At 43.5% G+C, this 72,089-nt stretch overlaps 2 protein-coding genes and 1 long non-coding RNA gene across 4 annotated transcripts; 2 read left to right on the top strand and 1 right to left on the bottom strand.

Moving 5' to 3' along the window:
• Window positions 1-24,234: 24,234 nt before the first annotated feature.
• Window positions 24,235-27,095, bottom strand: LOC139583106 (uncharacterized). Its single transcript, XR_011676484.1, has 4 exons — window positions 27,004-27,095; window positions 25,943-26,021; window positions 25,246-25,317; window positions 24,235-24,821 (listed from the first exon to the last, which is right to left on the bottom strand). It is a non-coding gene; the product is annotated as an uncharacterized lncRNA (long non-coding RNA).
• taf1b (TATA box binding protein (Tbp)-associated factor, RNA polymerase I, B) lies at window positions 26,458-42,940 on the top strand. The gene is made up of 15 exons (XM_071413858.1): window positions 26,458-26,561; window positions 33,212-33,310; window positions 33,538-33,628; window positions 33,737-33,834; window positions 34,045-34,137; window positions 34,421-34,544; window positions 34,672-34,846; window positions 35,069-35,168; window positions 36,133-36,280; window positions 36,506-36,677; window positions 37,804-37,847; window positions 38,649-38,739; window positions 38,978-39,048; window positions 40,633-40,873; window positions 42,483-42,940. Exons 1-15 carry the CDS (start codon window positions 26,544-26,546, stop codon window positions 42,724-42,726), a joined length of 1,809 nt encoding a protein of 602 aa, XP_071269959.1. The 5' UTR covers window positions 26,458-26,543; the 3' UTR covers window positions 42,727-42,940.
• A 339-nt stretch (window positions 42,941-43,279) lies between these two features.
• Window positions 43,280-62,215, top strand: LOC139583103 (grainyhead-like protein 1 homolog). Of its 2 annotated transcripts, none has more exons than XM_071413855.1 (15): window positions 43,280-43,423; window positions 44,251-44,443; window positions 47,939-48,012; window positions 48,152-48,503; window positions 49,061-49,143; window positions 49,308-49,464; window positions 50,713-50,824; window positions 51,403-51,497; window positions 52,074-52,311; window positions 55,579-55,703; window positions 58,714-58,742; window positions 58,919-59,004; window positions 60,109-60,194; window positions 60,782-60,846; window positions 61,090-62,215. In XM_071413855.1, the coding sequence occupies exons 1-15, from the start codon at window positions 43,404-43,406 to the stop codon at window positions 61,202-61,204; spliced, it is 1,830 nt and encodes a 609-aa protein (XP_071269956.1). In that variant the 5' UTR covers window positions 43,280-43,403; the 3' UTR covers window positions 61,205-62,215. The 2 variants fall into 2 exon arrangements, with proteins under 2 accessions (XP_071269956.1, XP_071269958.1); XM_071413857.1 differs by lacking the exon at window positions 43,280-43,423 and adding an exon at window positions 43,436-43,504.
• Window positions 62,216-72,089: the final 9,874 nt, after the last annotated feature.

Here is a 72,089-nt window from a genome sequence, read left to right as displayed (position 1 = left end):
TCTTTCCGTCTCTTATTACCCCGTACCCTCTGTATTCACCCTACGTTCCACGTGTCTAGAATTAAATCTGTGTCTCACAGTTCTCTGTCTTCTGTCACCAGGCCTTTTCAAGTCCTCCCGGTTTTGACACTTCCCTGTTCTGGACTCTTTACCCGCCTGCCTGACCATTCTGCCTGCCCTGACCTCGAGCCTAACTGCCACTCTGTATCTCCTGGACTCTGATCTGGTTATGACCTTTTGCCCGTCCTCGACCATTCTGTTGCCTATTCCCTTTGGATTTATTGAACATCTTTATTTATTAAACATCTTAAACTCCAACCACGCCTCTTGTGTCTGCATTTGGGTCTTGTCTAGTGTCATAATAGTAACAATATCTCTCTCAGGCATCCACTTGTCTTCTTCCTCTGTTTACAGGAGAAAACTTGGCACAAAAGCTCGTTAGGAGAACGGAGATGCAACTGAGGACAGTTAGAGTTAGAGAGAGTAAGATCTGACTGTAATTTTAGCAACGACACACAAGGGGTTCAAGGTCATTGTTAAAAACACAACAAACAGTGAGAAGTCACAGACGAGTATGGTGTGAAGACACAGAGGATATCAGTCACAAACTGTGTTCAACATAAGTGGTTTAAGTTAAGAGTCTGTTCTCAGCAGAGAGAATATATGGAAACCCCCATTGATGTCATCACTGTCTGTTATACTGGTCCAGGGAGAGCTCGATTAGTTTTTTTGGAAAGTTTTGAAAGTGTAGCTAGCTACAGTTGAAGTCGGAAGTTTACATACACTTCGTTTGGAGTCATTAAAACTCGTTTTTCAACCATTCCACAAATTTACTATTAACAAACTATAGTTTTGGAAAGTCGTTTAGGACATCTACTTTGTGCATGACACAAGTCATTTTTCCAACAATTGTTTACAGACAGATTATTTCACTTATAAATCACTGTATCACAATTCCAGTGGGTCAGAAGTTTACATACACTAAGTTGACTGTGCCTTTAAACAGCTGGGAAAATTCCAGAAAATTATGTCATGCCTTTAGAAGCTTCTGTAGGCTAATTGACCTCATTTGAGTCAATTCGAGGTGTACCTGTGGATGTATTTCAAGGCCTACCTTCAAACTCAGTGCCTCTTTGCTTGACATCATGGGAAAATCAAAAGAAATCAGGCAAGATATCCAAAAAGAAATTGTAGACCTCCACAAGTCTGGTTCATCCTTGGGAGCAATTACCAAATGCCTGAAGGTACCACGTTCATCTCTACAAACAATAGTACGCAAGTATAAACACCATGGGACCATGCAGCCGCCATACCGCTCAGGAAGGAGATGGGTTCTGTCTAGAGATGAACGTACTTTGGTGCGAAAAGTGCAAATCAATCCCAGATCAACAGCAAAGGACTTTGTGAAGATGCTGGAGGAAACAGGTACAGAAGTATCTATATCCACAGTAAAACGAGTCCTATATTGACATAACCTGAAAGGCCGCTCAGCAAGGAAGAAGCCACTGCTCCAAAACCACCATAAAAAGCCAGACTACGGTTTACAACTGCACATGGGTACAAAGATCGTACTTTTTGGAGAAATGTCCTCTGTTCTGATGAAACAAAAATAGAACTGTTTGGTCATAATGACCATCGTAATGTTTGGAGGAAAAAGGGGGAGCACGGGGGTGGCAGCATCATGTTGTGGGGGTGCTTTGCTGCAGGAGGGACTGGTGCACTTCACAAAATAGATGGCATCATGAGGAAGGGAAAATTATGTGGATATATTGAAGACATCAGTCAGGAAGTTAAAGTGTGGTCACAAATGGATTTTCCAAATGGACAATGACCCCAAGCATACTTCCAAAGTTGTGGCAAAATGGCTTAAGGACAACAAAGTCAAGGTATTGGAGTGGCCATCACAAAGCCCTGACCTCAATCCTATAGAACATTTGTTGGCAGAACTGAAAAGGCGTGTGCGAGCAAGGAGGCCTAGAAACCTGACTCAGTTACACCAGCTCTGTCAGGAGGAATGGGCCAAAATTCACCCAACTTATTGTGGGAAGCTTGTGGAAGGCTACCCGAAACGTTTGACCCAAGTTAAACAATTTAAAGTCAATGCTACCAAATACTAATTGAGTGTTGTGGTGGCATATTTCTGCGTTACCAAATGAGGAGAGTTACAAACTACACACCAGTCAGAGTTATACTTAAACTACAATAAATAATAATAAGCTTTGCTATAGCATTTGACTTTCAACAATTCACTATTTCTAATGAACCGTTGAGAAGTACCAACAGAAAAGTACAAAGATCTTTTATAGCCAAGATACACCCCTCTCAACTTACATGACGAATCACAGATCTTAGGAACTGTTCACAAAGAAATACTTTTTCTTGAGAAAGGAGTATCCCTTAGCCAGATAACATTCGCTATTGATTATCGTTGAGTTTGGTCCCTCAGACGAGGTTCTAATCTCGTTCCTGGTACTTCATAGTACAAAAACACCAACTCATCCAATGGCATATATAAATGATCAACTCTAGATACTCCCATCTCAAGTAAACCCCCTCTTGACCCCACTCCTGGACAAGCTCACTGAGGGGAGTGAGCCTCTAGGTCACACACTATCCCAGGATAAGTGTAAGATCAGAGAGGACAGTGTAAGATCCAGAAACTGCCATACATCTCCTCCCACTGGGAAAAGGAGGGAGTGACTGGCACACAGACATTGTGGAGACAAGTAATTGGTTCCCCATTAATCACGCCATCCCTTCACATGGTTTAAGAATAGGTAAAGACACATTCACATATGAAGACAATGTTCCATTCTGTTCTCTTCCCTTTCTGATATTCTGCATAGCACCAGGGACATGTGAAAGACAAGCCTGACCTCTCCCCTCTCTGGGCCCCAAGTGACTGAGCCCTAGCTGAGGGAAAAGTGTAACTGCCAACACTATAGTCCAAAAGGATACATTCTAATGACAAGTATCTCACATAAGCATATTATGCAAATAAAACATCTTAATTATCTATGTTACCCAACTAATTCTAAATAATAATAATTCTAAATAATTCTCTCTAATATTATTCTTTCACATTCTTAAAATAAAGTGGTGATCCTAACTGACCTAAAACAGGGAATTTTTACTAGGATAAAATGTCAGGAATTGTGAAAAACTGAGTTTAAATGTATTTGGCTAAGGTGTATGTAAACCTCCGACTTCAACTGTACTTTTTGATCCATCGACGCAGTTGGCATCAGTTGCTGGGACTGCTACTATCTGTCCATGATCCTGCCGACCATGGCCGGGTCTGAGGAGCTGTTTTGCGTAGCACTGCTAGCTAGATGCCTATCAAGCTAGCAGGGTTTTCCTGAGAGCTTGAACCAAGGCGAAACAACATGGTTGTGGACCGAATTGTAGAATCTCCACATGAGACCTGTACGTAGTCTGAGGACATGATCTCGGAGAAACTGAAGATGGACAACAGGAAGATTGAGGTGGAGTGCACCCACAGGACTGGAAAACCCACCACCAGCCCAGGTGACAGGCCCAAGCCAATAGTTGTCAAGTTCCTGAGGTTCAAGGACAAGGTTCTGGAAAGAGCCAAGAACTTGAGAGGAACGTATATCTTCCTCAACAAGGACTATCCTGAAGCTGTGCGCCAGAAGAGGAAAGAACTTATCCCAGCCATGAAAGCTCCCAGAGCGTGTGGCGACATTGCTTTCATCCGCTATGACAGGCTCATTGTCCACCCACCATCCAGAAGCCTGGAAGGAATGAGAGAGCCAAGCCCACGGGTTCGTGGGCTTGGCTCTCAGACTCTGACTCTGCATCCAGACGCTGCACTTGATGAATTTACTAAAAGGGTGCGCACAAGGGTGCGCCACAAGGGTGCGTGCTCAGACCCCTCTTGTACTCCCTGTTCACCCATGACTGCGTGGCCACACACGCCTCCAACTCAGTCATCAAGTTTGCAGGCGACACAACAGTAATAGGCCTGATTACCAAAAATGACGAGACAGCCTACAGGGAGGAGGTGAGGGCCCTGGCAGACTGGGGCCAGGAAAATAACCTCTCTCTCAACGTCTACATAACGAAGGAGCTGATCGTAGACTTCAGGAAACAGCAGAGGGAGCACACCCCTATCCACATCGACAGAACCGCAGGAGAGAAGGTGGAAAGCTTAAATTTCCTCGGCATACACATCACTGACAATCTGAAATGGTCCACCCACACAGATGTGTGGTGAAAAAGGCGCAACTGCTCCGCCTGCAAACGCAGGGCTCTCCAGAGGGTGGTACGGTCTGCCCAACGCATCCCCGGGGGCACACTGCCTGCCCTCCAGGACGCCTACAGCACCCGATGTCACAGGAAAGCCAAATAGATCATAAAGGACATCAACCACCCGAGCCAACGGCCTGTTCACCCCGCAATCATTCAGAAGGCGAGATCAGTACAGGTGGGACCGAGAGACTGAAAAACAGCTTCTATCTCAAGGCCATCAGACTGTTAAATAGCCATCACTAGCCGGGTACTCATATGCGTATACTGTATTCTATTCTACTGTATTTAGTCAATGCCATTCCGGCAGTGCTCGTCCTAATATTTATATTTATATATTTCTTAATTCCATTCTTTTACTATTAGATTAGTGTATATTGTTGTGAATTGTTAGAAACTACCGCACTGTTGGAGCTAGGAACACAAGCATTTCGCTACACCCACAATAACATCTGCTAAATATGTGTATGTGACCAATAACATTTGATTTGATTTTAGATTTCAGTGCAGCCTTTGACATTATTGACCATAACCTGTTGTTGAGAAAACTTTTGTGCTATGGCTTTTCAGCGTCTGCCATATCATGGAATCAGAGCTACTGTATATATCTAATAGAACTCAGAGGGTTCTCTTTAATGGAAGCTTCTCTAATGTCAAACATGTAAAGTGTGGTGTACTGGAGGGCAGCTTTCTAAGCCCTCTACTCTTTTCTATTTTTACCAGTGACCTGCCACTGGCATTAAACAAAGCATGTGTGTCCATGCATGCTGATGATTCAACCATATATGCATCAGCAACCACAGCTAATGAAGTCACTGAAACCCTTAACAAAGAGTTGCAGTCTGTTTTGGAGTGGGTGGCTAGTAATAAACTGGTCCTGAACATCTCTAATACTAACAGCATTGCATTTTGTGCAAATCATTCCCTAAGTTCTAGACCTCACCTAAATCTGGTAATGAATCGTGTAGCTGTTGAACTAGTTGAGGAGACTAAATTACTTTGTGTTACCTTAGATTGTAAACTGTCATGATGGTCAAAACATATAGATTCAATGGTTGTAAAGATGGGGAGACGTCTGTCCATAATAAAGTGATGCTCACACTCCAAAAAGCCAGTCCTGCACGCTCTAGTTATCACGTTTAAGGTAAGACCCAGGTGCAGACAGTGTCGAAATAACAAAAGTTTATTATTCGAACAGGAGCAGGCAGAAGGCAGGTCAAGGGCAGGCAGAGGTCAATAATCCAGATAGGTGGGGCAAAGGTACAGGGCAGCAGGCAGGCTCAGAGGCAGGCAGGAATGGTCAAAACCGTAAACAAGAAAACAGGAACTATAGCAAAGACAGGAGCAAGGGAAAAACCGCTGGTAGGCTTGACGAACAAAACAAACTGGCAACTAACAAACAGAGAACACAGATATAAATACACAGGGGATAATGGGGAATGGGCGACACCTGGAGGAGGGTGGAGACAATCACAAAGACAGGTGAAACAGATCAGGGTGTGACACTAGTTTTGTCTTATCCTGATTATTGTCCAGTCATCTGGTCGAGTGCTGCAGGGAAAGACCTAGTTAAGCTGCAGTTGGCCCAGAACAGAGCGGCACGTCTTGCTCTTCATTGTAATCAGCGGGCTAATATAAATACTATGCATGCCTGTCTCTCTTGGCTAAGAGTTGAGGAGAGACTGACTGGATCACGTCTTCTTTTTATAAGAAACATTAATGTGTTGAAAATTACAAATTGTTTGCATAGTCAACTTACACACAGCTCTGACACACACACTTCCCCCACCAGACATGCCACCAGGGGTCTTTTCACAGTCCCCAAATCCAGAAAAAAATCAAGAATGTGTACAGTATTATATAAAGGCATTATTGCATGGAACTCCCTTTCATCCCATATTGCTGAAATAAACAGCAAACCTGGTTTCAAAAAACAGATAAAGCAACACCTCACGGCACAACGCCTCTCCCCTATTTGACCTAGATCGTTTGTGTGTATGTATTGATACGTAGGCTACATGTGCCTTTTTAAAATGTATGTAGTTCTGTCCTTAAGCAGCTGTGTGGACCCCAGGAAGAGAAGCTGCTGCTTTCGCCACAGCTAATGGGGATCCTAATCAAATACCAAATACCAAATACCATCCTAGCTGTAAAATAACCCAGCATATCTACAGTATATGGTAGATCTGAGGAAGCAGGTAGTGTTTTCTTCTTATTCACCACTGTATTCACAGTTTACCACAGAAAACACAAAGGTTTGATGATACAGACAGGGAATCCATCAAACTGTGTGCTGTATATTTCTGTCGTGTCATTCTTGTCATCATACAGTGGTTATGGTTAGTTTTCTTCAGTATTGAGCAGTCCAACCACAAATTGTCCAAACCTGTGTCTGTCATGCAGACAACGTACCCACTGGGCACACACTGGTTTGAATCAACGTTGGTTTTTACATAGGCCAGGCCATGTTGTTACCTCATATCCCAGTGATAATACCTTGCATGAAGAAAACACTTCAATTTGCTCAACCATTGGCTCAACTTACCGCAAGGCACACATTTGGACTATATTAGTCCACACAGCTGCACTTTCATGTTAGGTTTAAGACCTCATATTGAAGCGTATAGAGAGATACCCCAACTGATAGTTCAGAGCAATCTTAGGTCACACTTTAGGTCTACAGATGGACTATCCAAATAAAGTGTTACCCAATCTTAACATGTTCTAGTTTGGTTGAGATACAAGCCTCAGGAAACCTCAACAGAATACATTTATTTGACTTTGTGAAAATCCGTTTTTTTGGACCTAACTTGCTTACCACTTTAGCCATGTGGTTTCTTCCTTCACAGCGCTCTCCAAGGTGCTGATTAATTCAAAGCATTTTAGACCACTACAGTATGCCCACATACTTGAGTATAGCTCCGGGTCTTACACAAGTCCGAATTTCTTATAGACTCATTTTCTAGACGTTAATGTACGGCAACATTTTTAGAAGTCACTGCAGGTCACCCGCCATTTGCATATGCACACATACTCAGCTGTGGGGCTTACAAGACCTGCATTTCATATCATTTTCAAGACATCAATGTAGCAGTAGAACAAATATCACAATATCAGAATACAACTTCAAATAAAATAAATCAATGTAGGCTACAGCAGAACACACACATGAGAATATATATATAGTTTTTCAATTCCCTGCTTGTGTATCTATCATAAATGTTTGCAAAAACATTACCAGTGACTTCAGATATTAATACCGTTTGTAATACTGCAGTAATACTATATCTGTGATTTCAGATACAGTAGCATGACTCCCACGTCTTCTGTAGCTCTTACTGCTCTATTCCATTAAGCTGAATGGACTCTCCCTCCCCTACTGAGAGAGAGACAGAGAGAGAGATAGAGAAAGAGAGAGGGAGAGAGCGAGAGAGAGAGCGAGAGAGAGTGACACAAATAGAGAGAGAGAGAAAGATAGGGGAGAGAGAGTGACACAAATAGCGAGAGAGAGAGAGAGGAGAGAGAGAGACAGACTCAAATAGAGAGAGTGACTCAAATATATATATATATATATATATAGAGAGAGAGAGAGAGATAGTGACTCAGAGAGAGAGAGAGAGAGAGAGAGAGAGAGAGAGAGAGAGAGAGAGAGAGAGAGAGAGAGAGAGAGAGAGAAAGACCAAGAAAGACCGAGAAAGACAGAGAAAGAGAGAGACAGACCGAGAGAGACCTTCAACATGGTCTCCTCTCTGTCTTTCCTTCTATATCTCTCTTTTTTTATCTCTCTCCATCTCAGAGCTCAACGGCACTCTTTGAGAATGACACAGAGTAGGCCATATTTGATTATGAGACACAAACCTGCAGGCCTCACCAGAGCTTGAGATTCTCACAAAATAGTAGGTCCCATGCTGATCAGCCTGCCGACTGCCATTACTGTAATACCCTGTCTGTCAATCAGCGTATCTAATCACATTCTAATAATGTTTCATACCATGAGGTTTGACATTTCATCAGCTATCAAAGCCATACTAACCCTTCCATAGGAGGCTGAGGGGAGGACGGCTCATAACAAAGGATGGAATGGAGTAAATGGAACGGTACCGTCCTCCCCAATTAAGGTGCCACCAGCTGCCTTGGACCGCTTCCTGCTGTAAAGTGAACTGTGCTTTTCTCTTTTTCTGATTCATCCGTCTCTCTGGACCTGTGTGTCCAAGCATGTATACTACATCCATCCACATCCTGACACTCACCCTAGGTTAAGTCCCACAGCTGTCAATCAGAGGTGTGCTCATAGCAACCATGCAGGTGACATGAACTCTGACAGCTTGCCAACAGTATGTTGCTATGGAGATGCACAAACAGTGGATTAAACCAACTTGCAGGTCGAGGGACGGGCAGCATGACATGAATGGGTGGAGGCTAGGAGACAGACAACAACAACAACAAGGGTGCATTACGTGATTGATTCATAAAGTCACCAGTGAAAAGGAAGGGTGGATGTGAATTGGGGGATGAATAAAAAAAATGAAGAGTGCAGTGTACGAATGGCTGACCTGCCATATATATATGGATTTTTTCTCTTTGCTCTCACATTCTGTCGACATGCACACACACACACACACACACACACACACACACACACACACACACACACACACACACACACACACACACACACACACACACACACACACACACACACACACACACACACACACACACACACACACACACACACACACACACACACACACACACACACACACACACACACAATAAAGCTGCCATGCTTTATTCCACACCATTGCATATGCTATTTGCCACTCTAAATACCCCAGAGCTGTTTATGATAGAGTGCCCTAGTAGAACTCTTCCGCCTGATGCTCAATGCGCTCCCAGTGAGCTACAAAGCGCTAGAGAGGGAGTGACACACTGTCATAAGCTACAGTAATCAGTTGTCTTGCAGACCACAGAGGAGGCGGAACATGCAGGTATATCAGTGTGAAGCGGCTAGCCTGGGACTGGATCTAATCAAGTGAACCAGTCCCCTACCTTACAGACAATCACACATCTCTCATTAGCAGTCTGCCCGAGGTGCTCTGTATCCATCAGTTATGGGTGGTTACACACACGCGCACAAACACACACACATACACACAGACAGAGATAGTATATTTGCTTCACCCGCCATGTAGATACATGACTTCCTGCAATATTAGCTCTCACTGCTCACAGCATATCTTTATTTCCTCATTACGGATGATGTGATGAGGAACTTGACATTATTATTTTCTCATCGATGGATGGCTACCCTAAATTGCTCTGAGAAACCTCAAATACCTTAGATAATTTTTCCTCTGGTAAATTGCTCTAGAAATGGCCCAGGGATCACTCTAGTAAGTCAGATACATATGCAGAAAAATCACAACAAACGAAGACGATATTTATTTACAAGGGGAAGAAAACAAAGTGTGATAGACATTAGAAACATTGAGAGCAGCAGCAATGTGAGAGGATAAAGCCCCCAGTAAGTAGTCGTCCTCCCACAGTACACTACGGCCTAGCGCGGAGGAGGGAACGCTAGCTGCCATTACACAACAGTTAGGCGACTAGCTGCCCACACACACACACACACCATATTATGGAACGGTAGATTGATATTGAGCAACATGAAATTCCTCTCACTGTCAACTGCGTTTATTTTCAGCAAACTTAACATGTGTAAATATTTGTATGAACATAACAAGATTCAACAACTGAGACATAAACTGAACAAGTTCCACAGACATGTGACTAACAGAAATTGAATAATGTGTCCCTGAACAAAGGGGGATCAAAACCAAAAGTACCAGTCAGTATCTGGTGTGGCCACCAGCTGCATTAAGTACTGCAGTGCATCTCCTCCTCATGGACTGCACCAGATTTGCCTGTTCTTGCTGTGAGATGTTACCCCACTCTTCCACCAAAGCACCTGCAAGTTCCCGGACATTTCTGGGGGGAACGTCCCTAGCCCTCACCCTCCGATCCAACAGGTCCCAGACGTGCTCAATGGGATTGAGATCTTCACTGGCCATGGCAGAACACTGACATTCCTGTCTTGCAGGAAATCACGCACAGAACGAGCAGTATGGCTGGTGGCATTGTCATGCTGGAGGGTCACGTCAGGATGAGCCTGCAGGAAAGGTACCACATTCCTGGGTTATTCAACTGGCCTCTCCGTCGCGACGTCCCTGAATGCCCATCTGCTAGCCTGCTAGCCGCGGCCCGCTAGCTATCTAGAGCATATCGTCTGTTAGCTGAATAGGTCCATGGGACAATTTCTTGGGCCACTATACCTATTTTGCCAACTGGACTGGTCCCCTTTACCACACGGAACCCTACTAATCCATCACAACTGGTCTACCGACGTAAACGCACGAGGAGGCTCTGCATGAGGAGACTATAAACAGACTTCCTCCGTCGCGACGTCCCTCTGAGGCCCTTCTGCTAGCTTGCTAGCCCCTAGCTGTCTGAATCGCCGTGTCTCCAACCAGCCTCACTACTCACTGGACCCTTATGATCACTCGGCTACGCATGCCTCTCCTTAATGTCAATATGCCTTGTCCATTGCTGTTCTGGTTAGTGATTATTGTCTTATTTCACTGCAGAGCCTCTAGCCCTGCTCAATATACCTTATCCAACCCTTAGTTCCACCTCCCACACATGCGATGACATCACCTGGTTTAAATTATGTTTCTAGAGACAATATCTCTTTCATCATCACTCAATGCCTAGGTTTACCTCTACTGTATTCACATCCTACCATACCTTTGTCTGTACATTATGCCTTGAATCTATTCTATCGCGACCAGAAACCTGCTCCTTTTACTCTCTGTTCCAGACGTACTAGATGACCAGTTCTTATAGCCTTTAGCCGTATCCTTATCCCACTCCTCCTCTGTTCCTCTGGTGATGTAGAGGTTAATCCAGGCCCTGCAGTGCCTAGCTCCACTCCTATTCCCCATGTGCTCTCATTTGTTGACTTCTGTAACCGTAAAAGCCTTGGTTTCATGCATGTTAACATTAGAAGCCTCTTCCCTAAGTTTGTGGTGCCACAGGGTTCAATTCTCGGGCCGACTCTCTTCTCTGTATACATCAATGATGTAGCTCTTGCTGCTGGTGATTCTCTGATCCACCTCTACGCAGACGACACCATTCTGTATACTTCTGGCCCTTCTTTGGACACTGTGTTAACTAACCTCCAGACGAGCTTCAATGCCATACAACTTTCCTTCCGTGGCCTCCAACTGCTCTTAAATGCAAGTAAAACTAAATGCATGCTCTTCAACCAATCACTGCCCGCACCTGCCCGCCCGTCCAGCATCACTACTCTGGACGGTTCTGACTTAGAAAATGTGGACAACTACAAATACCTAGGTGTCTGGTTAGACTGTAAACTCTCTTTCCAGACTCATCCGTTTTGTCACCAAAGCCCCATATACTACCCACCACTGCGACCTGTACGCTCTCGTTGGCTGGCCCTCGCTTCATACTCGTCGCCAAACCAACTGGCTCCAGGTCATCTACAAGTCTTTGCTAGGTAAAGCCCCGCCTTATCTCAGCTCACTGGTCACCATAGCAGCACCCACCCGTAGCATGCGCTCCAGCAGGTATATCTCACTGGTCACCCCCAAAGTCAATTCCTCCTTTGGCCGCCTTTCCTTCCAGTTCTCTGCTGCCAATGACTGGAACGAACTGCAAAAATAACTGAAGCTGGAGACACATATCTCCCTCACTAGCTTTAAGCACCAGCTGTCAGAGGAGCTCACAGATCACTGCACCTGTACATAGCCCACCTGTAAATAGCCCATCCAACTACCTCATCCCCATACTGTATTTATTTATTTATCTTGCTCCTTTGCACCCCAGTATCTCTACTTGCACATTCATCTTCTGCACATCTATCATTCCAATGTTTAATTGCTATATTGTAATTACTTCGCCACCATGGCCTATTTATTGCCTTACCTCCCTTATCTTACCTCATTTGCACACAATGTATATATACTTGTTTTTCTACTGTATTATTGACTGTATGTTTGTTTATTCCATGTGTAACTCTGTGTTGTTGTATGTGTCGAACTGCTATGCTTTATCTTGGCCAGGTCGCAGTTGCAAATGAGAACTTGTTCTCAACTAGCCTACCTGGTTAAATAAAGGTGAAATAAAAAAATACAAAAACAGTACGAACATTGCAATGTATTTCCCTGGCCACATCTGCAGTCCTCATGCCTCCTTGCAGCCTTCTTACGTTCACGCAGATGAGCAGGGTCCCTGGGCATCTTTCTTTTGGTGTTTTTCAGAGTCAGTAGAAAGGCCTCTTTAGTGTCCTAGGTTTTCATAACTGTGACCTTAATTGCCTACTGTCTGTAAGCTGTTAGTGTCTTCACGAGCGTTCCACAGGTGCATGTTCATTAATTGTTTATGGTTCATTGAACAAGCGTGGGACACAGTGTTTAAACCCTTTACAATGAAGATCTGTGAAGTTATTTGGATTTTTATGAATTATCTTTGAAAGACAGGGTCCTGAAAAAGGGACGTTTCTTTTTTTGCTGAGTTTAAGTTGACTGTTGTGAGATAAAGAAAGGTGAGGGGCAGAGGATTTGTATCAGTCATGCTAGATTACCAAAACCTTCAGTGATTACATGTAAGATCAGACAGATGGTCAGGGGTAGGAAGCACTGCAGGAGTCACCTAGTGGACCTCACTTCTGGTGTGTATTCCAAATGGCACCCTATTCCCTTTATAGTGCACTACTTTTGACCAGAGCCCTGGTTGTAAGTAGTGCTCTATTAAGGGAATAAGGTGGTATTTGGGATGCATCCCTGCTGTCCAACAGAGCAAAAATATCACTGGTGTCTTAGAAGTATCAGTCTACCCTCAGAATGAACAGGATTTTTACATGAATGTCTGAAGGCAAATTTCACAGGGAAACCATTTTGGATCTTCTCATCCATTTGGATTCTGTTCAAATTATCCTAGCCAGTATTATGGCTATTGAATGGGTTCAGAGAGCTGTTAATTCCACCCACACAAAATTGTTCTCATTCTGTGTAGAGCAATCATCCAGCAATTACTGTCATTACTGAATATACACTACCGTTCAAAAGTTTGGGGTCCCTTAGAAATGTCCTTGTTTTTGAAAATAAAGCAAATGTTTTGCCCATTAAAATAACGTCAAATTTGATCAGAAATACAGTGTAGACATTGTTAATGTTGTAAATGACTATTGTAGCTGGAAACGGCTGATTCTTTTATGGAATATCTACATAGGCGTACAGAGGCCCATTATCAGCAACCATCACTCCTGTGTTCCAATGGCACGTTGTGTTAGCTAATCCAAGTTTATCATTTTAAAAGGCTAATTGATCATTAGAAAACCCTTTGCAATTATGTTAGCACAGATAAAAAACTGTTGTGGTGATTAAAGAAGAAATAAAACTGGCCTTCTTTAGACTAGTTGAGTATCTGGAGCATCAGCACTGTACGAGATATTCAGTTTCTTGGCAATTTCTCGCATGGAATAGCCTTCATTTCTCAGAACAAGAATAGACTGATGTGTTTCAGAAGAAAGTCCTTTGTTTCTGGCCATTTTGAGCCTGTAATCAAACTCACAAATGCTGATGCTCCAGATACTCAGCTAGTCTAAAGAATGACAGTTTTATTGCTTCTTTAATCAGCATAACAGTTTTCAGCTGTGCTAACATAATTGCAAAAGGGTTTTTTAATTATCAATTAGCCTTTTAAAATTATAAACTTGGATTAGCTAACACAACGTGCCATAGGAACACAAGAGTGATGGTTGCTGATAATGGGCCTCTGTACGCCTATGTACATATTCAATAAAAAAATCTGCCGTTTCCAGCTACAATAGTCATTTACAACATTAACAATGTCTACACTATATTTCTGATCAATTTGATGTTATTATAATGGACGACAAAATTGCTGTTCTTTCAAAAACAAGGACATTTCTAAGTGACCCCAAACTTTTGAACGGTAGTGTATATATTTTTTATACACATTTTTGATATGTGTGAGTGGTTTATCAGGGTGAATGGGAAAGAATGATATTTACTTTTAATATTCATTATAAACTCTCTATTATAGTGTTTAATCTGACCAGCAGCATATCTCATGGTTTGGTCTTCAGCCAATGATCTCACTCTGTGGATGGTGGTAATGGTACTAAAGAGATGGCAATCTGCCACAGTGGTGACTGGTGTCACTTTAAATTGGAGGGCGGGCTCATTGCAATGCCTGGAATGGAATAAATGGAATGGTGTCAAACACATCAAACATGTTAATTCTCTCTCGCTCTCTCAAATTCAAATTCAAATTCAAATTCAAGCTGCTTTATTGGCATGAAAAACATTGTGTCAATATTATTATTATTATTATTATTGTGTCTCTCTCTCTCTCTCTCTCTCTGTCTCTATCTCTATTTTGCCATATCCCATCTTCAGAGAGACTTGCCATTCTGGCTCTGCAGCAGGGTTGGGGTCAATTCTGAATTTAGTTGCAAACTGCTCTTTAATTTAAATTCTTGAATTTGAAGTTAATTTGAATTGGCCACACCTCACAGGAAGCATAATTTTAATTGAATTTGAATTGACCACACCTCACAGGAAGCAGAATTTGAACTGAATTTGAATTGGCCACACCTCACAGGAAGCATCATTTTAATTGAATTTGAATTGGCCACACCTCACAGGAAGCAGAATTTTAATTGAATTGACCACACCTCACAGGAAGCATAATTTTAATTGAATTTGAATTGACCACACCTCACAGGAAGCAGAATTTGAATTTAATTTGAGTTAAAGGAAGTCAATTAAATGAAATTCAAATTACTATTTATTCTAGAAATGAAATCACTTTACAAACGTATTTTTTGACCTCATATATGGGTAACTCCATTCCTTGTGGCTTGATTGGTGACACACCTTTGCCCCAGCCTACATACCTGACTTCAATAATCAACTTAACATGGGGCTCGGTTGCGTGGTAAGGCGAAAGCAATTGACTGTCGATGAAATTAGAGGGAAATTGTGGAAGGTGCATCTGCGACAGCTGAGAGTTGGACACTGACGTGGTTTTCCAACAGCAAGGCTCAGTGCAACATGGCAGTGTTGCCATTGTTTATAAAAGCTGTTCTTTATAATGCCTCCAACCCCCATATCACACACTCACAAACTAAAAATATGTGTGTGCAATGTACAATCAATTGGTGAGAAAGAGAGAGCCTCAAATATCACATTAATTTGTACATATACACTATATACAGTGCATGAATTGCGGCAAAGTTGGTTCCTTTTTCAGTCATGTCTTTGGTCACGTTCACGTGGGTCAAACAAAAACCACCCTAATGATTGGTTGACAATACGTCCTACCACAATGAAGGCAATGGCTGCAGGATGAAGTTGGTGAAGAGCAACTGCAGTCAAAATTTCATGGCCTTTGATTACACGATTTTTGTCAAGTTCATGCAGTTGACATGTGGCGCAAGTCTGACCATTTTTATCCCCATAATGCAACACATTTTGAAAGTTGGTGACCATCTGACAAAAGTGATCCTCTCGAACACACCCTTGGTCTTCAATTTAGAATGCAATTAGTCTAATCAGGTGTGATAGCTAAAGGGCTAGGGAAAAGTGTGACAACAATCAGGCCCCCAAGGACGGAAGTTGCCCATCCCTGATCCAACAACTTATGACAATGAAAAATACTGTTTGACATTTTTTTTGTTATAATCAAACTAAAGTGGTATATATTTGAAGTGGTATATGTATTCTTTGCATTAATAAGTAGCAGATCCTTTTGATAAAATATTTGTCAAATGAATAAGACTTTCACGTTTCATGTCTCAGTTGAATTAGGTTGAACTGCTTTGAATGAATTGCTTCAATTCAAAATCCCCCTCTCTTGAAGGCTGGCCACTCCACTCCTCTGTGCTGCATGCAGTAGTGTTTGGTTACCATGGAGACCCATCACCATCAGATTGCCCACGCCTCCCTTTGTTGCACCACCACGACCTCCACCGCAGTCAGGTGCAGGGCTGAATGTAGATCAGATATGAAGGTAATAGTAGGTGGGTGGGTGGGTGCAGTTGCTACATGTTAAATGCTATAGCACCTCTTTCGTTTTCAATTCAAGTGAATGACTTCATTGTGTTTTAGAGATAATTGTACTGAGAATATGCATTGTTAGCTGCTTGACAACAAAAAACAAATGTAAAATGAAGCTCACAGTTCGTTGTGAAGGAGTGTGACCCTAATCCTAGCTTTATGTCCACGCCTCGGTTCAACCCTAACATTACCCATATCCCTAACCTTAGCTTCATGTCCACACCCCGGCTCAACCCTAACACTACACATAACCTTATTCCTAGCTTCATGTCTACAGTCCGGCTCAACCCTAACACTACCCATAACCCTAACCCTAGCTTCATGTCCACAGTCCGGCTCAACCCTAACACTACCCATAACCCTAACCCTAGCTTCATGTCCACAGTCCGGCTCAACCCTAACACTACCCATAACCCTAACCCTAGCTTCATGTCCACAGTCCGGTTCAACCCTAACTCTACCCATAACCCTAACCCTAGCTTCATGTCCACAGTCCGGTTCAACCCTAACTCTACCCATAACCCTAACCGTAGCTTCATGTCTACAGTCCGGTTCAACCCTAACACTACCCATAACCCTAACCCTAGCTTCATGTCCACAGTCCGGTTCAACCCTAACTCTACCCATAACCCTAACCGTAGCTTCATGTCTACAGTCCGGTTCAACCCTAACACTACCCATAACCCTAACCCTAGCTTCATGTCCACAGTCCGGTTCAACCCTAACTCTACCCATAACCCTAACCTTAGCTTCATGTCCACACCCCAGCTCAACCCTAACACTACCCATAACCCTAATCCTAGCTTCATGTCTACAGTCCAGCTCAACCCTAACACTACCCATAACCCTAACCTTAGCTTCATGTCCACACCCCAGCTCAACCCTAACACTACCCATAACCCTAATCCTAGCTTCATGTCCACACCCCAGCTCAACCCTAACTCTACCCATAACCCTAATCCTAGCTTCATGTCCACACCCTGGCTCAACCCTAACTCTACCCATAACCCTAACTTCATGTCTACAGTCCAGCTCAACCCTAACACTACCCATAACCCTAACCTTAGCTTCATGTCCACAGTCCGGTTCAACCCTAACATTACCCATATCCCTAACCTTAGCTTCATGTCCACAGTCCGGTTCAACCCTAACATTACCCATATCCCTAACCTTAGCTTCATGTCTACAGTCCAGCTCAACCCTAACATTACCCATATCCCTAACCTTAGCTTCATGTCCACAGTCCGGTTCAACCCTAACACTACCCATAACCTTATTCCTAGCTTCATGTCCACAGTCCGGCTCAACGCTAAGCCCCTCAAATGAGTATGGTCCACAAGTCCGGTGTATTCACTTCCTGCATCAAACAGTCTACCTTCCTCTGTGCAAGTAAAGGACTCACTCAGAACAATGGGGCTCTATCTTGAGTCTGTTTGGGGTCAACAATCATTAGTACTGAGAGTATCTTTTTTTATTATTATCTGTATTATTATCTATAGTTGATCTATTTCAATGCTAACACTTACGGTACCAGTCAACATTTTGTACACACCTACTCATTCAAGGGTTTTACTTAATTGTTGCTGTTTTCTACATTGTAGAATAATAGTGAAGACATCAAAACTATGAAATAACACCTATGGAATCATGTAGTAACCAAAAAAGTGTTGCACAAATCAAAATATATTAGAGATTTTTCAAAGACCCTTTTCCTTGATGACAGCTTTGCACACTCTTTGCATTCGCTCAACCAGCTTCATGAGGTACTGCATTTCAATTAACAGGTGTGCCTTGTTAATTTGTGGAATTTCTTTCCTTCTTAATGCATTTGACCCAATCAATTGTGTTGTGACAAGGTATTATTTTTAATTTTTTTAATTGAACCTTTCTTTAACTAGGCAAGTCAGTTAAGAGCAAATTCTTATTTACAATGACGCCCTACCCCAGCCTAACCCGGATGACGCTGGGCCAATTGTGCGCCGCCCTATAGGACTTCCAATCACGGCCGGATGTGATCCAGCCTGGATTCAAACCAGGTACTGCAGTGACGCCTCTTGCACTGAGATGCAGTGTCTTAGACCACTGCGCCACTCAGGAGCCCGAGGTAGGGATGGTATACAGAAAATAGCCCTATTTGGTAAAAGACCAAGTCCATATTATGGCAAGAACAGCTCAAATAAGCACAGAGAAACGACAGTCCATCATTACCTTAAGAAATGAAGGTTAGTCAATGCGGAAAAAGTGCGGTCGCAAAAATACATAAAGCTCTATGATGGAACTGGCTCTCATGAGGACCGCCAAAGGAAAGGAAGACCCAGAGTTACCTCTGCTGCAGAGGATAAGTTCATTAGAGTTAACTGCACCTCAGATTGCAGCCCAAATAAATGCTACATAGAGTTCATGTAACAGATACATCTCAACATCAACTGTTCGGAGGATACCGCGTGAATCAGGCCTTCATGGTCGAATTGCTGCAAAGAAACCACTACTAAAGGACACCAGTAAGAAGAAGAGAATTCCCACCATGGAGCATGGAGGAGGAGGTGTGATGGTGTGGGGGAGCTTTGCTGGTGACACTGTCTGTGACTTATTTAGAATTCAAGGCACACTTAACCAGCATGGCTACCACAGCATTCTGCAGTGATACGCCATCCCATCTGGTTTGCGCATAGTGGGACTATCATTTGTTTTTCAACAGGACAATGACCCAACACACCTCCAGGCTGTGTAAGGGCTATTTGACCAAGAAGGAGAGTGATGGAGTGCTGCATCAGATGACCTGGCCTCCACAATCACCCGACCTCAACCCAATTGAGATGCTTTGGGACGAGTTGGGCCGCAGAGTGAAGAAAAAGCAGCCAACAAGTGCTCAGCATATGTGGGAACTCCTTCAACACTGTTGGAAAATCCTTCCTCATGAAGCTGATTGAGAGAAAGCCAAGAATGTGCAAAGCTGTCATCAAGGCACTGTCACGTTCTGACCTTAGTTCCTTTGTTTTGTCTTTTGTTTTAGTATGGTCAGGGCGTGAGTTGGGTGGGTTGTCTATGTTAGTGTTTCTATGATTTTCTATTTCTGTGTTTGTCCTGATATGGTTCTCAATCAGAGGCAGCTAAGGTACTTGTATTCGGCGCATGTGATAAGTAAAGTTTGATTTGATTTGATTCAGCTGGTGGCGGTGGGGAGGTGGAGAGTTAAATGAAGTAAAGTGAGCTATCTATTCAAAACCAGCCTTACTGATTGAACCTAAGTTATCAACTAAACATCCCTTTTTCAGGACCCTGTCTTTCATAGGTAATTCGTAAAAATCCAAATAACTTCACAGATCTTTATTGTTAAGGGTTTAAACACTGTTTCCCATGCTTGTTCAATGAACCATAAACAATTAATGTACATGCACCTGTGGAACGGTCGTTAAGACACTAACAGCTTACAGACGGTAGGCAATTAAGGTCACAGTTATGAAAACTTAGGACACTAAAGAAGCCTACCTACTGACTCTGAAAAACACCAAAAGAAAGATGCCCAGGGTCCCTGCTCATCTGCGTGAACGTGCCTTAGGCATGCTGCAAGGAGGCATGAGGACTGCAGATGTGGCCAGGGCAATAAATTGCAATGTCCGTACTGTGAGACGCCTAAGACAGCGCTACAGGGAGACAGGACGGACAGCTGATCGTCCTCGCAGTGGAAGACCACGTGTAACAACACCTGCACAGGATCGGCACATCCGAACATCACAACTGCGGGACAGGTACAGGATGGCAACAACAACTGCCCGAGTTACACCAGGAACGCACAATCCCTTCATCAGTGCTCAGACTGTCCGCAATAGGCTGAGAGAGGCTGGACTCAGGGGTTGTAGGTCTGTTGTAAGGCAGGTCCTTACCAGACATCACCGGAAACAACATCGCCTATGGGCACAAACCCACCGTCGCTGGACTAGACAGGACTGTCAAAAAGTGCTCTTCACTAACGAGTTGCGATTTTGTCTCACCAGGGTGACGGTCAGATTCGCGTTTATCGTCGAAGGAATGAGCTTTACACCGAAGCCTGTACTCTGGAGCGGGATCGATTTGGAAGTGGAGAGTCCGTCATGGTCTGGGGCGGTGTGTCACAGCATCATCAGACTGAGCTTGTTGTCATTGCAGGCAATCTCAACGCTGTGCGTTACAGGGAAGACATCCTCCTCCCTCATTCACAGCATCATCAGACTGAGCTTGTTGTCATTGCAGGCAATCTCAACGCTGTGCGTTACAGGGAAGACATCCTCCTCCCTCATGTGGTACCCTTCCTGTAGGCTCATCCTGACATGACCCTCCAGCATGACAATGCCACCAGCCATACTGCTCATTCTGTGTGTGATTTCCTGCAAGACAGGAATGTCAGTGTTCTGCCATGGCTATTGAAGAGCCCGGATCTCAATCCCATTGAGCACGTCTGGGACCTGTTGGATCGGAGGGTGAGGGCTAGGGCCATTTCCCCCCAGAAATATCCGGGAACTTGCAGGTGCCTTGGTGGATGAGTGGGGTAACATCTCACAGCAATAATTGGCAAATCTGGTGCAGTCCATGAGGAGGAGATGCAGTGCAGTACTTAATGCAGCTGGTGGCCACACCAGATACTGACTGTTACTTTTGATTTTGAACCCCACTTTGTTCAGGGACACATTATTCCATTTCTGTTAGTCACATGTCTGTGGAACTTGTTCAGTTTATGTCTCAGTTGCTGAATCTTGTTATGTTCATATAAATATTTACACATGTTAAGTTTGCTGAAAATAAAAGCAGTTGACAGTGAGAGGACGTTTCTGTTTTGCTGAGTTTACATAACAAGGCACTCTCCAAACACCAACATGTAATGCCACAAAAGCCATCCACTCAAATGAAAGCCGAGCTAAGTAGAAGCTAAATACAGTACAAGTCTAAAGAAGTAGAGTGAGTACATGGGGTTTTCCCACATCTGTAAATAACCACCCTGCCTCTGGCAGAGCCTCAGAGGTCAGATCGGGACAGAGAAGGAAAGGCCCATTCACTCCATTGTGCTGACAACAATTTATGGTAATAGTGTTGGCTGGTCCTGTTGTCATTGAATTACCCCATATCGCTCAAGGGCTACACGCTCCAAAATATTGCTTGTTGAGGGGGATTTGGGTCCCTTCTTGATTCAGCCTTTCATTAGCTGAGGCATTAGGCAAAATACTTTTAGTGTGCAGACTGAGGGGATGTTTGGACTGAGTATGGCACTTTTCATAATGTATGGCTTTTCATAAAACACACAATCAACTGTGTGGTGACCGTGGACATTGTTGTGCAATTGATCAATAAAAGACCTAAAATATCTCGCTCAATTATATGACTGCTATTGATCATAGTTGTGGTCTTCCCCGGTGTATGAATGAAAGAGAGCGCGACAGAGAGAGAGAGAGACAGAGAGAGAGAGAGAGACCGGGGAGAGACCGGGGAAATACCGGGGAGAGAGAGGGAGAGACAGAGAGGAAAATGCAGTCAGTCATTGTGGTGTCGATTGATACTGTACGTAGAGGCCTGGGCAAACAGCCTGACAGCCTGGCTGCCATAGTGACTAATGGCCCCTCTGAGGTGAGTTCATTTGTTCCAGAGTGACAGGGATGGGGTCACTGCACTGTGCCACTACACGTCCACTCATATGTTCTATATGTTCTCAAGTAGGGTGAAATGTTCATGAAAGAGGGGGCGAGGTGACAAGGCTGTGAAGGGTTTTCTACTATCAGGCCTACTTTTGACCAGAGCCCCATGGAGTTCAGTTAGGGAAGGGTTCAGGTCTACTCTACCAGTCCAACAAGCTGTGCCTGCTGAGGAGAGCCTTTGGCCCAGGGGCCAGATGTGTGGAGGAGCTCTTGAGTGCAGCCATGCAGGGAAATTCCCCCACCCATTCCTCCAGTTGATATTTAATGTAGACTATGAGAATATCAGCACTTTGTATGATTCACAATGTCGTAACACAAACAATTTCCTAAAAATGGAGGGGGGGGGGGCAGAGAGATTCCTTTAGGGGGGAGGATGATATGGTGTCAACCTAACATGGCTACTTCGCTTTTTGTACCCAATTCCATTTGGAATTGTTGTTTGTGTTTGTACATACAGTTGAGTTATAGTACCAAAAAGACAGGTTTCTGTCGGCCATCGGAAGTCACAGGAGGAGGTGTTACTTACTGGTGATGACACTAGCACAGTGCTAATGTTTCCACTAAAGGGGGGCTGAATCCTGTCCAGACCTGACTGCAGGAATGTTCTAGAACTTTCTTCTCCTGTGTTGTTCCGGAACTCCAGGACGGGAATGTGCCTGTCTTGTCTTTAAGGAACAGGTCTGGCAGGGGAAGAGAGAGAGAGAGAGAGACTGAGAGAGAGAGAGACTGGGAGAGAGAGAGCGAGAGCGAGAGAGAGGTGGGGGGGTTGGAGAGAGAACAGAAGGATTGTGAGTGTGACTGGTGGTATCCCTTATAGACAACTCCCTCTTCAGACAGTAACTGGCATTACTAACTAGCTACCTCTGAAACACCTCTGAAATGTCTGAAATTGTTGATTTCTAAATATGGTGGACTCTCATTCGCTTTCTATGCAGTAGAGTAGAGGACAGTGCCACAAATAACTGCCACTCAAAATATGACCTGAAACCATTGTAGTGATCCTGCAATCCCACTGTACAACAGCTAGGTTTCATAACTCTAAAATCTACCATACGTAATCAGTATGGATGGACACTACGGGCTCTTTTTGTTCATGTTGTTCTCACTGCCGCACACATGTTACAAACACTGATGTTTTGGATACAATTACTGCAATAAGCTACAATGAACAATTCTAACTTGTGACATACATACAGTATAACATATTTGGTATGTTTTTATCATCCTGAATCTGATCAGTTTTGATTATGCATTAGAGAAAGAGACCCTCCCCTGCTGAGGCTGAGCTCCCCAGCCCTGGTTGCTATGGAGACCAGCCCGACCGCAGCAGCAGAGTGGTGGGCTGCAGGCTGGAGCTATACCCAGTGCTGAATGGGGAAACACACACACACGGAAAACCGACACACAAAAACCCCTCGCCCTCTTTTATCAGCCAGCCGATCTTCCTCTTTCATTACCACATCTGAGGGTGCTTGTCAATGTATATATTACATGAGCCGACATCAAGGCCCTGTAACATAAGACTAATGAGATGAATTAGGTGGGTTATTATAATAACCCGATTATAACAATAACAGTACATGTTGTGGGTTTTGGAGCTGCTCCTAGGTGATTTACTGTAAATGAAAGAGATGGAACAATAATACTTCTTTGGGTTGTTGAGTCTGTAAGTCTGAACGTCTATTTTAGTCTCCAGTAGAGTTACTCTTTCAGACAGTGCAGACTCCCCGGGGATGGTTCCCTTCCTGTTCCTGCAGAGTCCCAATAATATCTGCTTTCTTCTGAAGTGTGCACTCGTTCACTACTTCCCACAAATCTGAAAGCATTGGATTGCTGGAGGCATGAGCTAGAGGGATTTTCCACTCTATTTCTTATACCAGCCATTTCCTTTCAAATCAGTTAAGGGGAAGTGAACAAGTGCACACTTTGGGAAAAGGGAGGGATAACTGGGATGTAGCCACAGATGTCCGTGTTGTGTTGCGTTCTCACATTACCTCACCCCGGAAACATGCCACACAGACCCTAACCTCGGGGCCCTGGAATGTGTGACTCAAATCACCCTACCACAACTGCGTGTGTGTGTGTGTGCGTGTGGAAAGAATGTATTGTTCACATATGTAAAGCGATTCAGAGAATGTTTGCTGTTGTTTTTTTATTTTATTATATGTTCAATTGAGAGACTAGGATGACACATTTCCACAGCCTGAAGTGAAGAGAGTACAAAATAAAAAGCACAGTTTTTGCCCAATGCTGCAGCTGTAGAGCCATTATCATTGTGCGGAGTGGGAGAGGGTGGTGATAGAGAGATAGAGAGAGGGAATAAAAAAGACTGAAATATTTATGACTGTGGCATGCAACGCTAGGCTAGCGGACTCCGCATGCGCCTTTTCTGTGGGATTTTCCAACAGACTTATCACAAAGCCTACATCACCTGACAACCTACGCCCATCTCCTCCTCCTCCTCCACCATTTGTGAAACACAAAAGGAATCACAAAGCAAGAGCAGCAGCAGTGCATTTCAAACTGTCCTGTGTTTGTGGCAGGCAGGAAGACAGGCAGGCAAGTACACAGACAGGCAGTTACTGACTGTTACTAATTTCCATAGGCAACAGGGTTTTGCTTTGCATAAATAACGCTGTAGTCAGCCTGAGGGGCAGCAAATCATAAAATTGGTTCCTTTGGAGGCTAAGGCAGGCAGGCATCTCACGTTCAGGTAGCTCTTCTGTGGGGAAAACGGTAGGCTTGGTTTAACTTAAAACACACCACCACCAGCCATCACACCATTGTACTAACAACAGGCACTATATAGGTAATAGGGTGCCCTTTGGAACGGGCCGGTGCCATTTGGGAATAGGGTGCCCTATGGGTCCCGGTCAAAAGTGACTCCTGTGTCATTACAAGGAAAAGTGGTGTTAATGTTTAATGTTGCTCTTAGGGATGGAAGATTAAATTCAGCCAGCCGGCAACAGTGAGCTCTGACTCAAACCTGATAAAAAAATGATGCTGTGAAAGAGGAGCATAGCCCACTTTGTCTGCATTCCCAAATAGCACCGTATTCCCTATCAAGTACAGTACTTTTGTCCAGGACCCATAGGGCTCTAGTCAAAAGTAGTACACTATATAGTGCAGGGGTATTAAACTCTTACCCTATGAGGTCCGGAGCCTGCTGGCTTTCTGTTCTAGCTGATAATTAATTGCACACATCTGGTTTCCCAGGTCTAAATCAGATTAGAGGGAAACAATGAAAACATGCAGTGGAATTTCCTTCGAGGTCCAGAGTTGAGTTTGAGTGATATAGGGGATATGGAGCCATTTGGGACGCAGTATCTGTATCTGCAAAAACATAACAAAGCCCCCATAAACACTCTCCAGATGGCTCTGTTGTTCTGTCAACAGAAACAACAGAGCAATCGGGCACGTCTGTGTCTTCGTTCCAGTTATATCTCCTTTCTCCCAAAGGGTGCACTTGTTCATTTCCCTTAACTGATTTGAAAGGAAATGGCTGGTGTAAGAAATATGTTGGAAACTCTCTCGAGCCCGCCACCAATCCAATGCTTTCAGATTTGTGGGAAGTAGTGAATGAGTATCAGTGGAGGCTGCTGAGGGGAGAACGGCTCATAATAATGGCTGGAATGGACTCAATGGAATGGTATCAACAGCATGGTTTTCATCCATTACACTCTATTCCAGCCATTATTATGAGCCTTCCTCCCTTCAGCAGCCTCCACTGATGAGTATTCAGGGACAGATGACCGTATGTATAGACCTTGGCATGATTAACTGGAGTAATATAAGAAGAATTCTGATGTCTGAATATATGACTCAAGCTATACTTATACTTACAAATGGATTTACCAAACAATGAATCCATCTACACACCCTCTTCTTCTTTCTTGTTGTTTCCATGGTGCTAGCTCCAATCCTGTCACACCACACAGCACAATCAGCACCAACGCCACTCACACACATACACCAACTCATGACATAATCAAGTAAAGCAGGGCAATTATAGAGCAGAGGCCTCGGGTATGGAAAATCACAACAATTACTGTAATGGATGACTCAGGTGATAACTACAAGCTACAACAAACAGTACGCTCTCATTCTCCTGCAGTCAATGTTGCCCTCTATAGGGAGACATCAGACATTGGACTTGCAACCCACCTGAATGAGCAGGCTAAAATACTTTTCAGATATTAAATATCTGTAATTGTTTTATTCTCTGTAGTTCAGATATAGTAAAAAAACAAAACATGTATTTATTATTATTTTGAATGTATACCCCTTGGCAACACGTTTTTGCACATGTGCTTGTGATGCACAGTAAAATCATGTTGATTCCTGTCGGGTGGATTTATTGGTAACACACAGGAAGTTCCTATTCCACCACAATAAACCAACACGTGAGAGTTCACCAATGTGAAACAAACTAAAGTGTGTGAAAATGGACGAAGAACAAACGGTGGGTTGTACAAGCAACAAGTGTTAAAGTCTTTATGCTAATTTAAACTTTTATACCTGTCAGATTGATCTGAAAAACATTTTCTTGTTGTAACGTTAGTGGCTAACCTAGCAAAATGTGCATTTTTTAGCCACAAGCAAACACAGTTGGGATTGAAAATGTTTAAAGAGCGTGCAAAACAAAACGCTTTTTAAACGCAGATCTTTCTTTTTCCCATGTATTAGCAGGTAAGGTCAAACATTTAAGAACCCCTTAATGGAAGATTTTACCATAGGCGTATAGCAGGTAGAAATATATTGACGGTAAGAACGGCTCATAATGGCTGAAACGGAGCAAATAGCATGTCATCAAACTCACGGAAACCATATGTTTGACGTATTTGATACCATTCCGCTCCAGCCATTACCATGAGTACGTCCTCCACAATTAAGGTGGTACCAACCTTCTGTGGTAAGAACTGTGTCAACGATTTATTTTTAATAACTAACCTAAGATAGACAACGGCCTGTCATTTTCTTCGAGTTTGTATTCGCAGACCGCAAACAACTGACGGGTGTTTACACCGCCACCTACTGTACTGGAATGTGAGGCTGGTCACGACCTGTCTATAGTGAACCCTGAATTTCTAACAATCCCACTGGGACGTGGAACCTCTTCATTCAGTATTCCCTGTAACATTTTGGTTGTAAAGTCCTGGAGATCTATTTGCCTCCTTCACAATGATGTCTAGCTTCTTACATTTTTATTAGTTTGACTAGTGCAATTTATCGCTTGCGCTATAAACGCAACAAAGTCCACCTTTGTTGTTAGTGCGTTGGGATCCTTCCCCTGCATGGCATTCACTGCAGACTGGGACATCCTCTACCATCTCACCTCTACTCACTCTTTCAGCTGTTTTCACTGCCTCCACATAGACCTGCTAGATACAGTTGAAGTTGTAAGTTTACATACACCTTAGCCAAATACAGTTTTTCACAATTCCTGCCGTTTAATCCTAGTAAAAATTCCCTGTCTTAGGTCAGTTAGGATCACCACGTTATTTTAAGATTGTGAAATGTCAGAATAATAGTAGAGAATTATTTCAGCTTTTATTTATTTCATCACATTCCCAGTGGGTCAGAAGTTTACATACTCAATTAGTATTTGGTAGCATTGCCTTTAAATAGTTTAACTTGGGTCAAATGTTTCAGGTAGCCTTCCATAAGCTTCCCACGATAAATTGGGGGAATTTTGGCCCATTCCTCCTGACAGAGCTGGTGTAACGGAGTCAGGTTTGTAGGCCTCCTTGCTCACACACGCTTTTTCAGTTCTGCCCACAAATGTTCTATAGGATTGAGGTCAGGGCTTTGATGGCCACTCCAATACCTTCACTTTGTTGTCCTTAAGCCATTTTTCCACAACTTTGGAAGTATGCTTGGGGTCATTGTCCATTTGAAAGACCCATTTGCGACCAAGCTTTAACTTCCATACTGATGTCTTGAGATGTTGCTTCAATATATCCACATCATTTTCCGTTCCTCATGATGCCATCTATTTTGTGAAGTGCACCAGTCCCTCCTGCAGCAAAGCACCCCCACAACATGATGCTGCCACCCCTGTGCTTCACGGTTGGGATGGTGTTCTTCGGCTTGCAAGCATCACCCTTTTTCCTCCAAACATAACGATGGTCATTATGGACAAACAGTTCTATTTTTGTTTAATCAGACCAGAGGACATTTCTCCAAATAGTAAAATTTTTGTCCCCATGTACAGTTGCAAACCGTAGTCTGGCTTTTTTATGGCGTTTTTGGAGCAATGGCTTCTTCCTTGCTGAGCGGCCTTTCAGGTTATGTCGATATTGGACTCGTTTTACTGTGGATATGATACTTTTTGTACCTGTTTCCTCCAGCATCTTCACACGGTCCTTTGCTGTTGTTCTAGGATTATTACTCACATTTCGCACCAAAGTACGTTCATCTCTAGGAGACAGAGCACGTCTCCTTCCTGAGCGGCATGACGGCTATATGGTCCCATGGTGTTTATGCTTGCGTAATATTGTTGTATAGATGAACGTGGTACCTTCAGGCGTTTGGAAATTGCTCCCAAGGATGAACCAGACTTGTCTACAATATTTTTTCTGAAGTCTTGGCTGATTTCTTTTGATTTTCCCATGATGCCAAGCAAAGAGGCACTGAGTTTGAAATACATCCACAGGTACACCTCCAATTGACCCAAATGATGTCAATTAGTCTACCAGAAGCTTCTAAAGCCATGACATCATTTTCTGGAATTTCCCAAGCTGTTTTAAGGCACAGTCAACGTAGTGTATCTAAACTTCTGACCCATTGGAATTGTGATGCAGTGGATTATAAGTGAAATAATCTGTCTGTAAACAATTGTTGGAAAAATTACTTGCGTCATGCACAAGGTAGAGGTCCTAACTGACTTGCCAAAACTATAGTTTGTTAAGAATACATTTGTGGAGTGTTTGAGAAAAAAGAGTTTTAATGACTCCAACCTAAGTAAGTGTATGTAAACTCTCCGACTTCAACTGTAGCCCTGGTCCTAGCTACTGTGACCTCCTTCGTCCTTACAGGGCACTCCGGGAACATGATTCCCATCACAATTACAGCAATATGCTTTATCTGACACTTCAACTACAACACATTTATTGCTTTCGACAAACACTTGCCACGTGTCTAAACTTTTTACAATTGTAACACTGCAGCAGCTTCTGTACATAGGATCTCACCGCATACCACAGCCTGCCGTTTCCAATGGGAGCGAATTAATCATAACAGAACAGGGAAGGAGGTTGGCAGAGCCAAGCACGAGCTAGCGAGAGCCTATTGGCGCGTTCTAGCATGTATAGTGGCTTGCGAAAGTATTCACCCCCCTCTTGGCATTTTTCCTATTTTGTTGCCTTACAACCTGGAATTAAAAATATTTTTTGGGGGGGTTGTATCGTTTGTTTTACACAACATGCCTACCACTTTGAAGATGCAAAATATTTTTTGTGAAACAAACAAGATCAGAACTTGGGTGTGCATAACTATTCACGCCCCCCCCAAAGTCAATACTTTGTAGAGCCACCTTTTGCAGCAATTGCAGCTGCAAGTCTCTTGGGGTATGTCTCTACGCTTGGTCCATCTAGCCACTGGGATTTTGACCCATTCTTCAAGGCAAAACTCCACCAGCCATTTCCAGTAGGATGGGTTCCGCTTGTGTACAGCAGTCTTTAAGTAATCCTATATCTATCCTACACTGCCTTTCTAAGGTCTTCGAACGCCAAGTTAACAAACAGATTACCGACCATTTCGAATCCCACCGTACCTTCTCCGCAATGCAATCTGGTTTCAGAGCTGTTCATGGGTGCACCTCAGCCACGCTCAAGGTCCTAAACGATATCATAACCGCCATCGATAAGAGACATTACTGTGCAGCCGTGTTCATCGACCTGGCCAAGGCTTTCGACTCTGTCAATCGCCACATTCTTATCGGCAGACTCAACAGCCTTGGTTTCTCAAATGAATGCCTCGCCTGGTTCACTAACTACTTCTCAGAGAGAGTTCAGTGTGTCAAATCGGAGGGCCTGTTGTCTGGACCTCTGCCAGTCTCTATGGGGTGCCACAGGGTTCAATTCTCGGGCCGACTCTCTTCTCTGTATACATCAATGATGTCGCTCTTGCTGCTGGTGATTCTCTGATCCACCTCTACACAGACTACACCATTTTTTTATACTTCTGGCCCTTCTTTGGACACTGTGTTAACTAACCTCCAGACGAGCTTCAATGCCATACAACTCTCCTTCCGTGGCCTCCAACTGCTCTTAAATGCAGGTAAAATGCATGCTCTTCAACCAATCGCTGCCCGCCCGTCCAGCATCACTACTCTGGACGGTTCTGACTTAGAATATGTGGACAACTACAAATACCTAGGTGTCTGGTTAGACTGTAAACTCTCCTTCCAGACTCGCATTAAACATCTCCAATCCAAAATTAAATCTAGTATCGGCTTCCTATTTTGCAACAAAGCATCCTTCACTCATGCTGCCAAACATACCCTCGTAAAACTGACCATCCTACTGATCCTCGACTTCGGTCGATGTCATTTACAAAATAGCCTCCAACACTCTACTCAGCAAATTGGATGCAGTCTATCACAGTGCCATCCGTTTTGTTACCAAAGCCCCATATACTACCCACCACTGCGACCTGTACGCTCTTGTTGGCTGGCCCTCGCATCGTACTCGTCGCCAAACCCACTGACTCCAGGTCATCTACAAGTCTTTGCTAGGTAAAGCCCCGCCTTCTCAGCTCTGGTCACCATAGCAGCACGCGCTCCAGCAGTTATATCTCACTGGTCACCCCCAAAGCCAATTCCTCCTTTGGCCGCCTTTCCTTCCAGTTCTCTGCTGCCAATGACTGGAACGAACTGCAAAAATCACTGAAGCTGGAGACGCATATCTCCCTCACTAGCTATAAGCACCAGCTGACAGATCACTGCACCTGTACATAGCCCATCCAACTACCTCATACTGTATTTATCTTGCTCCTTTGCACGCCAGTATCTCTACTTGCACATTCATCTTCTGCACATATACCATTCCAGTGTTTAATTGCTATATTGTAATTACTTCGCCACCATGGCCTATTTATTGCCTTACCTCCCTTATCTTTCCTCATTTGCACATACTGTATATAGACTTTTTCTACTGTATTATTGACTGTTTGTTTATTCCATGTGTAACTCTGTTGTTGTGTGTGTCGAATTGCTTTGCTTTATTTTGGCCAGGTCGCAGTTGTAAATGAGTACTTGTTGTCAATTAGCCTACCTGGTTAAATAAAGGTAAAATAAAAAATACCAGATTCTCAATTGGATTGAGGTCTGGGCTTTGACTAGGCCATTCCAATACATTTAAATGTTTCCCCTTTAAACCACTTGAGTGTTGCATTAGCAGTATGCTTAGGGTCATTGTCCTGCTGGAAGGTGACCCGCAGTCCCATTCTCAAATCTCTGGAAGACTGAAACAGGTTTCCCTCAAGAATTTCCCTGTATTTAGCACCATCCACCATTCCTTCACTTCTGACCAGTTTCCCAGTCCCTGCTGAGGAAAAACATACTACAGCATGATGCTGCCACCACGCATCACTGTGGGGATGTTGTTCTCGGGGTGATGAGAGGTGTTGGGTTTGCGCCAGACATAGCGTTTTCCCTAATGGCCAAAAAGCGAAATTTTATTCTCATCTGACCAGAGTCCCTTCTTCCATATGTTTGGCGAGTCTCCCACGTGCCTTTTGGCTTATTTTTCTTTAAGCAATGGCTTTTTTTTCTGGCCACTCTTCTGTAAATCCCAGCTTTGTGGAGTGTACAGCTTAACGTGGTCCTATGGACAGATACTCCAATCGCCGCTGTGGAGCTTTGCAGCTCCTTCAGGGTTATCTTTGGTCTCTTTGTTGCCTCTCTGATTAATGACCTCCTAGCCTGGTCTGAGTTTTGGTGGGTGGCCCCCTCTTGGCAGGTTTGTTGTGGTGACATATTCTTTCCATTTTTTAATAATGGATTTAATGGTGCCCCGGGGGTGTTGAAAGTTTATGATTTTTTTTATAACCCAACCCTGTTCTGTGCTTCTCCACAACTTTGTCCCTGACCTATTTGGAGAGCTCCTTGGTCTTGGTGGTGGCCCTTGCTTAGTGGTGTTGCAGAATCTGGGGCCTTTCAGAACTGAGATCATTTGACACTTAAATTGCACACAGGTGGACTTTATTTAATCAAATATGTGACTTCTGAAGGTAATTGGTTGCACCAGATCTTATTTAAGGGCTTCATAGCAAACTTTTCAGTTTTAAATTTTTGTAAATATTTTTATTTCTTTCACTTCACCAATTTGGACTATTTTGTGTATGTCCATTACATGAAATCCAAATAAACATCCATTTAAATTGCAGGTTGTAATTGCAACAGAATAGGAAAAACGCCAAGAGGGATGAATACTTTTGCAAGGCACTCTATTTGCATATTTCTTTTAGGGAACGCCTACTCTGAAGTGTGTGTGTGTGTAGTGGAATTACTAATTTCGCACTTGCACTCCTTCTAAACAACGGCACTTTTTACAACTTTGGCAAAGGGTAAAGTCTACAAAACTTTGATCACTCTGTTAGTAACAGATTCTAGTTTGGGAAACAGAACTGTATTGAGGTTAAATGTTTCATCGATGAGAGAATTTGTAGAATGTCGGCCAGAATCCATCTCGCTGCATTTTCTTCCACTGCCAGCCACTGGGCTTTCTCTCACCGCCTACTTTTGAAATATTGGTCTCATTGTTCTGTGACTATGCTCTCTCCATACTGCAGCATCCCCGATTACAGTTCCTAGTCACCTGTGTGCCTATAGGCATGTAACAGTGACCCATGACCAAACATATAGTTCCCTCTAGAGTACAAATGAAGTGGAATATACAAAGACGGGCAAAGTATATAGACAACACAACAACCACACAAGTAGTTCAAAATGGGTCCTACAGTCGAGTTATAGCGTGGCCCTCAGTTTCAATTGTTGCCGCAGCTAGCTACATGCTCTCATATGTTGTTATGGATCGATGGACCTGATGTCTCTGTGGGTATGTAATACTATGCATAATGCGCCATTATAAAAATTGGATTTGATTATAGGGGGGCTACAGCGATATCTGTGGCCAGTGTGGAGAGGTGGACTGGGGGGTGTCGGATGAGGGTCGGTTCTACTGCAGGTCCTGTCATAATGTCATCGAGGTAAGCACTCGCCTTTCACTCCTATTCAAGATGGCTTCATGTTGAAGTAGTCATGGGCTACATCCCATATGGCACCGTATTCCCTATTTGGTGCACTACTTTGGGACCGTAGCCCTATGGGCCCTGGTCAAGGCAGTGTACTAGTTAATAGGGTGCCATTTGGGAGGCGCACGTGGACAACCATTTATTTATATATATTTTTTTTAATCCGCAAATTCTCTACACAGAGAACAAAAGAAGTTGTTGATTCAAACACTCTTATGATTGGTACCAGCAGAGTGTCCTCCATCTCCAAGGGAACCAGAAGGAAAAAACTAGGTTGGTCTCCACTCTCCTGTGTCAATGATTCCTACAAGCAAATTATTTTGATTCGTTTTTTTGTTGTTTGTTCTGTATGTGCCTGACTTATTTGTGACTGTGTTTCAGAGCAAGGGCGAGAGTGGATGGTGTGTGAGGGCTTTCAGTTCATCCTAAAGCACCAGGCTGAGGCTCTCCTGGCCATGGGAGTCTGCCCACAGTTCAAGGTCTGTCAGAGGGAGCACAGGAGGGCGGTTTCCCGGACACAGATTACGCCTAGTAGTCCTGGACTGAAACGCATGCGCTATAGAGAATCTCTATTGAAATGTTTCATCTGTCTCCGAGAAACCGGGAAGTAAAACCAAATACTGCTATTTTACGTCAATGTAGACACTCGACAAGTTCTGTAGGTGTCTTGTATGGTCTGTGTTTTGTAGGATGACGTGCTGTGTCAGTTTTGGAGAATGTACCTACAGAAGAGCCGACAGGCCTACACCAAGAATCCTGTGCATGATGGGAAATTTAGACTGGTCAGTATTCTCATCACTGCAAGCAAAATGGCACTTTCTGATGAAGTGGCCCACTTTCCCTGTCTGTTGTCGCCCCCTTGTGGCGGACGGTCGACGAGACGTTCACTCAATGTGTGCTTTGAGATTGAATACGTTTAGTTGCACGTTTGCAGCGCTCAGATGATAACAGTACACCTACACACACCTCGCCCTCCTTTGGTTGCTGTGTCATTTATTTTGCGTGTCTGTCTCTGTCTCCCCTTCTTATTTCCACTCTTTTTTTTATTCTTGTTGCCCTCCCTAGCGTTCTCAGGGCTCTGGGGAGTCAGACAGTGCTCCGGAGTCGTCAGTGATGAGTGACTCTATGATGTCTGTCTCTGAGACAGACGGGGATGGAGATTGGACCAGTGGAGGAGGCTCTGTCTCAGGTACAGTAAACAACACAAGTATGCTGAACAGCCAATGTACCTATGCACACTGGCCACACGCAATCATTACATATGAGTGTACATGCATCTGTGTGTGTGTTTTCCAATATGTGTGCGTGCTCCCCAGGTCACACCAGTGACGGAGCCTCCTCGGTGTGTTCCGGTTCTATTGACGCCGTCTCGTACCTGACCCCGCGCCAGAGGAGGAGCCAGGGGTTGATGAGCATGCCCAAGACCCTGGCACTGTGCCACCTGGCCCTGCTGTGGGCCAGAGAGGCCATCACACTGACAGACCTGCTCAGGTCAGGGCCAAGGGGAGATGGCGGAAACATGGGTGGAAGAGAAGATGAACAAAGTTGTATTGAATTTAATATATACACATTTTACCATTTTGATTTCATTAAGACAAACTGGGATTAAATGTAGGTTAAAGGTCAAAAAAAAAAAAACAGGAAGTAAATGTTCACGTTAAGTCTCAAGCTTTGCGTCCCTGCCTATTCAGCGTCTCTCTCTGTGCTGGGCAGGTTTGTGAATGGGGGCCACATCCCCTATGTGAATGCCTACGAGGACTTCCCAGAGGAGATGAGGCTCTACGGCCGAGACTCACTCATCTTCAGAGTGGAGGTGAGCGCTCACATTTAGTTGTTGATTTATTGGGGGAAAGAGGCGCCGAGTACAACCTAGGCGAGAACACGTTAAAGCAATTCCACTTTTGTCCAACGTGGTCCCTGACGGAATAAAAAACAAAATAAAATAACTGTAATCGCTCTGCATCACACAGCATAGAACAAATAAATAACGCAAAAATAAAAGATACAGGGAAATAAAAGTACAGTCAACCTATCGTGATTCCGTCATTTGTCCTCCTGGAATCTAAATACATTAATAAATCTACACCGTTATCAGTTAAACTGTAACGTTACGATGGCCTCTGGGCCACACCTCTGCCTTTCCATTTCTGATGTAGCAGAGGCATAAAGGCCTTTCAGTCATTCAGCTACTCAACAAAAATGAGCTTTGACCTGTCCCTTTTTTGTTTTTAACACCCCTGGACTGAGACCGTTTTAAAAGGCATTCCACAACAACATCCCAGTGTAGAAGAATGAGTACATTGCCGTACTATTTCCTGTTGGCACACTGACACTCGTGTTGTGGCCGTGTTGAGTATGAAACACAGCTGTGTGTAAGCCTAAGTAGTCATGAGCAGTACTACTAATGGTATTATATATATATATAAGCTTCGTCTAGGCAACAGATCCACTGCTTGGAATTTGTGTGGTTCCAACATGTGTTCTGGGGGGGGGGGCATTAAACTGATGGCGACCGTTGTGGTTGTGCAAAACCACAATCTTGTTCTGTGGTCTTGTCGTCAGACCACTGTACCACGCTACTCCCATTGAAACATGTATGAAGACATCCGAATGTTGGCTCAGGTGCAACAGAAACTGCTGCTTGTCCTCACACGCCAATACACCTGTTGCCCCGCTCTGCATTTGCATAGATTGTCTTGAATTCTTCTCCTGATCCTCCAAAGGAATTCCTTGCATAGAAGACGAGATTAAATCATCTCTGTGTGTGTGTTCCCTAGTCTATCCCCTCTTACAGCCACCTGCACAAGGAGGCCCAGACTCTGGCTGTGTTCCTGGAGCTACCCCTCTTCCCCCCCATCACCCTGGACTGCCTGCTGCACCCCTCCCTGCTCACTCTCCGCTACCTCACCGAAGTCAACCTGCCCGGTGGGTCTGCCAAGACAACTACACACTCTTAACTCTTTTGTTGTCCGTTGGTTCATTTGTGTCAGTCACTTTAAAGAGGAGACACCAGTAGTTTTTTTTTTTGTAGTTGTTTATACCTGTGTTCCCCTTTTTACATTCAATTATTTGTTTATTTTACATTACAAAGTGTAACTCCAGTCTCAACACAAGTTATTCCAATCAACCAGTACTTATTTTCTTTTTCAGATGAGCTGCATGACTGGGTGTGCAGGATCATGGAGAAGGCTGGTATGGAGTCGTCCGTGACCTTTGAACCCATGAGGTCCAGATCCCCTCTCCCACACTACGATGTCCAGGCTGCTGCCCTGATCATCATCGCCATGAAGCTGCTCTTCAAACTAGACGACCACACTGAGTGGTAGCTATGCCGTCTGTTAACTAGAAGGAGAGAAATGTATTTAAGGGCTTATTCTCACCAAATAGTCATAGGTACAATTTCAATTTACATGTACAAACACTTTACAATTCACATTAGCGACGGGAATGTTGACGAGACGACAAGGGGTCGGTTGACGTTCTTGCTTCCCAGCTCAAAAGTACCGTAAATGTCACAGAAACCACTAGCCAGGACTCAGAAGGTTAAGCATTGCAAACTATTCAACTAGTTAGCTACTAGTTAACGTTGACCAAGCAACTCTTCACACATCTACCATATTACTCTTAATTACTGCAACAACCATATATTACACTCTTGAATAATGCAACAATTCACAAGCATGGGCAGACGGTTTATTTTTTTGTCTGTACACAACACATTTTAGCTTCAAGACAAACGTACAGATGTTGACTTGCATATCTAAAAATGTTGACTTGCATATTTCAACATTTTTAGGTATTATCGACATAGAAAAAGGCCATTTCAAGTAAACTCAATAAACGAGTCTCAAATATAAGGAAAATGTCTAGCCTACACATTTCAGCTGTTTCAAAAACATTGCTTTGCTATTACCATTGATATACTGTAGGAATGTTGAGCTCAGTGAAACAATTCTGTTTACACTGCTGTGCTCGGAGGGCGGCAACTGTCGGGTGCGACCTCCAGAGGAAGCACCCGAGACGGGAGAATTTCACAAGTTCACACAACAGTATTGTCTCTTGAGAACCTCTAGAAAATGTACCTTTGCTATTGTCAATGTAAAAACGGTCTCGCTCCACCATATAACATTAATTGACAGTACATAATACAGGTTTTTAAAACTACATTGTGGACCACTCGGGTAGTGTTGAGACACTACGTAATCATAGTAGGCACTACATAGTCTGTTAGCCATGTCAACATTTTACCACAGTCTAGAAACCACAATGTTCTTTAGGAAGCTCAATGTAGACTGGAACATCAGGTCTGCATGCCCCTGGTCATGTAAACAGTTGCACAGAAATGTCATAAAGGGTTTAGATCACTATGCCTATGCAAGATGTTGCACTTTTGGTGATTGTTTTACTACTGCTCATATCTAACGCAGTTCTCCTGTTTGTGTTTTTAGGGATTTATCCAGTAACGCAAGTGACCAGAACAAGGAAAACCCAGGTAAACCTCACTCACTTTGGTGCGATAAGTTAATAACCAGCCCTTCCTGATGGCTGATATGGATGTGGAATGTTTTATTTTGCGTCATTGAGAAGGCATCGATCTGAATAATCTCTCAGGAGTCTTGTGTGAAGTTTGCCCAAGGCTATAAGGAGTTGCATAGTACATACAGAGGAATAAATTAAACAGTTATTTACATGTGTTTAGACAGTTATTTACATATGTGTCTGAAGGGGTTTGAGCTAATGGAATGCCTTTAAAAGGCAGTAAATGCCGTTTCTTCGATTCTTATGTTCTGTTAAACATTTCACACGATCTTATCTTTTTCAGCACGGATAATCATAGTTTGTATTGTCCTACACATTGTAATTAAACGTTTTTCGTAAAGAGCGGCCATTGAGGTGTGGTCTTGTCTTTGGAACGGGGGAATGTTGCATGTACTGTTTGTCTGCATTCCTTTGATTTCTGACTGCCTTTTTTTTCATTCACTTCCATTTGACAGCTGATAAGTGAGAGTGGGTTTGTGAGAGTAGATTACATGGCTGGGCTGAAATATTTATTTTCCCCTTGCTATTTTCTGTTGTAATTAAAAGGCAGATGGAAAATTCGGACTTCTCTTAAGAAGTAGAGCCGATCTTTATGAGACTTTAATGAAGTCCATGAGTTCCTAGTGGTAGCCTGTTTTTTTGCGACTAGTTAGGAAATGGCCCCTTATTTTGGCAAGTCTCCTCGGTTGGACATTCCAAAAGCCAAGTGTCCTAAATTCTGTCTGGCACTCATCCCTCTCTTTATGTGCGACAGATGGGAACAGCTTTAACCTGAGGAGGTGGTACAAGGCAATGCAGACTGCCCTGACCACTGCTGCACGGAGACAGCAGGACAACATAGCCAGGTGAGACGCCTCACTTTTAACTGGCGCTCTCTTTAAAGTTGGCTGTGCAGATACTGTGGTCTAGTGGTAACACATCCGGCTCAATCACATCTACTGCTCCCCACCGGAAACTGGGGTTCAATTCCTGTGTCCACCCTTGTTACTGTGTCTCCCCCTTCATCTATCTCCTCCATTTCACAAATGTCAGTATAAAGAATAATAGAATAAATGTATTTACCCACTTCATTTATTTCCACAGAAAGCATTGGAAGCCCCAGAAACCTCTATACACCTCGAAGAAAGACAAGTCGGTCATTCTCAAAAGGAGACGTAGGTGTCACTCATATCAGTCTGTTCAGATAAAGAGGGAAAACGGAGCTGGCTCATGTCCACTATTTAGTGTATGGCAACTGGGCTGTAAAAAGAGCTGGCACAAACATGCTGTCACTCATTGGCCTATACAGTACCAGTCAAAGTTTGGACACGTGTACTCATTCAAGGGTTTTTCTTAATTTTTTATAGTTTTCTACATTGTGGAATAATAGTGAAGACATCAAAATAACACATGGAATCGTGTAGTAACCAAAAAAGTGTTAGACAAATCAAAATAGATTTGAGATTCTTCAAAGTAGCCACCCTTTGCCTTGATGACTGCTTTGTACACTCTTGGCATTCTCTCAACCAGCTTCATGAGGTAGTCACCTGGAATGCATTTCAATTAACAGGTGTGCCTTGTTAATTTGTGGAATTTCTTTCCTTTTTAATGCGTTTGAGGCAATCAGTTGTGTTGTGACACGGTAGAGGTGGAAAACAGAAGATGGCCCTATTTGGTAAAAGACCAAGTCCATATTACGGCAAGAACAGCTCAAATAAGCAGGGAGAAAAGACAGTCCGTCATTACTTTAAGACATGAAGGTCAGTACATCTGGAACATTTCAAAAACGTTTTAATATTTTTTTTGAAGTGCAGTCGCAAAAAACATCAAGCACTATGATGAAACTGGCTCTGAGGACTGCCACAGGAAAGGAAGACCCAGAGTTACCTCTGCTGCAGAGGATAAGTTCATTTGAGTTACCAGCCTCAGAAATTGCAGCCCAAATAAATGCTTCACAGAGCTCAAGTAATAGACACATCTCAACATCAACTGTTCAGAGGAGACTGTGTGAATCAAGCCTTCATGGCGAATTGCTGCAAAGAAACCACTACTAAAGGACACCAATAAGAAGAAGAGACTTGTTTGGGCCAAGAAACACAAGCAATGGACATTAGACCGGTGGAAATCTGATGAGTCCAAATTTGAGATTTTTGGTTCCAACCGCCGTGTCTTTGTGAGACAGAGTTTAACAGGACAATGACCCAGCACACCTCCAAGCTGTGTAAGGGCTATTTGACCAAGAAGGAGAGTGATGGAGTGCTGCATCAGATGACCTGGCCTCCACAATCACCTGACCTCAACCCAATTGATGGTTTGGGATAAGTTGTACCGCAGAGTGAAGGAAAAGGAGCCAACAAGTTTTCAGCATATGTGGGAACTCCATGTATTCCAGGTGAAGCTGGTTGAGAGAATGCCAAGAGTGTGCAAAGCTGTCATCAAGGCAAAGGGTGGCTACTTTGAAGAATCTCAAATATATTTTGATACTATTTTTTGCTTACTACATGATTTCATATGTGTTATTTCATAGTTTTGACATCTTCACTATTATTCTACAATGTAGATAATAGTAAAGATAAATAAAATAAAAACTTGAATGAGGTGTGTCCAAACTTGACTGGTACTCTGTGTCATTCTGCTATTGCTAATCTCCCTTTTCTCCACCCTAATCTCACTACTCCCCTTCTCTTTCCCTCACCAACTAACCACACCCTTTTCCCTCACCATTTCCTGCACCCTCACTTTTCCCCCTCCTTCTCCAGGTATTGCAGAGCAGCTCCAGTTGAGTTTCCATAAACTGTCTGGTTCCCCTGTGGCCCCACCATCCTCCCCTCCCTCCAGCTTCTGTTTCCGCTGGGGTGAGGAGGAGGAGGGGGAGGAGGTCTGGGACGGGCCCAGCCTGCACCACCAGACCCTGGACAGCAGTGTCCGGCAGAGCGGGGAAAGCCTCCAGCCCTCCAACCCAGAATACTGGCACCCAGCCCTGAGGGCCTGCAAGCCCAGGTAAGGCCCAGTACCCGGTTGCAGCAGCATACCACCCTGGATCCCGCTGCTGGCTTGCCACTGAAGCTAAGCCGGGTTGGTCCTGGTCAGTCCCTGGATGGGAGACCAGATGCTGCTGGAAGTGGTGTTGGAGGGCCAGAAGGAGGCACTCTTTCCTCTGGTCAAAAAGATTCCAATGCCCAAGGGCAGTGATTGGTAACATTGCCCTTTGCAGGGTGTTGTCTTTCGGATGGGATGTTAAACGGTTGTCCTGACTCTGTGGTCACTAAAGAGCAGGAGTGTTTACCCTGGTGTCCTGGCAAATTCCCAATCTGGCCCTTATACCATCCTGGCCACCTAATCCTCAGCTTCCAATTGGCTCATTCATCCGCCTCCTCTCCCATGTAACTATTCCTGAGGTTGTTGCTGTAATGAGAATGTGTTCTCAGTCAACATGCCTGCAAAAAAAAAACAACAGCCTTAAAGGTAGAGTCAGTGATGCACAAAGTAAACCGCAGAGTCAGCGTAGACCACTGCAACAAGCATAAGACTTAACTTCTCTGTTGATCCCACAACTATCAGCTTGCAGGAGCGGGAAGTGTACCCGTCTTGCATCTGAGTCTAAGTTAATATTTCCCTTGTTGGGGTTACCCTGAATCACCTCACTTAAACATCCTAACTGATGTCTTTTTTAAATATTTTTAACTATGATAGCCCTCACAAACATTCAGTGCACAGTTCCCAGACTGCTGAGAGCTTGCGGTGGTTGTATATGCTGGGTGGAGGAGAGGGGGAAAGCAGGCCTGTGTTCTCTCTCTTTCTCTCTCTCTTTCTTTCTTTTTCTTTCTTTCTCTCTTTTTCTTTCTTTCTCTCTCTCTTTTTCTTTCTTTCTTTCTTTCTCTCTCTTTTTCTTTCTTTCTTTCTCTTTCTCTCTCTCTTTTTCTTTCTTTCTCTTTCTTATATTTATATATATATGGGGGCCTGTTTTCACTGTCGGCACTGATCAACTCTACCAAGCGACTCTTTCCTTTCCACCTTCCTCAGTTTTTTGAGGCTGAATCCTACAGTGATTGGGAACTACACCTGGGGTCTATGCTTTTAGCTGTGGAGACCGACTCCCTTCGAACCTGTCCCACAAGGGTTCCACTCTCCTTGGGCGTATCTAAAACGTCCCTTTTTTAAAACCTAGTTTCAGCTAGAGACAGCACTGGCTATGGGTTTTCCCGGCATGCATTCAGAATTTTTGCAGACAATGTAGAGATGTGACTTGTGAATATACATATAGAAACAAAAAGGCCATGACGGGCGCTCTGTTTTAAATATGGTCTGGGTGAGAGGACCAGGATGTCTGTCATATGCTGTTTACACACTAGTTATTAGCCGTGGTTAATAGTCGCATGCACAGGGACGTGAGACATACTCCCATTTGCAAATCTGCCAACTTTTTGGTTCTACTTGCAGAATTTCCATTGCTCCAGAAAAGTTAAATTCAACTGTTTCAGATTGGCCTTTACTGCACACCTCAAAGGGATTGCACTGCACCAGGCACACACAGAGCCAGGGTCATGTACCTTCTTTTAAAACAACGCCATTGAGTTTTATCTGTCATGTTTTATTTCCCCCCCCTCAGGTTTTGTAAGAGCCACTATGCGGAGGTAGAGGCCACTCTGCCCAGGATGTACGTGTGGCTGTTGGACCTCTTCTCCTTCCTCCTGGGGGTTAAACCTGGCTGTGTATACGAGGAGGTACTGAAGGTGGAGAGGCGCTTCCTCAGGAGCAGCAAGTCCCAGCCCAGGGCAAGAGCTACGCCCAGAGAGACACAGCCCAAAAAACTACCCAAACGCAAACAAACCAGAAAAACTTGTTCTAGGTGACTAAAGAGAGAGCGACTTCATCGGGAACAACTACTGTCAATTATTTATTTGCTTCTTGTATCAATGCAAATTGATTGTGTCTTTTTTTTGTACAAATTGCCTCATTGTATTGCCATGGATGAATGGCAATGCTCCTACGATTACAATGCAATATGAAGTTCATGAAAATGTACTTTTTAAAATTATATTAAACTGTTCTGTTATTACAATGTTATAAGTAGCTCTGTTCATTTTGGAATGGCTGACATTTTAGGCTAAGTACAGGCTGTGAGAGAGCACTGTTATTATTCCAAATGTGCTTGTTACTTAAGTTTTTAATGTGATGGGCATGTAGTAGGTGTTACCTGCCATTAGTGTGGTTTTGGAATACTTTGTTCCAAGTCTCAGGCACTTCTCTCTACGAAACTGGTATGTATCGGTTTTTTGTGAGCCTCCATAATCCATTTCCAAGGCCTACGTACGTTTACCTGAAACCCGCCCATTGTCACAGGAAGCCAATAGCGTGGTCTATCGCAGGTGAAACTTCGGCTCCAGCTCACAGATCGAGAAAAGCCAAATAAACTAGTTCTGGAGGACACGGTCGACATACGGTTACCTACCAGCATCTCGTGTTTTTTTAAATAGTGAACGGATCGGATTTACCGTTCCAACTAGAAAGTCCAGTCCGGCAGAGCGAAATGACACAGGAGCTTGGCAAGTAAGTAGGCCTACAAGGTCCAGTTGTGTTGGGTGTATGAATATGAGCAGAATACGGCTGTTTACGGGTGTGCAATAACAGGTATGATAAATGTTTACCGTAATTCGGTTGATGAACTTCCATAGCCTAACTATCCAGGTAGCCTAGGTAAACTATTGTGAGTTACTGGGTCACAATTGTAATATTTAAAATATATATTTTTTGTATTTTTACAGATGTATTTAAGATTGTTTAATGCTGATCCTGTAAATATTTTGAAATGGGTTTCATTTAATATTTTTAGAATTTGGAAAACTTTCGAAAAATCTATTACATTAATGACAGTTGTGTAATACACTTGATTGTGCATTGAACTTCGACAATGTACTCAAATACTGACACATTCGTCCCATTTCTGTACCCGACAACTTATATTTAAACCAAGCGATTACATTAATTTACTCCTATTCATAGACAGTGATTAGTCTGATTGCCATGACACAGACAACGAATTGAATACCTGTCTTGCTGGTGGAGCAGGATAATAGATCTGTCAAGAGTGCTACTGCTTGAAGGTAGCACTTACAAACCTGCTGCTCACTCTATGGGACTGCTTCTGTCCGTGTAGTATGTAACATTTAAGAGGTTATGGCTATTATTGGGCATAATTAGGGATATTCTGAACTGAATGTTGGACTGTTTCACTGCTGAAAGAGGTGTATTCTGAACTTAATGTTGACCTGTCCCACTGTGCAGAAAGAGGGGGGTTCGAAACTAAAAGTTGGACTGTCCCACTGTAGAAAGGGGCATTCTGAACTAAATGTTGGACTGTCCCACTCACTGTGCAGAAAGAGGGGTGTTCTGGTGCTCCAGAATGAGCCGTCGTACAGCGGCGGTCAGCGGCAAGCATTCACGGAGGATGACGAGGCATGGAGGGCCTTCCTGGAGAACCCCCTGACTGCCGCCTCCAAGGCCATGATGAGCATCAATGGAGATGAGGACAGTGCCAACGCTCTGGGCCTGCTCTACGACTACTACAAGGTACCTTTATATATACCTACTAAACTCAGCAAAAAAAGAAACGGCCCTTTTTCAGGACCCTGTCTTTCAAAGATAATTTGTCAAAATCCAAATAACTTCACAGATCTTCATTGTAAAGGGTTTAAACACTGTTTCCCATGCTTGTTCAATGAACCATAAACAATTAATGAACATGCACCTGTGGAACGGTCGTTAAGACACTAACAGCTTACAGATGGTAGGCAATTAAGGTCACAGTTATGAAAACTTAGGACACTAAAGAGGCCTTTCTACTGACTCTGAAAAACATCAAAAGAAAGATGCCCAGGGTCCCTGCTCATCTGCGTGAATGTGCCTTAGGCATGCTGCAAGGAGGCATGAGGACTGCAGTTGTGGCCAGGGCAATAAATTGCAATGTCCGTACTGTGAGACGCCTAAGACAGCGCTACGGGGAGACAGGACGGACAGCTGATCATCCTCGCAGTGGCAGACCACGTGTAACAACACCTGCACAGGATCGGTACATCCGAACATCACGCCTGCGGGACAGGTACAGAATGGCAACAACAACTGCCCGAGTTACACCAGGAACGCACAATCCCTCCATCAGTGCTCAGACTGTCCGCAATAGGCTGAGAGAGGCTGGAATGAGGGCTTGTAGGCCTGTTGTAAGGCAGGTCTTCACCAGACATCACCGGCAACAACGTCGCCTATGGGCACAAACCCACCGTCGCTGGACCAGACAGGACTAGCAAAAAGTGCTCTTCATTGACAAGTCGTGGTTTTGTCTCACCAGGGGTGATGGTCGGATTCACGTTTATCGTCGAAGAAATGAGCGTTACTTGTTCAAATATTCTTTATTGAACTCACACAAGAATGGTGTGTAGGTATAAAAGACAAGTATACAATTCTTATCTAAACATAAAAGAGCAGACAGAAACAACAAGACTCAGAGTTCTGAGTACAAAACAAATAATACAAAACACGACGTATAGAACAAGGACAGGTAGAAAGAAAGAGGGTAGATGTCACCCCCCCCTTATCCCCCCCCCCCCTATTCCCCTCCGGACTGCTCAGGTGGTGGGGCCAGCACATGCTCCCCAAAGGTAGATTAAAATATTACAATTGAGAGTGCGTTAAAGTGTACAAATTCACAGCGCTGACTGGTCCAAGTAAGAGAGGAAAGGTTGCCAGATTTGATCAAATGTTGATCATTTATTGTTCAGAATATATCTGATTCTTTCTAAGTGTACAGTGTTTGCCAATTCGCTGAGCCATAATTTGGTAGTGGGCGCTTCCCTCCTTTTCCAAAACAACAAGATACATTTGTTTGCCGAAATGAGACTGTAAGAGATTAGTTGTTTTTGGGGGTTGGTTGATCCGTTTAGGGAATCAGACACTCCCAGGATTATCAGAAGCGGGTCTGGTCTATTGAAGTCTCCAGAACTTCAGAGAGGATCCTAAAAATTCCACACCAATAACCATACAAGCTAGAGCATAGGGCAAAGCAGTGGAGTAGTGTACCCTGTGCAGCCTGACATTTATCACACATAGGGGATGTATCAGGAAATATCCTATGCAGTTTAGTTTTGGAATAGTGTAATCTGTGTAATACCTTGAATTGCATGAGACAATGTCTGGAGTTAATGGAGCATGTGTGGATATACTCCAAGCTGCCACCGAAATGTCAGTCCCTAGTTCTTCCTCCCATTTAGCCTTAATGGCATCTGTAGAAGGTGTGCTAACAGATTGAAAAGGGTCATATAGACAAGATATCAGTTTGTCTGAGGTGGGACATACTTTTATGCATCCGTCAAACATGGAAGGTTTAGCATTCCCAAATGTTGGGTGGTGTTTTCTAACATAGTCTCTAATTTGTAGGTATCTGAAAAAGTTACTTCTGGGAAGATTATAAGTTTCCCTCAGCAACTCAAAGGAAGCAAAGGTCCCTTCTATATATAAATCCCCTATGGTACTTTTCCCTAGCTCTCCCCATCGCTCAAAGGTGTTATCAAGGTTAGAGGGGGCAAAGGAGGGATTCCTGGCAACAGGGAGCATGAATGACATTGGTCTAAGCTCAAAGTGGACTTTAATTTGCTTCCAGATTCGGACTGTGCTATGTATACTAGGATTGTTACGATAAAGTGACATCTCCAGATTGACAGGCAACAAAATCACAGCAACAATAGAGAAGGGGTGACACTCCTCACGCTCCATACTAAGCCAGCTGGATGATGGAGGTGCGTCATCCAGCAAAAACATAACAGCGCGGAGGTTAGCGGCCCAATAGTAAAATATAACATTTGGGAGAGACAATCCTCCTTCCATCTTGGATTTACAGAGGTGTTTTTTACCTATCCTGTGTGTTTTATAATCCCAGATGAAAGGATTGATAATTGAGTCCAGTTGTTTATGAAAGGATTTAGGTGTGAATACTGGGATGTTCTGGTATAGGTAGAGCGGTTGTGGGAGGAAGACCATTTTAATGGCATTAATTCTTCCGAGCAGAGAAATTGGGAGAGTTCTCCAAAATTGTATGTTTGCCTTGAGTTTTTGCATCAGAGAGGGGAAATTCTCTTTAAATAGTGAAGAGTATTGTTTGGTAACTACAATTCCTAGGTAGGTACATTTTTCTGAAGATAACTTAACTGGAAGATGTTCTAGCCAAGAGGTGTTTTGCAACCGTATGGGCATTAATTCGCTCTTGTTCCAATTTATTCTGTATCCCGAGAAGGTACCAAACAAATGAATCACATCAAGAATAGCTGGAATACTAGCTTGGGGTTCTGTTACATAGAGGAGAATGTCATCTGCGTATATGGAAATCTTATTTAGAGTATCTTTAGTATTCTAGCCGTGTATTGCTGCATGAGATCTGATCGCCTGAGCGAGAGGTTTAATAATTAGGGCGAAGAGCATAGGCAACAGCGCACAACCCTGCCTTGTCCCTCTGTAAAGGTTCAATCGGGGCGACAATGATTGGTTAATGAGTATTCTCGCACAGGGGTTCCTATATAAAAGCTGGATTCAATTTATGAACCCATCTCCAATAGAAATGAGCGTTACACCGAGGCCTGTACTCTGGAGCGGGATCGATTTGGAGGTGGAGGGTCCGTCTTGGTCTGGGGCGGTGTGTCACAGCATTATCGGACTGAGCTTGTAGTCATTGCAGGCAATCTCAACGCTGTACGTTAGAGGGAAGATTCTCTCATGTGGTACCCTTCCTGCAGACTCATCCTGACCCCCCCTTTGTTCAGGGACACATTATTAAATTTCTGTTAGTCACACGTCTGTGGAACTTGTTCAGTTTATGTCTCAGTTGTTGAATCTTGTTATGTTCATACAAATATTTACACATGTTAAGTTTGCTGAAAATAAATGCAATTGACAGTGAGAGGATGTTTCTTTTTTTTGCTGAGTTTATATTACTACTGCTATATACCTACTATACTATAACGATTCTATAAGTACCTCCACCGCCATAAATGTATCATATATATTGTATTACTTTTCTAGGTGCCACGAGATAGGAGAACGACTGGACAGCCCAAAACAGAAGTGCTCCTGGGCAATACTGATCCAAACAAAATGTAATGAATATCCTTAGTTATGATGATGTTATCCAGTTATGGCTTGGAATACTTTATATTTACTGTAAATCGAGACAAAGTGTGTTGAAGTAAAGAAAGTTGCGTTCTGAGATGACATTTACTCTGATCATCTCCTCAGAAATGTCATGATGCCACTCCAAGACTCTGCCCTGAGGGCCGTCCCTCGCAACACTGCGGCCAAGGGCAGCAGCCAACCCAGCCGGGGGGACAAGATCCGGGCTCTCTACCCAGCCTCAGACTCCATAGTCTGCCTCTCCAGCCCTCCCTCCTACTCCATCAGCACAGGGCGGGCCCTGGCCCTGCACTCCTTCCCAGTGGGCCTCCCCCCTGGTCCCCACAGCTCCCACAGTTCTCAGTCCGACGGAATGGCCTTCAGTCACCAGCTCAACCACAGCCAGTACAGCCCCAGAGCCAAGAGCCTCACACCCGATTCCACCTACACAGAGCCCTACAAGGACAGCTCCAATGAGGTAGGTCCTCTAACTGTTACTCCAGAACCAGATTGAACCAGGGCATCATTTTACAATGAGCAGCACAATCCTCTTGTGGAGCTGTACTGCTTACACCCAGGTTTCATTTATTTTATTTTTTACATTTTTAATTTAACCGTTATTTAACTAGGCATGTCAGTTAAGAACAAATCCTTATTTACAATGACGGCCTAGGAACAGTGGGTTAACTGCCTTGTTCAGGGGCAGAATGACAGATTTCTACCTTGTCAGCTCGGGGATTCGATCCACTAACCTTTCGCCCAGCCCAACGCTCTAACCACTAGGCTACCTGCCGCCCCATTGAAATGAATGAGAGCGTCGCACGCTCTGTAAAAGTATCAGGCTTGTGAGAAACAGCCTATTAACTTGTAGTATAATATGTAATGGTCACCTATACAGATTATTATGGGTGTCACCCAAATGGCACCATATTCCCTATAGTGCACTATAAAGCCAAGTGAATAGGGTGCCATTTAGGTCGCATCCTATGTCTATGGTGCTAATGTTCCCCTGGAATGTTTTGTTGTGACCCACAGGTCTTCCCTCTCTCGGAGGAGCTCCAGCAACGTATGGCCTCCATCCCTCCCGGTGGATACCCTTACTACAGCTTGACAGCAAGGTAATATACTCAGTCAAACATGGGATAGAGACTGAGAGACACATTGAGAGACACATTCATGTTAAAGGCAGAATAAATGAACTGAACTTTGTGTGTTTTCAAAAATGCTTTCATAGTCATCAGACATCAGGATGTATGATGACAAAGAATATTCTCTCTCTCAGTCAACACTTTGAGTACATGCTGGAGGCTCCCCAGTCTATCCGGCCCAAGAGCGGCAGTGGCCAGATGAGTTACCTGAACAAGGGCCAGTTCTACCCCATCACCCTGAGAGAGCTAGGGTGCCCCACGGTCCTACCCCAGCTCAATGGAGCATTCCGGGTATGAGCTTCTCTATTGGATCTCTTCTGTTCCTATTCTTATCGCTCTTTCTCTCCCCCCCCCCTCTCTGTGTCTTTCTCTCCCCCCCTCTCTGTGTCTTTCTCTCCCCCCTCCCTCTCTATGTCTTTCTCTCCCCCCTCCCTCTCTGTGTCTTTCTCTCCCCCTCCCTCTCTGTGTCTTTCTCTCCCCCCTCCCTCTCTGTGTCTTTCTCTCCCCCCTCCCTCTCTGTGTCTTTCTCTCTCCCCTCCCTCTCTGTGTCTTTCTCTCCCCCCTCCCTCTCTGTGTCTTTCTCTCTCCCCTCCCTCTCTGTGTCTTTCTCTCCCCCCTCCCTCTCTGTGTCTTTCTCTCCCCCCTCGCTCTCTGTGTCTTTCTCTCCCCCCTCCCTCTCTGTGTCTTTCTCTCCCCCCTCGCTCTCTGTGTCTTTCTCTCCCCTCTCCCTCTCTGTGTCTTTCTCTCCCCTCTCCCTCTCTGTGTCTTTCTCTCCCCCCTCCCTCTCTGTGTCTTTCTCTCCCCTCTCCCTCTCTGTGTCTTTCTCTCCCCCCTCCCTCTCTGTGTCTTTCTCTCCCCCCTCGCTCTCTGTGTCTTTCTCTCCCCCCTCGCTCTCTGTGTCTTTCTCTCCCCCCTCCCTCTCTGTGTCTTTCTCTCCCCCCTCCCTCTCTGTGTCTTTCTCTCCCCTCTCCCTCTCTGTGTCTTTCTCTCCCCTCTCCCTCTCTGTGTCTTTCTCTCCCCTCTCCCTCTCTGTGTCTTTCTCTCCCCCCTCCCTCTCTGTGTCTTTCTCTCCCCCCTCCCTCTCTGTGTCTTTCTCTCCCCTCTCCCTCTCTGTGTCTTTCTCTCCCCCCTCCCTCTCTGTGTCTTTCTCTCCCCTCTCCCTCTCTGTGTCTTTCTCTCCCCTCTCCCTCTCTGTGTCTTTCTCTCCCCTCTCCCTCTCTGTGTCTTTCTCTCCCCTCTCCCTCTCTGTGTCTTTCTCTCCCCCCTCCCTCTCTGTGTCTTTCTCTCCCCTCTCCCTCTCTGTGTCTTTCTCTCCCCCCTCGCTCTCTGTGTCTTTCTCTCCCCTCTCCCTCTCTGTGTCTTTCTCTCCCCCCTCGCTCTCTGTGTCTTTCTCTCCCCTCTCCCTCTCTGTGTCTTTCTCTCCCCCCTCCCTCTCATCTCTCTTTCTCAACCTCGTATCTATTTCTATTCTACAAGTATCTAGTGTGTCTCTAGGTTTGGGGAATGTTTTGGGAATGACTTACTGATGGAATATTTCAGAGTGTGGTGATGCTGGTGTTTGGAGAGGAAAAGTTCACAGATGACCAGCTCAAACACTGGAGATATTGGCACAGCAGACAGCACACAGCCAAGCAGCGCTGCATTGATATTGGTAAGGGGTTACACACACGCATTCACACACACACGGCAATCATACGCACACACAACCACATGCACTCACACACTCTCACTCACACTAGGGCTGCACAATTAATTTAATTCACATCGAAATCGCAGTATTGACGTGTTGCAATATTCATATCGCAAGAAATCCGTATCGCATGCAATGTTTTGAAATGCACCTCAGCCGTGTGCAATGTCTGTTTTTATCATTGACTATGTTTGTTTCTGCTCTTGTGGCCGCTTTCTGCACACATCGAGCCACGCCCTCTGTCACTCGAGCAGCGCAGTTCCTCTTCCTCGCTGTTAAATTCGTTATAAGTTTGCATGCTGTTGTGTTAGGTCAAATGCAGTCAATCGATTGTTCCAAACAAGAACGATGCTGCTTTACACACACACACACACACACACACACACACACACACACACACACACACACACACACACACACACACACACACACACACACACACACACACACACACCCAAAACAGTCACTATGTTCAAACAAACATTATTGTTTGTGTGTAAACCACCCTGTTGTATCTCTTCCCTGTTTGTTCATCCCAGCTGACTACAAAGAGAGCTTCAATACGATTGCCAGTATTGAGGAGATTGCCTACAATGCCATCTCTTTCACATGGGACACTAAGGACGAGCCACGGGTAAAAGAGGCCAATATTTTGGTGAAGTTTCCCCTGGGTACAGATCTAGGATCAACTTGCCCTCCCCCAATCTTAACCTGAACTAATAGTGTAAAAATTGCAAGATCAGCGTCTAGACTCTAGAGACTCCAGTCTAGAGGCAACTTCACTCTACACCAGAATTTGGCGCAAAATGTATGTCTATGTTTTGTCCGAAAAATAAAGTAGTTACAAACAATCTCCAGCTGGGGGAGACATACACAAGTAAACCAATCATACACAACACTTTGAAACAACCCACGACTACAGTTTCTAGAGACTACAATTTTCTACCTTGGTTTTCGAACCAGCATGAACGAAATGTCATACTCAATGGAAATAAACCCATAAATGTGCATCAGAACTGTTCATTTACATGTAAAACATTCTGTCTATTACTACTCTACCCGTGTATGTTTTCATGTCATTACTGGTGCGTTTATTTAATGTTGTATGTGAGCCTCATGCCATAGACTTTTCTGTCCAGTGTAAATAGGATGAACAATAAAGTGTTTAAGAATTTGAATCCTCACGTACCTTGATCTTTGCCCCCATCAGGTGTTTGTGTCAGTGAACTGTCTGAGTACAGACTTCTCCCCTCAAAAGGGAGTGCGGGGCCTTCCTCTCAACCTCCAGATTGACACCTACAGCTGTGGTGGCCATGGTGACAAGCTAGTGCACAGAGCCTACTGCCAGATCAAGGTGTTCTGTGACAAAGGTGCCGAGAGGAAGATCCGAGACGAGGAGAGGAAGCAGACTCAAAGGAAGGGAAGGGGACAGGAGACAACTGCAGCCTGTGAGTACAGTACACCTGATACAATCAATCAGTCAGTCTTTAAGTCACACACACACATACATATATACTACCGTTCAAAAGTTTGGGGTCACTTCGAAATGTTCTTGTTTTTGAAAGAAAAGCACATTTGGTGTTAGCTAATCCAAGTTTATCATTTTAAAAGGCTAATTGATCATTAGAAAAACCTTTTGCAATTATGTTAGCACAGCTGAAAACTGTTGTTCTGATTAAAGAAGCAATAACACTGGCCTTCTTTAGACTAGTTGAGTATCTGGAGCATCAGCATTTGGTGGTTCGATTACAGGCTCAAAATGGCCAGAAACAAATAACTTTCTTCTGAAACTCGTCAATCTATTCTTGTTCTGAGAAATGAAGGCTATTCAGTGTGAGAAATTGCCAAGAAACTGAAGATCTCGTACAACGTTGTGTACTACTCCCTTCACAGAACAGCTCAAACTGGCCCTAACCAGAATAGAAAGAGGAGTGGGAGGCCCCGGTGCACAACTGAGCAAGTGGACAAGTACATTAGAGTGTCTAGTTTGAGAAACAGACGCCTCACAAGTCCTCAACTGGCAGCTTCATTAAATAGTACCCATAAAACACCAGTCTCAACGTCAACAGTGAAGAGGTGACTCCGGGATGCTGGCCTTCTATGCAGAGTTACAAAGAAAAAGCCATATTTCAGACTGGCCAATAAAAAGAAAATATTAAGATGGGCAAAAGGACACTGGACAGAGGAACTCTGCCCAGAAGGCCAGCATCCCCGAGTCGCCTCTTCACTGTTGACGTTGAGACTGGTGTTTTGCGGGTACTATTTAATGAAGCTGCCAGTTGAGGACTTGTTCTGTGAAGGGAGTAGTTTCCATGACCAAGCAGCCACACACAAGCCTAAGATCACCATGCGCAATGCCAAGCATCGGCTGGAGTGGTGTAAAGCTCACCACATTTGGACTCTGGAGCAGTGGAAACACGTTCTCTGGAGTGATGAATCACACTTCACCATTTGGCAGTTCGATGGATGATTTCTGCATTTCCTGCACTCATTTGAGATCATTTCCACACTGCCACGTAGGGCTGCACAATATGGGCAAACAATCTAGGCCTTATTTTTAACCAAATGTTGCAATTGCGATTTGACTTGTGATTTAGAGCAAAACACTTGGGTGAAATGTTGTAATCATGGAAATTTAATTATTATTCAAATTCTAAAGTTAGAATATTTTAGTAAGGACTTTAAATACAGTTTTACATGATGACAAATGAAAATGCCAGGGAGGATTTATTGTGACAGGGTAGGAACCAAAGTGTTGACCAGTGTTTCCTAGGGGACCCTATAATCTTTGGCTTCATTTAATGTTTTCTCTTAGCTACTTCATGTAGTTAACATTCTTGCGTTGTGTATTCCTCTTTGATGTAGAAGATACTGTTGCACAAAAAACATGCAGATGTAGGTCTACACCATCACTGGTATATCAGGCTGAAAAGCTAGTTACGTTTGCTCGGACGCAGTACATTTATGAGCTATCTTGCGATTAGCATTAGTGGCTAACAAGCTAGTGGATTTATATTAAGAAAATTGAAAACACCATCATTGCCATCAATATTGTTTAATTTGCTGCATTGACCATAAATGTCTCTTGAGTGACAGGGGGCGGGGCTAGGTCTGTGTGGAAAGTGGCATGGAGTGAGAGAGTGGAGATAGATGACTCAAGTAGCAAATAAACTATATATATGGACATTACAACCAGCGTATCACATTTAACAAACATTCAAATGCCGTTATAGAAGGTAAAGTAAAAAACAAACCGGTCCATGCATCAATACCGGTATATCACCCAGCTCTACCTGCTCGGATGCATAGTGCCAAATGTAAAGTTTGGTGGAGGAGGAATAATGGTCTGGGGCTGTTTTTCATGGTTCGGGCTAGACCTCTTAGTTCCAGTGAAGGGAATCTTAACGCTACAGCATATAATGACATTGTAGACGATTCTGAGCTTCCAACATAGTTTGGGAAAAGCCCTTTCCTGTTTCAGCATGACAATGCCCAGTGCACAAAGCAAGGTCCATACAGAAATGGTTTGTCAAGATCAGTGTGGAAGAACTTGACTGGCCTGCACAGCGCCCTGACCTCAACCCCATCGAGCACCTTTGGGATGAATTGGAATGCCGACTGCGAGTTAGGTGTAATCGCCCAACATCAGTGCCCGACCTCACTAATGCTCTTGTTGCTGAATGGAAGCAAGTCCCTGCAGCAATGTTCCAACATCTAGTGGAATGTCTTCCTAGAAGAGTAGAGGCTGTTATAGCAGCAAAGAAGGGACTAACTCCATATTAATGCCCATGATATATATGGGATTATGGAAAGTGGATTAAATTGTTTCTTTGTCATCTTTCTAGATAGTTATCTAGCTGTGGCCATCTGGCTAGTATCATCAAGGGCTTTCTACAAAATAGCAACATTAGCTCAGCTAGCTAGCATTGGCATCTACACCATAAACTAAGCAACACACGCGGACATGCATTGCCAAACAAGGCTACTGCCACCTTTTGGTTTGGAGTATTTTAACAAGGCTTTGTGGCGGATTACTTAAACGTCTTTTCTGTGTGAACACAAAAGAGATTGACTGCCTACACTGTTCAGAGGTGCAATTACTCTCGGCTGGTGAACGGTAGACAATCTTATGTGTGTCCCTGCTCTTAGTTCTGGTGCTTTGGACAAATCACAATTTCGCAGGTGTTAGCTTCTTTTGAATTTTGGAAGGGTTCGGGACATTTGGCCCATAGACATTCCCTTAACTTGCAAAGAGAGAGGGTGGAGCTCTTCAGTCCGTTTCCGATCCTCATTCTATCTCTTCTCAACACATATGAATCCAGAACTTAATCGAACATCTGACAAATTACCCAAGTCTTTAGTTCTGGGTTAACCGAGATGAATATACAGTGCTTAGAACGAATACATTTTTCTTTGTGTGATTCACAAAATCCTGTCCTCGACTAACCCCTAAAAAGCAAGCCAGGGAAACAGCATGTCAAGGGTGACGAAACTAAGTCTCTAGAGTTGACATACAATAGTAGACCTGCCTCAATAAAATGAAAACACCTTGAAGAAAAGGAAAAGCACATGTTCTTTGCAGCAGTCCCATTGGTCTCTTCTCACAACCGATGGTGGAGCGCCCAGACGGTGGGCCCCTATTTTGGTGAGCGAGACTACTGTCCCATCCTGCTCCCATGTTAACCGCTCTACCTCCCCCTGCTGTCCTATCGCAGGTGTGGAAGACCCTCTGAAGCTGAAGCAGGTGGACATAACATCGTTCAAAGCCATGAGTGATATGGACTCCCAGCCGGTCCTCTTCATCCCTGAGGTTTACTTCCCCAGCACCCAGCGCCACCATGTAAGTCCTACATTACATGTGAAGTTTAAATATTAAATATTAAAGCGCTCTCTTAAAGCCTCCATTGTCCATAAATTGTATCTAAATCCAAATTGGTTTTCTAGAAAGGTACTAAGAGAGGCCCAACCTATGTTTAAGAGTGAGCTTTTTGCATCTTAAAACCTTACAGTGGAACCCTGTTTAAAGTATCCTCCTTTTTAAATGAAGTCATACAGAGTTGGCTACAATTTCAATTTCATCCTCCAGAAAAGGCAGATCTAATATTACAGCAAATAATATGGCTAAACTCCAATATAGAGATGAAAAACACATTTGGGCGGGGAGGGGATTTACTAAAAGGACATACTATTTATGAAGGACATTGTAAGTGTAACCGATGTGAAATGGCTAGCTAGTTAGCGGTGGTGCGAGCTAATAGCGTTTCAATCGGTGACATCACTCGCTCTGAGACCTGAAGTAGTAGCCACTTTGGTGGCGCGATGGGTAACGATGCTTCGTGGGTGACTGTTGTCTGTGTGCAGAGGGTCCCTGGTTCGAGCCCAGGTAGGGGCGAGGAGAGGGACGGAAGCAATACTGTTACATAAACAGAAATGGTAAAATGATGTCACACAAGCAACTAATAACAGTGTACTGAGGAGTATGCTCAATACGGAATTATAACCAACTCATCACGACTCTATCACGAAATTGGAAGAGACAATTACTTAAACAAGAAAGTAAAGAGTTAGTCTGTCTGCCTCCCATTAAAAATCATAAATGGCTTAAAATTATTAGTATAAATCAACAAAAAAAATCGGTTCCACTTAAAATCAAAAGGTTTGACAGCGATACTGTATACATTTCGTGTCAGTTAGGAACAGGTTTTTGATGTCCCAATACCTTGGCATAGGGTCTGACATATAAAACAACAATTGACACATCAATCCGCTCGTTTCAACGATTATATAAAATACTTGCTACTAAAAGAATGCTCAATATATGGGGCATTTGAACAGTCAGCCTTGTACAGACTCTACCACAAGGAAACATATTTTCTTGTACTGTCCATTGGTGGCTCGCTTTTGGAGTCAGGTCCAGGAATGGTTGTTATAATATCAGGGTTCAGGTGGACCTGCAAACTGTAATGTTAGGGGATCTGGAAAACCAGAATCAGTCAATGGGAAATATCAAAGTATTTATTTTTAGGGCAATATACTAAGTAGAAATGTTATAAATAAGGAGGTTCAGGACCCTCGTTAGACATCATAGTAAAATTGAGGGATGTATTGCTAAAGGAAATAGCTAAATGGCGTTATACTAGGAAAGGTGGATTGATCTGTGGACATCGGAGGGTCGGTGTGGGTGAAAAATCCAGCAATTGAAGAAAGAGGAGATATTTACAATTATTTAACGACGGGTACCGTTATATGTGAGCGAAATAACTGTAAGTAGCAGTAGAAGTATGGTTGTCCGTTAGTTTACTCCAAGTAGGGTAGGGATGGTAGGGTGGGGGGATAAGTAAAGGGGATTCGAAATCATGCAAACAATTAAATTAATAGAACCTACAATCTATCTGAAGCTGATCTACCCCACCCCCAAGAAAATCATCTTACATAACCCATGTTTAGGGTTTCAAAATTCTAGTAACTTTCCCAAAGTTCCTGGACTTTTTAGAAATACCGGTTGGAGGATTCCTGGAATCGAGGCACTAAGCAGGGAGGGAATCGTCCAACTGGGATTTCTGAAAAAACCTGGGAACTTTGGGAAAGAAACTGGAATGCAACCCTACCCATGTTACACTGCAGCATATCGTCAAACTTACCACAGTCTCTAGGGACGTTTTGTTTTTAGCCTTTGCTAGGCCTGAGCAACATTTTCGTGGATAATTTGTAATACAAATGAGTTATAAAAAAAGATACACCTAGTTGCGTACAATACTGCTGGTTCATTTAAATACAATAGTCAGCTGAAATAGAGGAGTAAAGCTCATATAGCAAGACTTACTTACATTTGTGTGAGATCACATGTAAATACATGACAGGGGAAATGTCATTTTTGAGACATCTTTTCAGAAAATGTGTGTTGTGCAACATAAAGAACACAAAAGGACGATCACAGCTAAGAGACGGCAGCCCTCGAGGGGTGCTTTGCTACACTGACTGGAGAGTTTCAGTGTAGTTAGCTTGAGACAATAGCAGCTGAACAAATAGCCCAGGTATAGAACATTCTGGAGATGTGACATCACATGATGTCCTTGTAGGGGCTCGGGTTTCCCTCTCAAGGTGGTTGTCCCTGTAAACAACTAGAGGACTAATGATCCAAAACATGAACAGGGACTATGCTCTGGGTCATTTGCATGTTATATTTATTAGCAGTGGTGTAAAGTACTTAAGTAAAAATACTTTAAAGTCTAATTAAGTCGTTTTTTGGGGTATCTATACTTTACTTAAACTTTACGTTTATATTCTTGACTACTTTTACTTCACTACATTCCTAAAGGAAATAATGTACTTTTTTTCCCGGACACCCAAAAGTACTCATTACTTTTTGAATGCGTAGCAGGAAAGGAAAATGGTGCAATTCAAACACTTATCAAAAGAACATCCCTGGTCATCCCTACTGCCTCTGATCTGGAGGACATGCTAAACATACATGCTTTGTTAGTAAAGTATGTCTAAGTGTTGGAGTGTGCCATTGGCTATCCAAAAATAAGAAAAACAAGAAAATGGTGCTGTTTGGTTTGCTTAATATAAAGGATTGTAAATTATTTATACTTTTACTGTTGATACTTAAGTATATTTTAGCAATTACATTTACTTTTGATACTTAAATACATTTAAAACCAAATACTTTTAGACTTACTCAAGTAGTATTTTACTTGAGTCATTTTCTATAAAGGTATTTTTACTTTTACTCAAGTATGACAGTTGGGTGCTTTTTCTACCACTGCTTTTTAGCAGTGGTTATTTGCATAGATATCAGTATAGATACGGATATCGGGTATCTAATCTTGCTCTTTATCCTTTGTCAGGCATGCCTATCAGATGACGGTGAGGATGGGTGAGTACAGTTCTTCTTTTAGACAAGACTTGTAATATCAGGTAACATGTATAGATGCTATAAATGTAAAAAATACAATAATTGGAAATGCTGCATACCCATAATAAGTGATTAACTGCATTTTCCGTACTCATCCATACTCATGAGTCATACATGTATTGTTTGTTTTTCTGCAGCTTGGGGCAGAAGAGACTGCTCCACTATGATGAGGAATTTGACTCTGCCACTCACAAGAAAGCCAGGAGGGAGGAGCCAGAAAAGGGTACATCAAATAGTAGAGACATATGCAGACAGACAGACAGAGACAGACAGAGTGAAAAGGTGACCGTTTAGAGACAGTAAAGAGAAGGCATAAACCGGAGAGCGAGAGAGAATTATAGAACGCGGGAGCAAAATAGAGAGGATGAGTGAGGGAAAGAGAATTAAAAATAGAGTGAGAGAGAGAGAGAAATGCTTTCTGGCTGGCCTGGCTGCACTGTAGTTGTGTTTGTTGCTCTGGCTGCTGTTCAGGCTGCTCCCACCTAGTTCAGCTTACTGAATTCATGTAAACACAGGCCACGTGGCTTCCAAAGCCCCCCCCCCCCCCCCTCTCTCTGGATGCACAAAACACAACAACACAAACACACTCAACTGGTTTTCCAAGTGGAACGTGCTCATTTTCCTGAAATGAAGTCCAAAGGGGATTGCTTTTTACCCACTCACGTGTGTGGCGGGGGAAAGGTTCTGAGAATGATTAGGGGCTGTTTACTGTTTGGTGTGGTCTCTGTCAGACTAGTCTATTGCTGACCAGGCTCATAGCCAATTCCCAAGACGCCAGCAAGAAAGGAGCAAAGTGCAATTATGGTCCAGCCTGCTCTCAGTGTAACAGAGGGGTGTCCAAAATGGTCCCCTATCCTGGGCTATGGTCAAAAGTAGTGCACTATATAGGGAATAGGGTGCCAATTCGGAGACAGTCCAAGTAAACGTAGTTTCACTGTCTTTATGGGGGGTGAGAGTGGAAGTTTTTCCAGCATGAATACACACCACAACCATGGAAATGTCACCCAACAGGATATTAGGGCAATGCTGTAGTAGATGCTAAGATCTTACCTCAGTGACTTGACTGGGAGAGAAACCCACACAGTATTTTAATGTTTGAAACTGTCTCACACCCCATGTCGAAAAACATACTTTGTGTGTATTCCTACCTCCATTTGCTTATGGCAACTCTCCCTCACACTGGGGATTGGTGTGGTGGGGTAGTATCTGACTGGGTTGGTGTGGAATTTGAATGTACCTCTCCCTCACACTGTGGGGGTTGGTGTGGTAGGCAATCTTTTAGTGTGGTATCTGACTTTTGGTTTCGTCTCTCTCTGTGTTCCTCTAGTGCTGCTCTACGTCCGTAAGGAGACAGAGGAGGTGTTTGATGCTCTAATGCTGAGGACGCCCACTCTGGCAGGACTACTGGAGGCTGTGAGCAGATGTTGTTGGGTTCCATAGAACCTTTGTTTTTGCAGACGTATTTTCAGAACGGCTCGATTTTCGTAGATGAGTCTAAAATGAATCTATTTAGCTCAGAACGTCTTCTTTGACATTACTGTATTTATACCAGGGATATCATTTCTCAACCGGCAAAGTTCAAAAATAGCTGGAGTCGGACTTTGTCTGATAAGTGTTGTATGTTTTGAGTGTGTGCCATATAGGTGACCTTTTTTCCGCCATGGGTTTAAATACATAGTAAGCAGACATAGCTGTTTGTGTGAAGTGTGCCACCCTGGATGCGTCCTAAATGACACCCTATTCCCTTTATAGTGAACTACTTTTGACCCGGGTCCATAGGGTTCTGGTCAAAAGTAGTGCACTGTATAGTATTTAAGGTGCTATTTTGGATGTAAACCACAGTGTCACAGTCAGATAGGTTTGTTTCCTGTTTGTGTCTGTCAGGAAGCAGTCACTCATCAGAGAAGGCACACAGGCGTTCAGTGGAATGTATTGTATTGTCTGACTGTTCGCGCCCAGTTCTCATAGGGGGTTTCCCATGTTTTTCATCACATCTCTAGGTATCTGATAAATATGAGCTGCCGCTTGGAAAAATGGGGAAAGTCTACAAGAGGTGCAAAAAAGGGTAAGACCGGTGTCACCGCTCATGATCTAGGTCAATGGAAATGTTTGTGTCCCAAATGGCACCCTATTCCCTATATAGTGCACTACTTTTGACCAGGGCCATAAGGCTCTGGTCAGAAGTAGTGCACTACCTAGGGAATATGGTGCCATTTGGGACGCGAAGAAAGTAAATAATCTAGAACATGTTTATAGAGTAAACTCCACTTTGAAAATAAGTAAATCACTTCTACTCTCTTGTCTGTAGGATCCTAGTTCATATGGACGACAACATCATCAAGCATTACTCCAACGAGGATGCCTTCCACATTCGCATGGAGGAGGTCGGGGGAAAGGTCCTGCTGACACTGACCGAGATCTGAGCCTGGACAAGGGGGTATACATTAGGGCCAGCAACGTTTCAAAACGTTTCGCAATGGAAAACGAAAATAACAATTTCTTATTGGACCAGTACAAGTTATTGGACCTCTCTGTTTTATAATTTCTGTTTGGTGCCTCCAAGGTGAGGACCTTGGAGGAGGGACACATGTTGAGCTCCAAGGGCGTGAGTAAGGACCCAGAACAGTAAGATTAGTCACCTGTTTACACAACTGTAACATACTTCTACAAGTAAAACAAGATATTTTCATGAGTTCTGCCTTTCTGCTGCACGGCCATTTTCTGGTTGCCCAACATTGCTACCTCGTTCGCTGGCAAGATTCTTGTTGCATTTTCACTTCAAATATGAGTGATTGATTCACTGTATCCATGTTAAAAGTTGAAATTATTTTTGAGGAACATTTGGAAACAATATTGTGTAACGGCCAATTATATTTTCCTTGCTTAAATGTAGACCTTTTGTACTTTACAGTATATGTCGCTGTGAATGAATTATTTTCCAGCCGAGATGGCAGAGTGTTGTTTAGAATGTCAGTGTTCATATAAGTTCATATTATGTATTATTTTCAAAGATATGCAGTGGTCAGTTTTAAGAAATGGACTTGTAAAACATGATGCGGTGACCGGTTAGGGCTATTTCTATCTGAGTATGTACTTTTATAATTATTTTTCAGAATTCTTGGAGGTGATATGTTTATTTTTATTTTTTATGTTTACATCATGAAAAAGTAATATATGAATTCAATAATATATGTATTTATATTCACATGTTGTGCCAAGTGTGGTGTGTGTATCTGAATCTAGATATATACAGTAGGTGTCAGCTCCATATGTGATGACACAATGTGAATATTTCTTGGCAACAGGAAATGGGGGTGGGGGTCAGGAAGTGTGCGTTAGTCTTTCAAAACCTTGTCTGTCATGCAAGAACTGATTTGAAATCAGTCCTGTTAGCAGATGCTTACCTACAGTGGTTATTAAATGTGTTAAAGTCACTCTTCAGACTAAGTATTTCTTTGCACATTGTGTTTTTGTAAGGGAACTTAACTCAACTGCATCAACGAGGCATGAAGCGGAGATGTGTGCAGATTTGGGGATTAGGCTCTGGTCAAAAGTAGTGCACTATATAGGGAATAGGGCTCTGGTCAAAAGTAGTGCACTATATAGGGAATATGGTACCGTTTGGGATGCAAGTTGAGTTTTATATAAATAGAACCACATCAGAAAGTGCGTTTTATTGCCCTTTAAATTGAGTTAGAAAAAGAATACAGAGTCTGAGAACCATCTTTCTCACAGCTCTTTTAGTCCTATCCTGAACATCACGCAGTCAGGCTGTCCCATCAGGCTGTCCCATGCTACTTGTTTCAAAAACACCTAGGCCCGTACACATTAAGTTGTACACTTTTGGCACAATGGTTGTGATACAACAGAGATATTCGAGAACAAAAATCATTACAAAGGTGCTGTAGATACACATCGGAATGGTTGTGTAATCATTTTTGCACAGACGAAGTCTATTGCAACCATACTTAACAGGCGGATCTCGACCCGGAACCGTGTCAATATGGACCACGGGTCCCGACTTTATTTTTGTTATATTATTTATTTTGGGGGAAATCAGTCTTGCTTTTAACTTACGGATGTTGAGAGTTTGTAACGGCTTTCCTCCTCCTCTTCATCCGAAGAGGAGGAGCAGGGATTGTGATATGACATGATATTTATTAAACAAGGAACGAAAACGAACTTCACTTGAATAACTAACAAAATAACAAAACGGAGTAGACAGACCTGGACATGCGAACTTACATACAACGAAGAACTCACAAACAGGAAAAATGACTACACAAAAGAACGAACGGACAAACAAACCGAAACAGTCCCGTGTGGCGCGACAAACACAGACACAGGAGACAACCACCCACCACAAACAATGTGAAACCACCTACCTTAATATGGCTCTCAATCAGAGGAAACGTAAACCACCTGCCTCTAATTGAGAACCATATCAGGTCACCCATTAACCAACATAGAAACACATAACATAGACTGCCCACCCAAACTCACGCCCTGACCGACTAACACATACAAAAATAACAGAAAACAGGTCAGGAACGTGACAGAGTTGTAATAGTAGTAGGCACATGGTGCCTTAAAATGGTAGTGAATGGGCAGTTTTCCTCTTATGTCATGACCTTAGAGAGCTTTTACTAACTTGTCAGCAGAGATGGGCAGTATTTCAATTACTTCTGAGTATTCTGACATTTGTATTACACTGGGTTGTACTACAGTCCAATTTATTTTGTGACAAGATACTTCTGAGAGTTGTTATTTATATTTTCAATACCATTTTTTTTTTTATAGCGGTTCAATTTTGTGGACCCCTCTCACCCTGCATTGGTATCAGAAGTCTGATGGCACTATGGTGTGATTAGAGCATCTTATAAATGAATGAAATATAATTGTACATGTAAAAATGGACAATTGCAATTCAATGGGGCTCCTTAAATGACATTTTGGGGGAAAAAGCCTTCATTCTTTGAATCAGATGGCTCATTCATGATATAATGATATTGCAAACTACTTGAATTACTTTTTCATTGGCAAGATAAGCAAACTTAGGGATGACATGCCAGCAACAAACGCTGACACTACACATCCAAGTATATCGGACCAAATTATGAAAGACAAGAATTGTACTTTTGAATTCCGTAAAGTCAGTGTGGAAGAGGTGAAAAAATTATTGTTGTCTATCAACAATGACAAGCCAGCGGAGTCTGACAATCTGGATGGAAAATTACTGAGGATAATAGCGGATGATATTGCCACTCCTATTTGCCACATCTTTAATTTAAGCCTACTAGAGAGCGTTTGCCCTCAGGCCTGGAGGGAAGTTAAAGTCATTCCGCTACCCAAGATAGTAAAGCCCCCTTTACTGGCTCAAATAGCCAACCAATCAGCCTGTTACCAACCCTTAGTAAACTTCTGGAAAAAATGGTGTTTGACCAGATACAATGCTATTTCACAGTAAACAAATTCAAAACAGAATTTCAGCATGCTTATAGGGAAGGACACTCAACAAGCGGAGCACTTACACAAATGACTGATGATTGGCTGAGAAAAATGTATCATAAAATGATTGTGGGGGCTGTCTTGTTAGACTTCAGTGCAGCTTTTGACATTATCGATCAGTCTGCTGCTGGAAAAACGTATGTGTTATGGCTTTACACACCCGTTGCTATAATGTGGATAAAGAGTTACTTGTCTAACAGAACACAGAGGGTGTTCTTTAATAGAAGCCTATCAAATATAATTTAGTTAAAATCAAGAATTCCCAGGGTAGCTGTTTAGGCCCCTTGCTTTTTTCAATTTTTACTAACGACATGCCACTGAATGAGTAAAGCCAGAGTTTCTATGCATGCGGATGACTCAACACTATACACGTCAGCTACTACATCGACTGAAATGACTGCAACACTCAACAAAGAGCTGCAGTTAGTTTGAGTGGGTGGCAAGGAATAAGTTAGCCCTAAATATTTCTAAAACTTAAAGCATTGTATTTGGAACAAAACACTCACTAAACTCTAAACCTGAACTAAATCTTGTAATAAATAATGTGGAAATTGAGCAAGTTGAGATGACTAAACTGCTTGGAGTAACACTAGATTGTAAACTGTCATGGTCGAAACATATTGATGCAGTAGTAGCTAAGATGGGGAGAAGTCTGTCTATCAACAAGGCAGGTCCTACAGGCCCTAGTTTTGTCGCACCTTGACTACTGTTCAGTCGTGTGGTCAGATGCCAAAATAAAGGACTTAGGAAAATTGCAATTGGCTCAGACCAGGGCAGCACGTCTGGCCCTTGGATGTACACAGAGAGCTAATATTAATAATATGCATGTCAATCTCTCCTGGCTGAAAGTGGAGGAGAGAATGACTTCATCGTTACTTTTATTTATGAGAGGTATTGACTTGTTGAATGCACCGAGCTGTCTGTCTAAACTACTGGCACACAGCTCGAACACCCATGCATACCCCACAAGACATGCCACAAGAGGTCTCTTCACAGTCCCCAAGTCCAGAACAGACTATGGGAGGCACACAGTACTACATAGAGCCATGACTACATGGAACTCTATTCCACATCAAGTAACTGACGCCAGCAGTAAAATTTTATTTTAAAAACAGATTAAAAAAACACCTTATGGAACAGCGGGGACTGTGAGGCAACACAAACATTGACACACACACACACACACACACACACACACACACACACACACACACACACACACACACACACACACACACACACACACACACACACACACACACACACACACACACACACACACACACACACACACACACACACACACACACACACACACACACACACACACACACACACACACACACACACACACACACACACACACACATTTAGTACTGTAGATATGTGGTAGTGGTGGAGTAGGGGCCTGAGGGCACACAGTGTGTTGTGAAATCTGTGAATGTATTGTAGTTTTTAAAATTTTATAAACTGCCTTAATTTCGCTGGACCTCAGGAAGAGTAGCTACTGCTTTGGCAGCAGCTAATTGGGAACCATAATAAATACAAATACAAATGCTGAGTATTATTCCAATGAGCTCCGTCCGACATAAGGCCAATAATAATACCCAGCGTGCTTTGCATTTCATTTTGATATGTTCATTTTCATTTATACATTTACATTTTCGTCATTTAGCAGACACTCTTATCCAGAGTGACTTACAGTCAGTGCATTCAACTAGGTAGATAAAGTTTATATACAGTACCAGCCAAAAGTATGGACACACCCACTCATTTAAGGGTTTTTCTTTATTTTTACTATCTTGTACATTGTAGAATAATAGTGAAGACATCAAAACTATGACATAACACATATGGAATCATGTAGTAACCAAAAAAGTGTTAAACAAATCAAAATATATTTTATAATTCAGATTCTTCAAAGTAGCCACCCTTTGCCTTGATGACAGCTTTGCACACTCTTGGCATTATCTCAACCAGCTTCACCTGGAATGTCCCACTAAGCACAAACAAGATGGGATGGCATATCACTGCAGAATGCTGTGGTAACCGTGCTGGTTAAGTGTGCCTTGAATTCTAAATAAATCACAGACAGTGTCACCAACGAAGCACCCCCACACCATCACACCTCCTCCATGCTTCATGGTGGGAACCACACATGCAGAGATCATCCATTCACTTACTCTGCGTCTCACAAAGACACGGCGGTTGCAACCAAAAATCTCAAATTTGGACTCATCAGACCAAAGGACAGATGTCCACCGGTCTAATGTCCATTGCTCGTGTTTCTTGATAAGTTCATTAGAGTTAACTGCACCTCAGATTGCAGCCCAAATAAATGCTTCACAGAGTTCAAGTAACAGACACATCTTAACATCAACTGCTCACAGGAGACTGCGTGAATCAAGCCTTCATGTTCGAATTGCTGCAAAGAAACACCTACTAAAAGACACCAATAATAAGAAGAGACTTGCGGAAATCTGTCCTTTGGTCCAAATTTGAGATTTTTTGCTCAAACCTCTGTGTCTTTGTGAGATGCAGAGTAGGTGAACGGATGATCTCCGCATGTGTAGTTCCCACCATGAAGAATGGAGGAGGAGGAGGTGTGATGGTGTGGGGGTGCTTTGCTGGGGACACTGTCAGTGATTTATTTAGAATTCAAGGCACACTTAACCAGCTTGGCTACCACAGCATTCTGCAATGATACGGCATCCCATCTGGTTTGCGCTTAGTGGGACTATCATTTGTTTATCAACAGGACAATGACCCAACACACCTCCAGGCTGTGTAAGGGCTATTTGACCAAGAAGGAGAATGATGGAGTGCTGCATCAGATGACCTGGCCTCCACGATCACCTGACCTCAACCCAATTGAGATGGTTTGGGATGAGTTGGAGCACAGAGTGATGGAAAAGGAGCCAACAAGTGCCCTTCAAGATTGTTGGAAAAGCATTCCAGGTGAAGCTGGTTGAGAGAATGCCAAGAGTGTGCAAAGCTGTCATCAAAGCAAAGGGTAGCTACTTTGAAGAATATAAAATATAAAATACATTTGGATTTGTTTAACACTTGTTTGGTTACTACATGATTCGATATGTGTTATTTGACCGTTTTGATGTCTTCATTTTCATTCTACAATGTAGAAAATAGTAAAAATAAAGAAAAGCTCTTGAATGAGTAGGAGTATCCAAACTACTGACTGGTACTGTATATAAACTCAGCAAAAAAGAAACGTCCCTTTTTCTGGACCCTGTCTTTCAAAGATAATTCGTCAAAATCCAAATAACTTCACAGATCTTCATTGTAAAGGGTTTAAACACTGTTTCCCATGCCTGTTCAATGAACCATAAACAATTAATGAACATACACATGTGGAACGCTCGTTAAGACACTAACAGCATACAGACGGTATGCAATTAAGGTCACAGTTATGAAAACTTAAGACACTAAAGAGGCCATTCTACTGACTCTGAAAAACACCAAAAGAAAGATGCCCAGGGTCCCTGCTCATCTGCGTGAACGTGCCTTAGGCATGCTGCAAGGAGGCATGAGGACTGCCGATGTGGCCAGGGCAATAAATTGGCAATGTCCGTACTGTGAGACGCCTAAGACAGCACTACAGGGAGACAGGGCGGACAGCTGATCGTCCTCGCAGTGGCAGACCACGTGTAACAACACCTGCACAGGATCGGTACATCCGAACATCACACTTGCAGGACAGGTACAGGATGGCAACAGCAACTGCCCGAGTTACACCAGGAACGCACAATCCCTCCATCAGTGCTCAGTCTGTCCGCAATAGGTTGAGAGAGGCTGGACTGAGGGCTTGTAGGTCTGTTGTTAGGCAGCGCAAACTGTCTCTAACCAGAATAGAAAGAGGAGTGGGAGGCCCCGGTGCACAACTGAGCAAGAGGACAAGTACATTAGAATGTCTAGTTTGAGAAACAGACGCCTCACAAGTCCTCAACTGTCAGCGTCATTAAATAGTACCCGCAAAACACCAGTCTCAACGTCAACAGTGAAGAGGCAACTACGGGATGCTGACTGTAGGCCTACTGACTGTAGGCCTAGCCTATGTGCTGAGAGTGGCAAACTACAGGTGAGCAAGGTAGCCTTGTCTGTGTGCAGTCTCAAATGGTTCCTATTTAGTTTAGTTCACTACTTTTGACCAGGGCCCACAGGGAATAATGTGCCAATTGGGACACATCCCTTCTCCTTGTGTAATCTGAGCTAGTCTCTGGCCTCTCTTCACCCCACCCCAGGGCCGTGGGCTACATTCATCCCAGTGTGTTTTAGCAAGGCCTTGTAGGTCTCTGCTGGGGCCCAACTCTCCTGACTGTGTGAATTGTTAGCTGCATGGTCTAACTGGCAGTCACAGTGCTGCCTGCCTGCATGCCTCAGCTAACCAAAAGCGCATGTGAGGGTGTGAGAGACATCCCACTGGGCTAAAACTGGTTGAATCAACATTGTTACCTGGCCATAAAAATGTCAAAAATCAATGTGATGACGCTGAATCAATGTGGAAACTGATTGGATTTGAAAAAAGTAATCAGCCTAAGTAGATGTACTATATTTTTCACACAACTTTTAACCTAAATCCACTGACATGATGCATTTTTTTGTGGATTACCCGTTGAATTTGCATTCGTTGACAACTCGACCAAATGCAAATCAAAACTTGATGTTGAAATGACGTCTGTGCCCAGTGGGATGTTTGGAGTGCTGTGTAATTGCTTGGTGTGGTTAAAATATGAACCAAAGAGATATTTCGCCTCATGGGTCAACAGAGAAGCATTCTCTTCTCCCACATACACTTCCACTAAGGGAGTTTGGGGTGAGAGGGAGCGTGGACAGTATGCAATACAGCAAGCATGTTACATCGCCGTGCTTGAGTCAAGCCCTCCCGTTTTTGGGGGGGAGTGGGGTGACCAACATTCCAGAACCCCACCCACCACAACACCACCTCTGTTAGCTAGGCTCGCTGAAGTGATGTTCATTTTCCTGTGTGCATGTTTGTGTGTGTGGTGTGTGTGTGTGTGTGAGTTCCTCCTTGGTTGGTGAGCCCACCACTCTTCAGTGTCCCTGGGGGACAGAGCCCAGAGCTCTCAGCAGCCTCTCTCTTCTCACACCCACCCACTCTGCATTGCCTCTGGGCTCACTGCTGACCAAATGATTGACAACCTTAAAAGTGTATTTTCTGAAGTCTCTTAATCATTTGGGGATCAGCAGGGCTCTGGTGAAAATTAGCACACTATATAGGGAATAAGGTGCCATTTGGGATGCAAGCCTTTGTGATGAGTAGGATGAGGATCCACACCTGTGAAAATATAGTGCATATTCTGTAGCATTACTGTACCAAAGTTGAAGGATATTGACTGTCTGTGTTCCTGGGTTTTAGAAGTTCTAAAGGGTACAAATGTGGGGTTGGGAGTAGGCTTGAAAGCGCGACCTCTGACCTCTGGGTAATGTGCACAACTGCTAGGACAACAGGACGTGACCTTAGGCACCCCTCGAGCAATCCACTCACTAAAGTCCTAATTTGCACACAACCCAACAGGTCAGCTCAATAACTAATGCAAATGATCTATTATAGATAATAAACAAACCTTGATGTGGACAGCAGCTTATGATCCCATCCCTTCCTTTCTGTTTTTTTCTCGCCATAATAAGTTACTATCCCATCACATGCCAAAACACCAATCAAGTCTCCCCATTAAGTCTAGGCAGAGTCGAGCAAAGTGTTGGTTTACTCCATAATCCAGCGTTTCCAAGACGACAGCCACCCAATTACAATTTCCTGTAGCTTGGGGTGATGTCATGTGTTGATGTCATAGTGGGATTTTGGTTCATATACAGTGGGGAGAACAAGTATTTGATACACTGCCGATTTTGCAGGTTTTCCTACTTACAAAGCATATAGAGGTCTGTAATTTTTATCATAGGTACACTTCAACTGTGAGAGACGGAATCTAAAACAAAAATCCAGAAAATCACATTGTATGATTTTTAAGTAATTAATTTGCATTTTATTGCATGACATAAGTATTTGATACATCAGAAAAGCAGAACTTAATATTTGGTACAGAAACCTTTGTTTGCAATTACAGAGATCATACGTTTCCTGTAGTTCTTGACCAGGTTTGCACACACTGCAGCAGGGATTTTGGCCCACTCCTCTATACAGACCTTCTCCAGATCCTTCAGGTTTTGGGGCTGTCGCTGGGCAATACGGACTTTCAGCTCCCTCCAAAGATTTTCTATTGGGTTCAGGTCTGGAGACTGGCTAGGCCACTCCAGGACCTTGAGATGCTTCTTACGGAGCCACTCCTTAGTTGCCCTGGCTGTGTGTTTCGGGTCGTTGTCATGCTGGAAGACCCAGCCACGACCCATCTTCAATGCTCTTACTGAGGGAAGGAGGTTGTTGGCCAAGATCTCGCGATACATGGCCCCATCCATCCTCCCCTCAATACGGTGCAGTCGTCCTGTCCCCTTTGCAGAAAAGCATCCCCAAAGAATGATGTTTCCACCTCCATGCTTCACGGTTGGGATGGTGTTCTTGGGGTTGTACTCATCCTTCTTCTTCCTCCAAACACGGCGAGTGGAGTTTAGACCAAAAAGCTCTATTTTTGTCTCATCAGACCACATGACCTTCTCCCATTCCTATTCTGGATCATCCAGATAGTCATTGGCAAACTTCAGACGGGCCTGGACATGCGCTGGCTTGAGCAGGGGGACCTTGCGTGCGCTGCAGGATTTTAATCCATGACGGCGTAGTGTGTTACTAATGAATTTCTTTGAGACTGTGGTCCCAGCTCTCTTCAGGTCATTGACCAGGTCCTGCCGTGTAGTTCTGGGCTCATCCCTCACCTTCCTCATGATCATTGATGCCCCACGAGGTGAGATCTTGCATGGAGCCCCAGACCGAGGGTGATTGACCGTCATCTTGAACTTCTTCCATTTTCTAATAATTGCGCCAACAGTTGTTGCCTTCTCACCAAGCTGCTTGCCTATTGTCCTGTAGCACATCCCAGCCTTGTGCAGGTCTACAATTGTATCCCTGATGTCCTTACACAGCTCTCTGGTCTTGGCCATTGTGGAGAGGTTGGAGTCTGTTGGATTGAGTGTGTGGACAGGTGTCTTTTATACAGGTAACGAGTTCAAACTGGTGCAGTTAATACAGGTAATGAGTGGAGAACAGGAGGGCTTCTTAAAGAAAAACTAACAGGTCTGTGAGAGCCGGAATTCTTACTGGTTGGTAGGTGATCAAATACTTATGTCATGCAATAAAATGCAAATTAATTACTTAAAAATCATACAATGTGATTTTCTGGATTTTTGTTTTACATTCCGTCTCTCACAGTTGAAGTGTACCTATGATAAAAATTACAGACCTCTACATGCTTTGTAAGTAGGAAAACCTGCAAAATCGGCAGTGTATCAAATACTTGTTCTCCCCACTGTATCTCTCCATGTTCTAGAATTCTCATTTGATTCACAGAAAAGACCATCCACTTAGCTTAACATGACATGCTCCTATATAGTAAAAGCATGACTATACAAGGTAAAACAATTGAAATGTAGGTTGCTCACACTCAGAAACTGGGGTTGACATTTGGCTGTGTTGAACAATGACTTCTTTGTTCGTAAGAAATTGCATGACTTTCGTCTCCTGGCCCCCAAAGGATGTCTTGGAAAACACTACATTTCATATGTGATCCTATTGAGGTCCAAATGAATTTGTTTAAAAGCAAGGCAATGCTTTAAACATTCTGCGGTTAGAAAATACCAGAAGTGTATATATGC

The sequence above is a fragment of the Salvelinus alpinus genome, chromosome 8 (assembly GCF_045679555.1).
Source record: "Salvelinus alpinus chromosome 8, SLU_Salpinus.1, whole genome shotgun sequence".
NCBI lineage: Eukaryota > Metazoa > Chordata > Actinopteri > Salmoniformes > Salmonidae > Salvelinus > Salvelinus alpinus.
Note: the sequence above shows the minus strand (reverse complement) of the source record. Positions and strands in the feature narration are given on the sequence as shown.

Bases quoted from the DNA above. Each gene is read 5' to 3' on its own strand.
- taf1b (XM_071413858.1), top strand. The intron at 33,629-33,736 runs GTTGGTCTCCAC...ACTGTGTTTCAG, and splicing joins AACCAGAAGGAAAAAACTAG to AGCAAGGGCGAGAGTGGATG. The intron at 33,835-34,044 runs GTCTGTCAGAGG...TGTGTTTTGTAG, and splicing joins GAGTCTGCCCACAGTTCAAG to GATGACGTGCTGTGTCAGTT.
- LOC139583103 (XM_071413855.1), top strand. From the start codon at position 43,404: ATGACACAGGAGCTTGGCAA. The intron at 58,743-58,918 runs GTGAGTACAGTT...GTTTTTCTGCAG, and splicing joins TCAGATGACGGTGAGGATGG to CTTGGGGCAGAAGAGACTGC. The intron at 59,005-60,108 runs GTACATCAAATA...GTGTTCCTCTAG, and splicing joins GAGGGAGGAGCCAGAAAAGG to TGCTGCTCTACGTCCGTAAG.